Below are 71,680 nucleotides of genomic sequence, written 5' to 3'. Positions count from 1 at the left end.
GAAACCAAAATTAGGGAGGGATATACCTGATATGGAATTCACACAAGAATGCTCCTCCCAACATAGGTGTTCATGCCCAAAGAGTGTACCAAATCCTCCCTCCACTGAAGATGACACAACTTAGGATGAGGCTGGATCACCAGGTAGTTCTTCACCAAGAACTAGTGATTCTTCAACAAGAATCGAATGGGATAGCGAGCACAACTTATAAATTGTTTCTTCTGGCAAGAAACAATATCAAGATCAAATCCAAGAACTGGAGATTGAACAGGGTAGGGTGGCAACAACAAGAAGAAAAAAAAAAACTAAAGGCAAGATCAATCTAACTGATTTGTCTTCTCTTTGTACTGAGTGAGTCTTTTTTCAGGTCCGCCTTGCTCTCTTATTTATAGCCTTAAAGAGACAACTTCCTAATTTCATTAGGAGTTTCTTGATCCAAATAAAGATTTGGATTTGGACTCTTTAAGTGGTTAGGATAATTTCTTATCTTATCTACAGATAAAGATCAACATTCCTAATCAAATTAGGAGTTCCTTGATCCAAATGTCTATTTGGATTTGGACTCTTTAAGTGGATAAGAGTAACCTTCTTATCCTTATCTGTTGATCTAAACCAAGATCCACCCCTATTTAATTAATCCAATTAACCTAGTTCGAAATGGGCTTTTAGGCCCATTAAGCTTTTAGACTCACTTCCTATTTAATGTTGGCTAGTTTGACTCTCTTTGTATGGTGTGGGACCTTATCATTGATCTACACATCAACCACATGGGTTAAGCCCAACCTTTGTTACAAGGCCTGGCCGAATTCACTACTGAACACAGTGAACCCCTTAGTCCATTACTATGGGCTTTTAATAGGCCTAGGATTTACATTAAATAGTCATTGGGTCCATCCATCTTATGAAGGCCCAAGGACTGTGGGCAGATGCAAGAGCCCTTCAGGTATAAACTTCAATAGTCTTACACTTAACCTCTCAGCCCATAATGATCAAACAATGCCCGACAAGAGATGACCTCTCCCTTGGCTACAAGAATTAAAACCTTTTTGCAAAAACAAATTTCAATAGTTGAAATCAACTACTAACGATCATTCACTTTATCCGATAAAGGGGCTGATCCTATCACTATGATCACCCACTCAGATGAATTCTCGGACTGTCCCAACATACCCAAGTTTTGACCCCTCTAAGGATCTCAATGATTGACATATCAAAGACAGCCTAATCCGACACCTAGTACAGTATCATAATCGAGTGTGGGGGTCAAGTGTAACATTCCAGTTTTGCTCATCTATTTCTAAGGTTCAGGGCAATACTAGAATTTTGGTTCGGTTTAGGGTTTCAAGAAAACCCACACTGCATGTACCTCAGGTCTCACCTTGGCAGCTGAGATAAGCCACCCCAACCAACTTGGCGGTACATTAGTGTCAGCTTTGGCAGGATAAATCTCCATAGATCTATCCAACGACTGTGAAGATTCTAAACTAACACGAGTCTCATATGTGTCTAGTTTAAGGGTATTACATATAAACACACCATAATAACATGAATCAAATATGTACTTTATTCATTTAGAATAAAAGTCATAATGTACATCATGCCGATTGGAGCTAAGGGCATACACTATCTAACAGGATATCTTGGGGATTGTAATAGGGACCACCTTGCTGTAGAGCCCTACAATCAGTGCCTCCCGCTCTATAAGCCCAATCTAGCGTCGTCTGCAAAGTTGAATCTTCGGCGTTGTTCTTCATTGTGCGCTAGTACTTGGTTGCGTTAGAGCCACTGCTGTCGGCCTTCGATTCGAAATTGGGGTTCAAAGGCAATGCGAATGAGGGGCACTAAGATGGGGTGGTAATGAGGATGAGGGAGACGAGAAGAGAAGCATGCAATCGAAAGGTCGTAGCCATTGAAAGGGTTCTTATGGCTAGCCAAAGAGTGTGAACTGTGAAGGAATAAAGGCATTTGACAAGGTTTTCTTTGATTTTTATATGAAGAGAGAGAGAGAGAGAGAGGAGTGAGTGAGTGAGTGAATAGTCGGCCATTCGAAGAGCGGCGGATTGGTTGAAGAAGCTCGCACCACAATTGAATCGATGCTCAACTCTTCTTTTAGCCAATGGCAAAGGTCGGAGCCTTCTTAGATGGAGCTAGTCGTCGGTAGCCATTGTTGGAGTGGAGGAAACAACATTGGCTCTTAGAAGTTTTCACACATTGAGAAAAAGGAACCCCAAAGACAGTGATCTCAGATCTGTCGTTGATGGAGATGCATTTTTCTTTCTCTTGGTGGAATTGAAAATGATAATATTGAGATTTTCTTTTTATCTAATGGGGAAGGGGAAGGTGGCAGTTGGAGCCGTGGTGATTTGTACTGCAACTGTATGCGCAACGACAATGCTTATCGTGCATCATTGGATTCAATGCCATGACCATTGAGACGCATGTTGGCCTTGCTTCTGAGGGAGGGAGCAAGCTCAAAGATGCTTATCAACCATGTCGACAATCTCCCTACAGGGTACAAATCCTTCTTTTTTTTGTTTCGTATTATTGATTTTGCTTCGTGGACTTAATTTTGGTTGTTGTTGTGGTTTTGCATTTTCAAGTTATTATTGTCAATCTTTTCTTTTCTACAAATTTTGATTAGTTTTGGAGATGTATTGATTAAAAGTGGTGAGTGCTTCTAAAGCAAATGATCTTCAATCGAACTTCCATTGTTCTAGTATGCTCAATAGTTTCTGTTTGTAAGCCTATATAATGCCCAACTTGGTTTTACTTTTTTTGGGTAAATTACAAAGACCCCCCGGAATGTTCAAGCGTAGGCTTAATCACACTAAGCAAAGCGTCCATGTTGAGAGGGATGAGTAATTTCATCTTCATCATGTACTCTTATGCTCTCGCCACTCTCCTCCTCCACCTTTTCCTTCTTCCCCCATTTTCTTTTGCTTGGTAATTATGTGGCAGGGCAGAGAATTTAAAACCTACATAGTTTCAAAGTTAGGACCCAAATAAGATCTCTTACAACAAGAAAATCAGAAGAGAAGAAGAGAAGAATGAGAGTTGGGTCTAATAGGTGACTTTCTAGGTTTGACAAGAGACTTTTTGGGTCTAACAGGTGACTGTGCAGGGCAAAGAATTTCAATGGGTTTCCTCCATCCTTTTATTTCGGAGAGTTGGGAGAGAGAAAGAATGAGAGAGGACGGTGAGGGAGAGGAAAAGAAGAGAAAAAGGGAATATAATAGGTTTTAAGAGAAAAAGGGCGAAAAAAAAGAAAATAAAAAAGTTTAATGGGTATTTTGATAATTCATCGCATTCTGTCATTTGACTTAATGGTCAAAGGATGTATTTGCCTCATGGTCATAATACAAGGGGTCTTTGTGCAAAACGGTCAAAAGGGGTATTTGTCTCATGATTAATAGTACAAGGGGTTTTTGTGCAAAACAAAATATAAAGGGGTCTTTGTCACATACTCTAATTTATCCTAATTTTTATGACGTTTACACTATTCATAAAATTTCATAGGGCCCACAGGGGTGAGAGGTAGAATGGTCGTGGATCATAGGTATTTTATAATGGAAAACAGGAAAATTTATGGTGTGGGCCCTTGTCATTGGGTGGTAGCAATCGTTTCTCGTTCCCCTGGGTAGGTTGTCACGTTGGGTATGGATATTATTCCACTTTCCACGTGACTAAGAACTAAGAAGTAAGAACGAGGCATGAAATTAAACGGGTCGACCCTGTAGGATCCCAATTCCCAACGTGTATAGATGTACGTTCAAGTGTCAACTTTCCTGCAGAATTAGACTGACCAGGTGCATAAATCAACCGGGTTTATATAATCCGAAACATGTGTACAAGTGATGGACCGTTCTAAGCGTCTATCAAAGAATACAGAATCAAAACCTGTTCATCTTTCATGGATACTTATGTAATTTTGTGTGGATGAATATCCCCTCCTGTCTATAAAACTGATTCAAAGGTCGGCCAGGAAATCAGGGAATGACAGATCCGAGATAGATTTCCCTCTCTCGTCCTACGAACTTTTAACAGCCATTACCGCTTATTTTTCTCTGAAAACCCTAACGAGAGGAACCCTTTCAAGGTGAGAAAGGGAGAATTGTCATCGTCTTCGAGCTCCATTTAGGTCGACAATGGCGCTAGCAGTTGCAGGTTGCTTGACCACCCCGACGACGTCCCTGCAACCCGTCTCGAGAAAGCTCTCTCACAACTTCCCTGTTGTCTACGCCGTTCATGCGGCAGATCCTGCGAAGAAACCCGCATCATCTGATGTTGTCGGAATTAAGGTTGGGTCGTCGAATTGGAGTCCTGATAGCTGGAAATCTAGGAAAGCTCTTCAAATTCCGGTTTACCCAAACCAAGAAGAACTTAACAAGGTTTTGGAGGAACTTGAGAGTTTCCCTCCAATTGTGTTCGCCGGGGAAGCGAGGAAGTTGGAGGAGCGACTCGCAAATGCTGCCGTTGGGAAGGCTTTTCTGCTTCAGGGTGGAGATTGCGCCGAGAGTTTCAAGGAATTCAGCGCCAATAACATTAGAGATACATTGAGGGTTTTGTTGCAGATGGGGGTGGTCCTCACCTTTGGTGCTCAGATGCCCATCATCAAGGTTCGGTTTTTATGTCGCTTTCTCAGATAATTATGTGTGTGTGCGTTTTAATTATTTGCTGTTGATGAATTTCTGGTTTGAGTATGTTAAATTTGTTGTTTTGTCTGCCTATATTTATGATTAGGTTTTGATAAATTCTTGGTTTGACTTTGTTAATTGATGTTCTGTTTGTGAATATTCCCGTGCTAGTTTTTCAGACTTGAGCTTTCAAGTTTTTTCTTTACTTTGTTCTGTTTCGTTCTTTTCATTCTTATTCTAGTGTAGGTGATTGAATTTCCCTTTACTACAAGTTTTCTAGCTAACATTGATATTTTTCTTTCCCTTTACATCTGTATAGTTGCTCGTGATAAACTGATAATTGATCAGAGAAAAGAATATATAAAGCTCCTGATATCTTACTTTCTTTCTTGTTTTTAACGATGTTTAAGTTGTTTTTCGTCAGCTTTAGGTCTAGGATTTATTGTTTGTTGTTGTTTTATGCATTTCAGTTGTCTTTCTGATTTAATGGGAGTGGTGGGTGTGTAGTAAGATGCTTCTAAAATGACTAAATCTGTTCAGATTTTTCCCTGCGGAAGCCTGTGATGGAAGGGGAGTTTAAAAGTTGAGAGGTGCAATGTCAGATCCGGACCTTGCATCTGATAAGGGATGTATTATTTGCTCATATCATCAAAATACCAGGCTGTGTATCTCACTTTTCCTCTATTAGTAGAGTGATTATCAGTTGGGAATAAACTCATGGTGAGAACCCCTGGTCTTTATAATCCATATATAATAGGCTATTAAGTTCAGACAATAAAAAACTTGTCAACTTTTTTCTAAATTTTGAGTCCATGAATGATAAAAGCTAGGGACTCTCACTCTGAGAAATCTCGTCTGATAACTAGGACTCCTTGTTCATCTAGATTCTTTTCCAAGATTATTTTTATTCTCAGTTCTGGCTTCCTATGATTTAAAAATCAATTTTATAGGATTTTTTTTTTAATTTCCATCAATGGTATTTGCCACACTGAATATACATTCTTTTAGAGCATGGCATATTCTGGAACCAAAAATTCATGCTTCTGAAACACAAAATATTGTGACTTTTTGAAAGCAGTCATTCTCATGTTTAGAACACAGTATACTTTATTGCTGTCAAATATCATTGATTCAGTACATTTCACTTGCCTCTAAATACCATTGATTAAAATCACAATATTTTGATATACACCACACCACTACAATACAGAACACCGCCAAGGGCGTGGTAAGTTCCAAGATGCACAATCATTTTTTGATCAGTGTTCCAAGATGCACGATTTCAAACACACTCGTCCTGTCTACATGGCTGAGTGTTATCAGGAATCGGTATTATGTTTTAACTTTTAATGTGAGGATGACTGGAAATTAAAGAATTCATCCACATTTCTCTTGCTATGGGATCTAAACCATTGGTATATTTCCATTGTTTTGGACTTTTCAGAACAAGAAAAAAGAATGAGGTTTCAATAAGGAGTGTTTGGTTCCTTCTGTTTGAGAGACATTACTTCTATCACTTACGGTGAAAGAATGAAACAGAAGCCGAGCAAGAGAAAAAAGAAAGCTTTTTAAATATTATGATCAAGATCCTTGAGGAATCTACCAGATTACAATATGAACATCTAGGGATTAATATGTCCATTCCCTATTGTTTTATCATAAATGGCCACTATCTATGATTAGCTTTCATGTATTTGATAGGATGAAGCATGGTTACAACTTCCTTTTTGACACTGAAACATGTTAACTTGTTATATCCTTCTTCCTTCTAGAAAGAAGGAATTGCAGCATCTATTGAGTTCTAGTTGCATTTAGGGGTAGTAATAATTACCCAATTACCCAGATATCCAACATATCTGACCTATATTGGCATGATCTTAGTCCACAAGCTTTGGGGCTTATCATAATTGGGTCCTATTTGGTATTAGGGCACATGGAATTAAGATCCATTGTGAATCAGTTAAGGCCACCAACCTGGTTGGTGGATACTTGATAAACAGTTAATTGAACGAAATTTAGAATAGGATGAAACAAAGCAAATTCACTTATTTTCTTTTTATTCCTAGTTCTGCAATCGACAAAGTCCAGATTTTAGTGTTTTTCAACAGGATTTTGCCATTTTCCAAATACTTGCTCTGATTGTTTGGCTGGTTTTGGTCATAGCTAGATCTTGACTCATCAAGACCTCAAACTGATGCATTTTATAAGATCTGAGTATGCATGGACGTGGACCTGCTAGTACTTTACCTGTTGGTAACCATAAGCTGCACTGCTAAACAGTGCCTTTTTTTTCTGGATTAATTGTTGCATAGATATGTGCAACATATATTTTGATCTACATGACTGAATGATCTTTCTGATGAAGGCTTATCATATTTGATTGTGCAACAGGTGGGACGGATGGCAGGCCAATTTGCAAAACCTCGGTCTGAACCATTTGAGATCAAAGATGGGATTAAGCTCCCCAGTTATCAGGGAGACAATATCAATAGTGATGCTTTCGATGAAAAATCCAGAGCACCAGATCCCCAAAGGCTGATAAAAGCATATTCTCAGTCTGGATGCACATTGAATCTTCTCAGAGCATTTACAACTGGTGGATATGCAGCTATGCAAAGAGTCTCGCAGTGGAACCTTGATTTCACAGAACACAGTGAGCAAGGAGACAGGTACCTCCAGAAGATTTTCTGTATTTTATCTAGTCTAGTCCAGTACTCAATCAGTTAAGTACTGGTTGGCCCATATCAATTAAACTGTCATCAACCAGTTGGGTCATATAAATTATTGACATCTTAGTGGGTGCAGGGTGCAAATAACTAATTAGTGCTTGGTGAAATGGTAAAATCTTGGGATAAAAGCATGGGAATATGGTTTGTACAAGAAATGTCAGCGGTTAGGTCTTGTATCCAGTCTATCCCTCCCAAGACCTTTGATAGTCAGAGCTATTATTGGGTAATGTTCCTTAGAGCTGAAAACCGGGGCTCTTAATCTCTCTGTGTTTCCTGTGAACCGGAGATGTTATTCAAAAGCCTTATCAGATTTTATCAGATCTAAGTTGCATTTTATTCATTTAGGGGGTGTTCTACAACATGAATGTTTTTGTTTTTGTTTCTTTTCGAAATTTGCTGCATCAGAAAAAATCATTCTTATATATATATATATTTGTGTGTTTTGAAAAGCAAAAACAAGTTGGTTTTGTTTAAAAAAAATGTGTTTTTGAAATGAACAAAATGACGCTTTTTAAAATGAAGACAAATTTCATAACAAGGATATATTACCTGACTTATTGGAATGTGGTATTAAATAAGCAGATGAAAACATGTTATTTAAACCAAAAATTCAAGAACATATTTTTGGTTTCAGTTTTGGAAACAAAAAACACATATAAGAACTAATTTGTTTTAAGAACATGGTTTCTGTGTTTTTGTTTTAAGAACTAATTTGTTTTCAAACTGGATTTTTTTGATTTGTTTTTTGGAACTCACAACAAGAAAAGAAATTCACATTGGAAAACACCCCCCTAGTGATTTAATTTGTGGTTTAATAGTTTATAATTAACATGTAATTTAATAGTATTTTTATATGGTTATGCATATTATTTATATAATATATGTATTTATTTTTGCATTTTTTCGTTGTATATGCATTGATTTGCCTTGTTGGGACAAAATGCCTAGGCATCGCCTGCCTACCTTAACTACACTGCTCTAATATAGTTCTTTATGCTTATATAATATGGTTATCATGGATCTTTTCTGGTGATTCTTAGTGATAAGCATTATTTGTTGACAAATAGGTACATGGAACTTGCACAGAGGGTAGATGAAGCTCTTGGATTCATGGCTGCTGCTGGACTTACTCTAGATCATCCCATAATGACCACCACTGAATTCTGGACATCTCATGAATGCCTTCATCTGCCATATGAGCAAGCATTGACAAGGGAGGATTCAACAACCGGTCTATACTATGATTGCTCTGCTCACATGCTTTGGGTGGGTGAGAGAACTCGGCAGTTGGATGGAGCTCATGTTGAATTCCTTAGGGGTGTAGCTAACCCTCTAGGTATAAAGGTAGGCGGTGATTCTTATTAGACATGAACCATCTAATGATCTATCAGTTTATTCTGTTTTCCAGATTCTTCCACTTTGCCATGGTACAGTTCTGTTGTTGTTGAGTTGATGACCTAATCCAACATAATCTACTGAGATGGTAATGTTAATGGTGGTAGTATCATAATGGTTGCGGGGGATTGTGTCACCAATGGACAGATTAAACTGTCTCCACATTCTTTTGAGTCACTTAGCTTGAGTTCTCCAAATTTTGACACGGAAATTGCTAATTATTATGCAGGTGAGTGACAAGATGGATCCAAAGGAGCTTGTAAAATTGTGTGAGATTCTCAACCCTCACAACAGGGCTGGGAGGCTGACAATAATCACCCGAATGGGGGCAGAAAACATGCGGGTGAAACTTCCCCATCTGATAAGAGCGGTGCGCCAGGCTGGGCTTATTGTAACATGGGTGAGTGATCCTATGCATGGGAATACCATCAAGGCTCCATGTGGCCTCAAGACACGTTCATTTGATTCGATAAGGGTAAGAGCTCAACCAAGTAAAATATCCAAACTACAATGAAGTTTTGTCCTTCCTATATTTTCTACCTCCAAATAACTAGGATGTTTCTGTATGTCTTAGTCGGAGTTGAGGGCATTCTTTGATGTTCATGAACAAGAAGGGAGCCACCCAGGAGGCGTTCATTTGGAGATGACTGGTCAGAACGTCACAGAATGCATTGGAGGATCAAGGACAGTGACTTTTGATGACTTGAGCTCCCGATACCATACACATTGTGACCCCAGGCTCAATGCTTCACAGTCCCTAGAGTTGGCATTCGCCATTGCTGAGAGGCTGAGAAAGAGAAGAATAAGATCCGGCAAGTCCTTCCTCAAAAGCCAGCAGGAAAATGGTTCTGTTGTCTAGGGATTTTAGGTTGGCTGGTCATTTAGTTCAGGCATATTAATTTTCATATTCCTATCATCTGCTGATGGAAAGAAAAGATGCTATAGAGCTGCTTTTGCACTGGTTGTGAGGCTATGCTCTTTTTATTGGGTATGCTTGTACCGACAAAACCTTCTTGTACGGTTGAAGTTGTTAATATGATTCTGGCTTTAGGGTGTTACTACTATGTGAGTGTGGAACTTTCCAATGAAACTCACCGGCCTTTTGAGTCAAATGGGATTACCCGGTTTGGCTTGGTCATTTCATCCTTGCATTGATAGCGGAGGGCTGGCCAAGTCAAAACTATCCTCCTGCTAGCCCCCCCATATTAGCTTTGATAAGAATGTTAGAATAGTTTTGCGTATATGTGACTTGTATAAATTTAGCAATGTAATGAAGGCATTATCCTTTGAAAATAAAGTGATTGTGCTCTTCTGACATGAATTTAGCAAAAATTAACACATTCACGATCTTTGGTGCACTCTTATGTATTGTAAAATTTTCAACCATTACAACTTGTATTTGTTTTCCAGTGTTTATGAACACCAAAATGAGGTTGACCATGGTATTCTGTTATGAGGTCAAAGTCCCACCTTGAAGGGCTGGGTCTGGGTCTGGATTTGAGTCAGAATAGAGGCCAAACTGTTTAAAAATCTTCTGCCTCTATCTAGTTCAGCTGTTTCTCGGGCTAAGTAGGCTGGTTCATTCATTTCAATTACTGGCTGCAGTGCAGCTCACATTGTACGATTGTATCAATACTGCAAAATCTAGTCTCTGATGTTATGGTTTGAGTTACCATCCAAATTAATGTTGTGGCATCCACGAAGAAATGATAATAATTTTTGTCACCGATGTTTTTTTTTTTCGCTCCCATGTCAGGTTACTTTGTTGGGGCTATACCAACCCAAGACTATACCAACCAAGGGATGGTGTAGCCCCAAGAACAATATTTAGTAAAATACCCCATGGATTATAATTGGAGATTTTAATGGTATTACAAATATCCTTGATTATGAAGGGGCAAACAGAATAGTAAACATATCCCATAACCTTCAAAATGTAATGAACAGCTTTTCTTAATAGACTTGGGGTGTGTGCAGGGACTTTTTTTACATGATCAAATAATCAATCAGGCCAGAGAGAAGTTAGAGAAAGATTGGACTGGGCTTATGCAAGTATTAGTTGGTTGGAGCTCTTTCCAGAGGCCCAACTCAAGACCTTTCCACAATTAAACTCGGACCATTGCCCTCTACTGCTAGATACGAACCCAAACATTAGAGGGGGGAAAAATCTTTTCATTTTCTACCTATGTGGGCAGAACACAAAGAATGTGAATATTTTATATCCGAGACCAGATCTAGTAAGCACAACAGAGTAAGTTTAACACTTGATAAATATTTTGACAGCTGTCAAAAGTGGGTATTAATCTTTTTCAAGGGTAGGATGGGAGTATTTTAAGGGGGCATGTGTCAAAAAATTTTCTAAATGCTCATTTAACGTGCTTACAATGTCGTGCCTACCTAATTCAAACCGATTAGGGGATCGCAGGCCTATAAGGTGGTTTGTAAACTCAAGGAAACAAAGAAAAAATTTGTTGGGTGGAATAGAACTGAATTTGGGGTTATTTCAGAGAGGCTAAAGAAAATAGAGAGAGAAATAAAGAAATTCAAAGAAAGCCAGTTTCTCAGGAGACAAAGAAGAAGCAACAGGGTCTGAGAGACCAATATAATAAATGGCTAAAGTATGAGGAACAGCTATGGAGGATGAAATCAAGAGAACTTTGGTTGAAAGATGGTGACGAGAATACCAAATTCTTTCACCAACAGGTGAGACACAGAAGAAGATGGAATAATATAGAACGGATAAAAAAAGGGGAACGTGGGTACAGGGATGAGAAGAAATAGCAGCCAACTTCAAAGAACAGATCAAGGTAAGTGGTCAGGAAGAAGATGGGGTGTTTGAGATGATCAAACAAGGTTGATGAAAATACCCTAGAAAGAGGAAATTGAAAAAGCGGTGTTTGAGATGAAACACATAAGGCCCCGGAACTAGATGGATCTACAGCTTTTTTCTATCATAGATATTGGCAGATAATAGGAGAGGATGTGACTCTAGTGGTCCAGAATTATTTTAGAAGTAAAAGGTTACTAAAAGAAATAAATCATACAAATCTCGCATTCATTCCCAAGATCGCTGGAGCTGAAATTGCAGAGCAATACAGGCCTATCAGTCTGTCAAATGTTCTAAACAAAATAATAGCAAAAGTGATGGCAAATAGATTGAAACCTCTCTACAGAAGATAATACCACAAAATCAAGCAACGTTTATATAGGGCAGGCAAATAACAATAACATTATCATAGCCAAAGATGAAACATCAAAAAGGGAAAGAAAACTGAGCAGCTTTAAAAATTGATATGGCAAAAGGATATGATTGTGTATGGGTTGAAATTTTATTGTTAAAACAATGGAGTGTATGGGTTTTCCAAAACAATGGTGTGAGCTCATTCATCAATGCATCTCAACAGTTTCCTTTTCAGTAAAACTGAATAGCCCTACAGGAGAAAAATTTAATGTAAAAAGAGGACCGAGGCAAGGAGATCCCCTCTCCCCTTATCTCTTCATCATTGCCATGCAAGTTCTTACCTTGATTCTGGAGAAGGAGGAGGCAAACCAGCAGCTTCAAGGTTTAAAACTGGCAGGAGAGGCAAGTCTTCTTACACATTTACTTTATGCTGGTGATTGTCTATTGTTTTGTAAATCTGAACCAAATTCCTTTGATGATTTAAAAGCAGCCTTAAAAGAATTTGGCGTGGTTTCAGGGCAAAAGATAAATTATGCAAAATCTGGGATAACGTTTAGTTGAAATACCCATAGTGTTCTTCAGAAAATTTTGTACAAAGCAATGGGAATGAAGATCATGAATGTTCACTCAAGATATTTGGGGGCCTAGTTAACAGAGCAACAAAACACAAGTAATACTTATAAGGAAATGCTCTGTAAGGTGGAGAAAAGATTAGAAGGATGGCAAGCCAAGCTTCTATCATAAGCAGGCAGGACCACACTCATTAGTTCAGTAATACAGTCTATTCCTTCGTACACAATGATGACCACTTTGTTACCCAAAAAAATCACTAATAAATTGGAGAGAGCCCAAAGAAAATTTTGGTGGAAAGGTAACAAAGATAAAGATTTGGGGTATAATATCCCTTGGAATAAAATCTGCAGAATGAAAAATCTAGGGGGGTTGGGTCTTCGAAAGACAGACTCCATGAATAGAGCTATTTTTCAAAACAAATTTGGAGATTGCTTAATAGTAAAAATGAATTATAGGCAGATTTGATCAAGAGTAAATATCTAAAAGGCAAGAGCATCTTTGAAATCAAAGCAAAGCAATCTGATTCAAGATGCTGAAGCTAGTGTTAAAAGTGAAAGCAAAATCGGAAAGCTCTATCTGTTGGTAGGTGTGTTCAGGTTCTTGTCTAAATGCAGTGTCTGATCCATGGGTCCAGTGGCTTCTATAAAACAAGCCAAAAACCAAAGAAGGAATAGGAGGAACACACTCTCTAACAAACTTCAGAGTTAAAGAATTTATTCAAGAGAATAGAAGTTGGGATGAACATAAATTGGGGGAGTGTTTGAGGAAGCATCAGTGAGAGCTATCACTAATATTCCTCTCAATGGGTTGCAAAGGGATGATAGACTGTGCTGGAAGCAAACAAACAGTGAATTCACTATTTGGTCAGTTTACAGACTGTTTAGTAGACCAGAAACTGAAACATCAAATTCACAAGCAAACTGGAGTAAAATTTGAGCCCTTAAAGTCCCATATAGATGTCTAATCTTAGTCTAGAAATATTACTTAAGTGCTGTGAAAACAAAAACAGCAAGGAAAGAAGGTGATATCAGTTGTACTTTGTGCACACCTGAAACATAAGAACATCTATTTTTTGAATGCAGCTTTTCTAAAGCTGTATGGCTTCAAGCTCAGGTGGGGCTGAACCCAGACTCCTTTCGTGCTTCAAAATCAATTGATTTTCTCCAATGGTGGGAACAACATAATACGATAACAAGACATATGGGGAAAAGCTATAAAGGAAGAATAGTAGTTATTCTCAGAATCTTGTGGGACGAAAGGAATGAAATGCTGTTCAGAAAGAAAAATCCAAACCCCCTTGAAGTGCTTAAAAGAGCACAAGGATACTTTACACTGACTTGTCAGGAAAGTCCAAAGGACATCCAGTCTTCAATTGAGATGGTTTAGTAACATGGACAAGCCTTTTGCCATAGTGTATAGCTCATGGTACACACGCACACACAAATAGGGGTGTTTCGTTATGCGTTTCAAACCGCAAAACCGAATCGAACCAAACCGAATTTGTGGTTGAGTGAAAGCCTCGGTGATATTACATTCTCTTGCTCTCTCTCTCCCTCTCTCTCTGGATTGGCTTTGGTCAGGGCAAGCCCGTGCTCATATCCTATGAACAGCCTCTTGCAACCTCGGGAATATCTCCCATGAAATAAAGTACATAAGTCCCATCATCTTCTACTATATTCAGGCAAGTACATGGAGACCTGTGTATACATGGAATAATTTGATAAATGAATATTATTGCAAAATGGTGATAGTTGAAAATTACTGAAAATAATTATTCAAAATTCATAGTAAATTGATGTTAGTTGAAAATTGCAAAAACTATTATTGAAATGTGCAATTATTGAACATTGCGTTTAATTGAAAATAATTGACAATTATTCAAAATTATTGATAATTACTGAATATAAATGTAAATTATAATTGAAAAGTGGGTTGTTTTGTTTTTATTTTTATTATTATTATTATCATCATCATCATCATCATCATCATCATCATAATCATCATCATCATCATCATCATCATTATTATTATTATTATTATTATTATTATTATTATTATTATTATTATTATTATTATTATTATGGAAATTGTCCAAAACCCACCATCACTTTTTATAAATTCTCTTAAACTAACCACAACTTTTCAAAACGTCCAAAACTCATCATGCTACTAACTTGATGCTAAACAGACTAATGGGAGTTAACACATTACCATTTTACCCTTCATAGAAAAATATAAAATATATACCTATATATTTTAATATTTTAACTACAAAAACATGAAAAAGGAAAATGTTCAAAAAGTATTTTCAAATATAAAATGCATAAAAACACAGAGATTACAAAAAATATAAAAAACTATAGAATTTGAAAACAAAATCAGAAATAAAAATTGTAGAAAAACACCTAAAATTATAAAAAAACACAGAAATTGCAAATAAATAACCAAAAAATAGAGAAAAATTTATAGATTGTAGAAAATATAAAAACGTAAAAAAAAACAGAAATTATAAAAAAAATGGAAATTACGACAAAACACTAGAAATGCAAAAAAAAAAAAGAAAATTAAAAACTGAAAGAGACAAAAGAAACTCGAAAAATGTAAAGATTGGATAAAAACAGAAATTGTAAATATACATAAAATGATAAAAATTAAAAAAATATATATTATAGAAAAAAGTAAAGAATTGTAAAAAACACAAGAAGGTGATAAAATTTTCAAAAAGATAATAAAAACCTACACAAAAATACATAAAATGATAAAAATTTAAAAATATAAACTAAAAAAGCAAAAATAAAAAAAAAATTATATATTTTAGAAAAAATAAAAAATTAAACAAACTAATAAAATGATTAAAATTTTCAAAAAATAAACAAAAATTATACATTGAATCCGAAGATTGTTGCAACAAATTTTCAAAAAATATTTCACACAATTAGATAAACAATTACAAAAATATTTTTTTGCATAAATTTGTAGAACCCTCGATGGGGATTTACATTCCAGATTCAAAAGAATATATTGCAAATGTTTCAAAGCATCAAAAGTCTTTGAAATTTATGATCATTCTCTTTCAAATCTTCAAATCAGTAGATCTTCAAACAATAGATATGTGCGGCAGCAACCTTCAAACGAGAGAGAGAGAGAGAGAGAGAGAGAGAGAGAGAGAGAGAGAGAGAGAGAGAGAGAGAGTGAGAGAGAGGGTGGTGCAGTGGCTATCTTCAAGATATGAGCGAGAGAGAAGGTGCTATGGCGGCAACAAGATCTGAAGATGGTGGTGTAGCGACGACAAGATCTGAGCAAGAGAGAGGGTGGTGTTTTGGCTACCTTCAAGATCTAAGCAAGGGAGAAGGTGGTGCGACAGCAAGATCTGGGCAGGAGAGAGGGTGATGCAGTGACTACCTTCAAGATCTGAGCGAGAGAAGGTGGTGCGGCAGCCATATTTCAGAGAGAGAGAGAGAGAGAGAGAGAGAGAGAGAGAGAGAAAGTTCGGTCTAACCCTAACCTAAATGACCCTTTTCCCCAAACTCGCCATTCAAGGGTAATTTGGTCATGAAAAGTGTTATTTATGCTGACATGGCCATTTATGTTAAGAAACACTAACGATGCATAGGGCTATTTGTGGGTCGGGTTGGGTCGGTTTACTGATTTTTTCCAATCGACCTGACCTGGTCGAGTTACTTGAAATTGAAACCAAAACCGACCCTGTATTAAGCAAAACTGACCTGAACGATTTGAGTCGGTTTGGGTCGGTTTCGGCTCTACGTAGTGGTGACTCAGTTGCTGTTCATTTTTGGCTTTACATTCCCAAAGGAAACTAACATTTCCTTAATGTTTTGTGGCCCATTTATGGATCTAGATTTTGTGGAGGGAGCAAAGTTTGAGAGTACTATTTGATGGAGTAAGATTTCAATATGCAGGAAACTATATAATGGATGGATCAAACTATCAAAGCTGGTTGGATCCAACAAAAGCTAAGAAGATGCTCTCTTGCTACTGTAGATAAGTAGTGGTGAAATACTAAAATTTAAGGCAAACATTTATTCATGTACTATTTTTTTATTCACTGATGGAATGATGGGTCTTGGGTCATCTTTAATGTTTACAACATACCTCCTGATGAACTCGGTAGTGAAGAACTAAGTAGGTTGTAACTACTAACTAGGAACTAACTACTGAGCCAGTTCGGGTCGGGTTGGTTTCGGTTTTCACACATGAAAACCGAAACTGAACCGAATCATCGGTTTATGACTTTTTATAACCCGAAACTGATCGGTGGTGAAGAAAACCCGGCCGACTCAGGTTGGGTCGGACCGGGTTGGTCGGGTTGGTCGGGTTGGGTCTTCTTATGAACAGCCCTAACGGTGCACTAACAAAAGGTGAGTTTTGGAAAATAAAACTCACTCGCACGAGGTTCCCTGGACGTTTTGAAAAGTTATGGTGAGTTTAAGAGAATTCACAAAAAGTGATGGTGGGTTTTGGACAATTTCCCTTATCATCATCATCATCGTCATATATTAATGTGAAATTACTATTAATTTCAATAAGTTATAAAAAATTAGAAGAAATTATAGAAAATTACCAAAAAATATCAGAAGTTATAGAATATTACAAAGAATTGCCAAGAATTATAGAAATTTATAGAATTATAATTAAAACACTAATTCTCATAAATTATAGAATTATAGAATTTTAAGTTATATAGTCATTCTCAAAATTTCTAAAATTTTGAAAGAAAAATATTATGAATTATCATAATTATTGAAAATTGTCATATATTATTAATAATTTATTGTTTATAGGAAATTCTCATCAATTATGGAAAATGGCCAAAAGTTGTCAATAATTATTGAAATTTACCCAAAATTAATAGAAAATATAAAACATTATATAAATTTGTATAAAATTACCAAAATTATTTAGAACTTTTCCCACATTATCGGGAATTACTAGACAATATAGAAACTTATAGAATTTTCAATAAAACAATAATCCTCATAAATTATTGAAATAATTATCAGAAATTATTAGTAATTATTTTAGAACTTGAAATTGTAGAAAATTATAGAATTTCAATAAATTTTAGAATTTCCAATAAATTATATAAAACGATGCAAGGGTTTACATATCCATTCAAACCCTTTACCTTTCATATTAGTTTCCCATGCATCGTTTGGGTCAGGTCTAGGTAGAACTAGTCTCAAACCGATTATTAATCGGGACAAAATCATACACAGAACTGTCCCGGTTAATAGTTGGGAGACTCAATTATATTGAAAACTATATTTATTTATTTAAATAATAAAATTTAAATTTTGATAATGTAACCTTAATAAAAATGATAGAAAAATACTAAATTATTTATGTATTAATAAATTAAACATTTTTAACTAAAATTATACTATTTCTTATCTATCAAATTTATCATTTCAAACTTAAGGTGTGATAAAAATTACATTTGAATTAAGAAAACACTATATGTTTAGTAAAATAATTGATTCTAACTCTAAATCGATTTAAGACAAGCAAAAACCAAAACCGACCCAATTATTAATTGAAATAAATTCATGGAACCAAAACCATTATAATTGTGACAAGTTTGGAGAGACAAGTATGGGGAGTGAAACCCTTGCCTCGACGGGCCTGCCCTTCTATATTAAATCTTGAAAATAGTTCTATATACTTACAGTAGTGCTATTATATATATTAGATAAATTTCAATTTCTATGTTACATTAGTGGTCAATGATTCTAGTTATGTGTTAAATCAATTTAGATTTGTGGTTTTTACTTTTTTTAAATAAATATTTTTCCTAATCTTATAAGGGCTTCTATGCCCTTTAAGCCCAAAGCAATCTTTTAATTATAATAAAAAATGGTAAAATACAAAAACCACCCCTACGTTTTCTACCAATTATAAAAACTTCGCCTATATTTTGACCTTAATAAAAACCTCCCCTAGTATTTTTAAATGTGCGGCTGTCAATTAATGAAGGACATACTCAATTGGACTTAATTTCCTGTGATTTCCTAATAGTTAAAGTCTCTCACTATTTGCATGTCCATCAACCACAACCGGTCTTTGTCCTCAACGAACTTGAGTTTTCCCATTCTTCTATTCTATTACTACTCTACCCATTTTAGAGACTAACGTGCTGCGAAGGCCCTAGGGGGTGACAATTGGGTGGATTTGGATGGATTGGGGTTCGGGTTCGGAGCTTCAACCCAATCCATCAAATCCGTCAACCCATTAATAATCCATTTAGAGAAAAATAAATGGGTCAGGTTGAACTCAAATCCGCCTTGACCCAATCCAATTCATCCAATCTATTAATTTTATTTATTAAAACGTAAAAAGATGAAAAAAATAAAAATTATAAGAAAAATAAAACAAAAATTATAGAAAATACAAAAAATGAAGAAACAAGTTAACTAAATTACAAAAAATAATAAAATATAGAAAAAATTACAAAAAGATAATAAAAATTGTGGGAAAATATAACAGGAATTATAAAAAACACATAAAATGAAAATAAATAATAAAATTGCAAAAAAAAAAAAGAAAAGCAATTCATAGATAGCAAGAAATGGAGAAACAATGAAAACTAACACACAACGTATAGAATTTAGTTTTTTTTTTTTTTTTTTTGGCTGCAACGTATAGAATTTAGTTATTAATTCTATCTTTGGGGATATTCATCAAACACTTTCTGGGCTCCAAGTTTTGTAAGAAACAAGAGATAACTTATGCCTGGTTTAATCGTGAAGTCAAAGAGTTTCCACTGATCACCGGCAATGAGCCATAAAATTATCTGAGCTCTGCCTTATTGGGCCTTTTATCCCCTCCAATTCTTACTACAGCTGAGGTCTTGATTTGTGGTGTTGTTATCCAAGTCTCAAAATTACCCAAGCTCAACTGCTCCTCCAATTCTTGGATGAAAACAGAGGTACTGTAGCTGAATTCTTGATCTATGGTGGCGGTGCACCCATTGGCTCTTTCTCACATGCAAGATGTGATAAATTCATCTGTTCTTCGTGTGAAATGGTTCAAAGTCGCCGATCAAGACCTGAAAATAGGTAATGGAGAAGATCCTAGAGAGAGAAAGAGGTTGAGTGCGAGAATAATCTAGGGTTTGGAAGCAGAGAGAGAAAATGTCTTAAAAATGGGTTATCCGTTGGGTATCCATGACTACACCCACGCAAACCATTAAGTCGCCTTTTAAAAGGGTTACCCAACTCGTAGTGATCCAAAATTAAATGGATACAACCCAATCCATCAATTAATGGTTGGGTTGAAAAATTGCCATCCCTAATGTTGTGAAAGTGTCGAGCCCATGGTGCTAAACCTATAAAACTTGAGACTCCAATCCGTTGTTCAACAATTCATTCCAAGTCACCTAATGTCAGAACTCAGAACCACACCACCCCCATTGCTGCCACTTATTTTGGTCTCCATCAAAGTCCCTAACGCTTGTTTAAGATCTAGATTCTATCAGAAGTAAAATCTTTATCCAAGGAGAACATTGCATAATCAATCTTAGATTAATATATATATCATGGTTTTCGAACCGCCAATGACTCGGACAGTCGAACCGTTCGGCCTAGGAACTGTCTAGGCAAATGGTTCCATTTTACCCCAAACTTGGTCCCTGGCAAAAAATCGTTGAATTGGTCAATGACTTGTTGACCCGGGCAATCGAACCATTGACCCATTCAATAGTTTTGGCCGTTTTTTATATTTAATTAATTTTTTTATTTTTTTTGTCAGAACAGGTCGTCGACTCAGAAATCGATGGCCAAAACAGTTCCATTTGCGAGTCATTTTTTAAAACCATGATATATATATATATATATAACCCACTTCACATCCTTGCGTCTTTGCTCCCTTGGTTGAGGTGCAAGTTTCTATTTGCCCTTGTCACCGCCATTGTGATCACCATGGACAAGGGATGGAAATTCAAGAAAGTTGGGGTTACCTTTGAGTGGCCATTTTGGTGACCCCAACTTTCTTGAATAGAAGAAGCAAGGATTTGTGACTATTAATTTTTTTGGTCAATGTTTACATAAAGAAAATTAGATGATACTTGAAGGGCATTTGTATCTTTTTAAAATATCACTTAATGACTGATTAATAACTAGTTATTGACAGGTACTAGATTGTCACATTTTGAAAGTTTAGGTATTAGATTGTTGAATGCTTGCATTTTAAAGTTAGGGACCAAAGTGGCACTGGACCTACTTTAGTACTAATTATGAATTTCCCCTCTTTTTTTATAGATATAAAGTAATAACCATCAATTAATGGTTGGGTTGGGTTAAAAAGTTGCCACCCTACTTTTGAATATGCCTACTCCGGAATATATCAAAGTTGTCATGTTTAGTATAGGTGCTCTTATGACTTATCCCTAGGGCTTGATGGGGTCCCTGCTTTGGTGTAGTAAAAAGTTATGAGATACTATGATATCGACATTTATAACTTTGTTTGTGAATTTTTATAAAAGTTACTAAAATGTCTAAATCATACCTTCATCAATCTAATTCCTAAAAAATCCTGATTAGTTTTTGTTTGGTACTTTTCTCGATTGAAAGTGACGTTGTTCTCTTCTAAGCTGGTAATGACCCTAGATGCCACATGTTTCTGATGTGGTTCGGTATGGGTACATCAATCCACTACTCCTTTACCTATAAGGAATAGTGTCACTTTTTAATTAAGACTATTTCGGATTCACTGGGTTCTCCCCTATTCACTGGTTGAGCTACTTTCGTCTTGGAGGGTGGGTTTGTTCTCAGCTAAATTAAAGGTTGGTTTCTTTGGAACTGTCTGCTTTCTGCTATTTACTAGGTGATTTGGAAGGAACAGAATTGCAGAAGTTTTGAGAAGTCTGAGTCTTTAGAGGTGAATTATTAGCAGGGTGGAATGAAACTTGAAGAGAAGATCAGTTGGGCTTTGTAACTCAAGTCTGTTTGCAGGAACTCCGGCCAGCCATTTTACTGATCCTTGGTCATTCATTATATTTTGATTTCTATGTACAAGAACTGAATGTATATGTTATATGCATGTATATGGGTACACGCATTTTTTACATTCTCCTGTATACACAGAGTGCAGGGACCAGGAATATTGAACAGAGAGAGAGAGAGAGAGAGAGAGAGAGAGAGAGAGAGAGCAATTCAAGAATAACCCAGCTGCCCATTGAGCAATTACCATGAACGCCTACATGCCATGTGGGTGGACCAGTGAAAGTTCAAGGTTTGATTGGATGAACTCATGAACTTCCTCCAGTCTCTAAGGACAACAGTTAGATCGGCCAGCTTTGCATTGATACTACGACAACAGTTGGCATGGATGGTCGTCACTGCCCTAATATCTCTGCTCTCCCTACAGAAGCCGCTAAAATACACTGTATCCATGTACCTCACTCTGAGCCCAAGCCGTCTGAACTCTCCCCTCCGCTTCATTCTCTCCAGAACGCCTTGATCATTCATCCCCCGAGACCTGTTCTTCATGGCGTACCAGGCGTCGAACAAAGCGATCGTCTTGTTGTTCGATCGCACATAGTAGAACCCGGTGTTGATGGGATTCGCTTCAGACCACTGGTTGCCATTGAATTTATCACAACTGATCTGGAGATCGCTGCTGTTGTCATTGCTCAACCTCAAGAACGGATTCCTTAGCCACATTACATCTGTATCCTGCTCCATGCAATAACCAATTAAATGAACCCAGTAAAAATTTTATCTGATCGATCTAGTTTCAGTTTTCTTAATATGAACGTTTTCAGTGTGTTAAGACAAGATTATCTGTAGACTGGTTCAAGAAACTGTCACACATGCAACCAATGACCTCGTACTAAGTCAACACCAGTCGCCAAGAAACCACCCATCCAGTAAAAAATTTTCGACGTTCGAGGTCAAAACCCAGACCATGAATTAATTAATCGTGATAGACTGTAAACTGCAGTTTGATCGTCAACTCACATACCGTGAAGATGAAGCTGTACCCTCTTTTGAGAACATCGGCAAGGAAGAGAGTTCTCCTCCACATCATCTTGAGGAAGTCGTCTGACATGAAGAACTTCTCCCCTCCAAAATCGACCCCTTCAGTTACAAGTTTGTAGCAGTGAAGCCTGAGAAACTTGCACCGATCAAAGGCTATTTGATCGACTGCCACGAGGAGAAGGTGATCGATCAAGGGTCGAGTCCCTTCACCAAGCCAGAAACTCTCCATGAAGAGATCTAACATTGTCCTTCCTTCACCCTCAACGTAAGCCTTGTTTACTACGGCAATTATCAGTGTCTTGTTTTCTGCTGAAGCTTCCTCCAAAGCTGTTTCAAGATCATCTTTTGAAACGTTCAGGGTGATCTGATAATTCAAACAAAGAAAGAAAATCAAAAGTCGTATATATAATATTAATCTCCATACACAATAAGAAGAAGAAGAGAACCATTCCGAATCAGAGAAGAGAGGCGTGCTTAATAACCTTGTTTGACAACGAACATGAGTTGTGTAGTGGGAATGAATGCAAAACATTGGAAAAGGACGGAGACCAGATGAGAATGATCACAAAGGCAACTCCGAGGAACAGAAGAGAGACCATAGCCAATTTTCCAATGCTACTTTTGGAGTAACCCATAACTACTTACGACTTACAGACACAGGTACCTAGGTCTAGCTCGCTCTTGCAAAGAAATGGCGATCGACGTTCTTCCACTGTATAGATTAAGTATTTTATACCGTTAGTCATTCAGCAAAAGAAAAATTAATTAATATCTAGCTCGCTCTACGTATTTGCATTTGCAGTAGTCTTTCCAAACTGAGCCTAAGTCATTTATTTTATTTTCTTTTTTGATCATAAGAATAAGCTTGGATTTGATCAGATGAGAGTGTTCAAAGCACAGAATCTCTTCATCTGGACATGTTTGGCTAATTGCAACACATTTATTATATTCATATCAGAGTTTCGTTGGTTATATTAAAAAGAAAATTTAAAAAATAAAGTCATATTTGGATTAGGCAAGTGCAAGTTGGTATTTCTCAACTGAGTCTGAATCTCCTGCACATGACAACCTCTTGTTTTTTATTTTTTTCCTATTTTCAAATTTTAAAATATATCAAAAGAGAAAAAAAGGGGCAAAACTGATATAAACATTTGTTGAAGAGAAACACATCTTCCACAAAGGTTTTCTATTGAATTCATGCTTGAATTAGTAGTTGCTAATAAATTCAGTTACAAAAATGCACTATTGGTGAAAATTCATTCATACGGACATGGTGGAAATTAGCAGATATCCAAAACGATGTGTGATTTCTACCAGAAAAGGAAATATTTTTTTATCATTTATTTCAAAGAATGAGATTGAACAGGAATCCAAAAGTAAGAAATTCAAAAATGGGAGGGATATATCAAAAAGTTTCAAGATCAAAAGCTCCAAAGGTTATGAAGAAAAAGAAAGACGAAAAAAAAAAAATACAAATGAAACCAATGTTTGTTTGAAAAAAGGAATTGTTTGTTTCTTCTTATCTCTTTTCTCTTAAATGCAATCATGCAACTTTTTGTTTTTCAATGATACCTCCAAAAAGATAAACAAAAATTCTAATATATGGGGTCAAAATAGATATTTGATATTTTTCAAAATTCAAAATTCAAAACAACATTTTCTGAAAAAAAAAGTTCACCAATACCAATATATCTCTTATGGTAATTATTGCAGTATGAACAAGCCCTTACCTTTGTTTTCTTGACTCCTACCGACAACTCTTCCAAGATGAAGAAGAAAGACGATAAACCAGATAGATAAGCCTGAGATCTCTATACCAAATGGCATCTTCGATGACTTCCTGTCATCTTCTCTTGGATGGAAACAAAATCTCTAATTCAATCTCTATCGATATCCACACTTGATTTCAAAACCACCGCTACCTTGTATAAAAGGTGTTTGTTTCATCTCGACCTCTTTATCCCTAGTTTATATGAATGTTATCCTCATGTTAATTTGTTTTTTCTTCAGGTTTCAGATTTGCCTTAATTTTTTGGATCTGCAGCATTTCAATTAATAATGCCTTTTGAATATATATTGTGATAAGCCTGAGATGCCATTAAGGCAACGAAAAGATCGAGTTAAATTTGCATGAGAGTGTGAGAAACACTCATAAAGCGATAATAGGTTGGGTTTCTCAAAGAATTTCTCACAATTGGTGCTCGCTCTGTTTTCCAGGCATGTTTCTCCACCCAAGATCGGAATAATTGAAATTTGAGAGGAAGGAAATGAAGCCTCTTGAACGTTATCGGTCGTCCATTAAGTTGTTCACACATACAAATCTTTCACTCATGCGATGCTGAGATGGCACAACCCAATAGGTTGTGCAGGAAGATATGTAGAATGAGATGTGCAGGAGATTCGGACTCCAAATGTGTGTGTGGGGTGTTGTTTTTCTGGTAAAATAAGTTTTAAGCTATAATCAAGCAATTGATGATGGTGAGGTTAATCAAAGTCAATGGGCTAAAACCATGAAATCACGGCCTTTTGAATTTTGATGTATTGCTGAGGTTCCACATAAAGTGAACTCAATTAAAAATGGTGGAGCTGGGGCTTGTTTGGACCATTAACCAGAAACCATGGGTTGATGACGCTAAACTATCGGGATTCACTCAATTATTAACACTTCCTTCCCACCCTTTTTGTAGTGGGCCAGATTACCCAATCTGTTTCTGAGGCTACAATTAACTAAATTTAACATTTTTTAATTATAGCCATTGGGATTTGGGTTAGGTTTATTCAGACTTAAAAAGAGTTTAGTTTCCAACCGAAAGACACAGGTTTGAGCACGAAGGTGCAGAAACATCCCACCAGTCGTAGTTGTATTGAAGATTGATTCAGGGTTAGGGTTGGAAAAAGCAGCCCAATATAGAGCTGAGTTGGGTTAGGGTTGGAAAATGCAGCCCAAACCCGGCTTAACCGGGTACATTATTACTTGTTATTGTATTCTTGTATATAATATTATTGTCGACTTGTTTTACACAAAAGAAAAGTTCAATACACAAGGTTTCAAACTGAAAGTGAAATATAGTTGTGTAGCCTGCAGCTTGACTTTATGATCGGATTGGGCTAGGCTCATAACTTCTGGTTGGGTGAGGATTGACCTCAACCAATATTCCAATTTAGCCCAGGTTGCGCCCCTAGCGTTTCACCTTGAGTTGGGCATGGAAAATGGTCTGCTAAGCATATAGGGGTGTTGATGGACCGGCTTTGGATTGGATCCGTTCAAATTAAAATTAATTGAGATAGATTAGACGAATCAATAAGAAATATTAGATTGGATTAGTCCAAATTTAATGGTCTAAAGTATTTATTGGATCGGATTAGATTTGGTCCGATCCATTTGATTTATATTGGATTGGATCGGAATATTGAAGGAGTGTTAATTGGACTGGATTTGGTCCAATCCAATCTGGTCCAACATGTGGACCCAATCTAGTCCAAATCACATATAAATCAAGTCCAATTGAAATACAAATGGACCAGATGGGGTTAATCCAATCCAAATTGAATGAAACACAAAAAAAAAAAACTAAAAAATATAAAAAACTACATGAAAACCACAAACAATGAGAGGTGCTAATGGACCTGTTTTGGGTTGGATCCATCCAAATCAAAATCATTTTGGACGGATTGGATGAACCAATACGATATATTGAATTGGACCAGTCCAAACTTAATGGTCCAAAGTATTTATTGGATTGAATTGGACCTGGTTGATCGGTAATGGGTTTATATTGGACTAGATCGGATTGAACCAATATCTAGTCCAGTGATAGATTGGGTTGGAACTAATCTAAATTAAAATCAATTTAAACAGATTGGACAATTCAAATATTGAATGAGACCAATCCAAAATGATCCAAAATGACTCATATTGGACTGTATTGGGGTTCGACCAAATTTGGTCCAACTGACACTACTACCAAATAATAGAAAATACAAGAGAGAGATCTAAAAAGAAAAGCGGATAAAAACAAAAACATTTGAATTAGAGTGATTGTCAACTATTGGATTGGAATCTGAGTTGATGACTCGTGCTTCTTGAGATGCAAAGCAGTCCTGGTGTCAAGTTGATGGATTCTAGTAGAGCTGTAAATTGGGTCATACTAACCGCGAGCCAGCACGATATAGGCACGTATGCCATGTTGGCACAGGTCCGTGACCCAACATGGCCCATATATATAGGTCAACCTGTCTGATCGTCCAATCCAATCTAATTTTCAAAATTATGAACAAAAAATAATATTATACATCAAAATTCTTATAAAATAAAAATTTAAGTTTTTTTTTTATTTTCTTGTTTATTTTAAAAATTTCACTATTTTTTGATTTTTTTTTAAATATTTCTCTTATGACCTGACCCAAGGCTTGTGGCCTGACTCGACCCATGACACGGCGTGACATGATTCAGGCGGCTATTTGGGCTTGTGCCATGGACAAAGTCGGGCCTGACCTATGAATATCCTGGATGAGACAAATATGACCCACCAAAGCTCGCAAAGTGGTGTCGTGTCAATCCGGCATCGCGAAGTTGGAATTGAGAGAGAGAATTACGAAGAGGCATGGTGGGATTTGGACGGACCATTGGACATATGGATTATCCACTCCAATCCGAAAAATATTCATTGGACATTTGATTCAGGATCGGTTCGTATCCATATGTTTTGTTGGACCTTCCAAAATGAGATTTGAATCGGATGGGATCCAGTCCGATCCTGATCCATTAACACCCTTAAATTGAACCAATATCCTATTTCGCTGATAGGATTGGAATCAATCTAAATTAAAACTAATTTAAATAAATTAGCGATTCAGACATTGAATTAAACTGGATCAGACCTGACGTATTTAATAAATTCATATTGAACCAATTGGACCAAGACTGGTCCAAATCCAATTAACACCCCTAAGTGAATATTACAAATTATATAAAATTCAGATATCAACTAAGATAATTTTCATTAAAAGATGAAGGAACACAAAGCACAGGTTCGAGAATACAACATAACAATGAGGAAAGTCCAAACAAAGCTTGTAGAATATCAGCATTCAAACAACAAGAATGGACAATTGAAGAGAAAGCACTCCTGCTCTGATAAGCCTAGTTGAGCCAAATAATGCGCCACTCCATTGTTTGACCTGGCACAAACTAAATAAAACATAAGATTTTGGAGTCAATTTAGATCTTCAACCCATGGTTTTTAAAATCGGACTAGATCAGAAAAATCAGGAATCAGTCAAATGATTGATTTCGGTTTTTTTCAAAACTGGAATTTCTTCAAAAACCATTGATTTTGATTAGCAAACTGCTGATTCGGACGATTAATCTTAGAACAGTTTTAATCATTTTTTATTTTTTTAAACTGAGAGCAGGTGGGCATAAACTGAGAGCATTAACTCTAAACCTAGTACTTCCACATGCAAACCTCCTACATCCTTAACTTTCCTCTTTGAGTTCACGGGCTCACCATCAGCACTTTCCGAAGCAGCACCAACCCCATTCAATGACAACCTGGAAGCAAATCCATCAGAAATGAAAACCGGTAATAGTCCTCTAGGACTTTCTATAAGACTATTCCAGTCACCATTATAATAAGTCTCCTCCATTGCAAAAACAACTCCAAAACCTAAATGGGTTCAACCTCCAAACCCAAATCTCCCATTAAACCTCTCAAAATCAAAATAAAAGCCAATTGGGTTCTTATAGTCTCCACCCAAACCATAAGAAACCCAGCTCTAGAACAAGCTCTCGTGACAGAAAAATTCAAGGAGTGTTTCAGATATTTAAAAAATGTAAGAGAAGGTATTTTGAGGTTCTCACAACGACCACTGACTCGTTGTTGTCGGAAACAAGTGTAGACTCAATAAAATCCCACTTTCAGCATCTTGAGGTAGAGAAGGCAGATGAGAGGTGGACTGTTGCGAATCAGATCAAGGAAGAGAGGAGATTGTTGCAGGAGAGACAAGAGAAGAAGGTAGAGAAGACCATTGGACGGAGATTGCACATACTCATGCGACTACAATGTTCAAATATCAATTGGACTCTAGCATCTCTCCTCTTCGATCAGACTCAGTTTTCTAGTTTGTTGTAGAAGCAAGCAATGGAGATTGATCAAAGAGGTAGAAATGGAGGAGAGAGAGAGAGAGCATCGGGGGAGAAGGAGATTGATCAGAGGGCAATGAAAAATGAGCCCTAGCTGAGGGCATTGACAAGTGAACCCTTGTGTTCTCACTAGGATTGTAATGGTTTCTTCAATGAGAATAAGTATGAGAGGCTGGAAGACTTAGCCCTGTTTCCAGATCGAGAGAGAGAGAGAGAGAGGGAGGGAGAGAGAGAAGCTTCATCAAGTTTAGAGGAGGATGGAAATTTACAATGATTTTATCGATGTAAACTTTTCATTGATTTTTGAGGGAAATACTGATAAGATGGAATTTTACATCAATTTGTGAGGTATATTAGCACCTCTACTAAAATCAAACTGGGGTGTAAAGTTTACTCCAGTTCTCATTTACACCTCAAACAAATGCAACCTAAAGAAATCCACATCTGTCCACACTTTCTCATCAATTTCCTGAATGTCATTGTTGATGGTAAAAGCAGCTAAGACAGATGAAGTGTAAATGACTCTTCTCACCGTCTTGAACACACCTTGGGAATGCCTAGCGTTCCCTCTACTGATGTTTTAAGCACAATGTCTAGAGGAGTCTTCCCTTCCAAAACAATGGGATGTGCGACGTGAAAGACTCCTATGCAGCCATCGATTATAGGTTCAAAGCTATCTAGCCTGTTGAGATCAACTTCAAATATTTGGAGCTTCTCGGATGCATCCAGTAGGATTTTAAGACAATTTACATCTTCCTTAAACTCTGGTTTTGAAAAAGAAGAAAAAGGGTTAATAGGTTACCCTTAAAGAATTGACAGATGCCCAAAACACAGTCAATGTGTTTTCTGAACATGATCTGATGTTCAGTTGAAAGGAAGCTTGAGATGGAGATGGGACCAATAAATATCATAATTTGTAACTATAGGAAGAAAAGAAGAAAGTACTTGGATCTAGTCGGACAGTGGTGCAAATAGAGTAGCCTTGTTGAAGGAGCCTTTGGAATTCTCAAGGTTCAAAGTATCAACATAAGAAGATATGCCGGTTGGGTGTATCGGTCTGTATCAGTATGTTTTATTTATTTATTTTTTCAAAGCCGGTTTAGAGGGGTCAGTTTAAGTCTCAGCTACCCTCTGAACCACGGCCTGACCCAATACAACCCCTGCAGGGGCGAATTGGGAAGCCATCAACACGATATGTGAACCTTGCCTGCTCTAGATCAACCACGAGGCAATGTACCCTACTCCACCTGTGACACACACCGTTCCCTTTCCCCCTTCAATGTTCATCAGTCAATTCATCGGGAACTAGAATCAAAGCATTTCTTTCTTTCGTGCTTGCTTTGTTTCCTATCTTCTTTAATGCTGCTACTACTTCCTCTTCTTTTAGTGAGAGCTTGGTCCTTTTAAGTAGCTCGTATTTTCTTTGCTTGTAAATAAAATGAAAAGACAAAAGAGAAACTATAAGACCGGATAAAGTGGGATAGGAAAAGAGGCCGGGTAAAGAGGTCGATAGGGGTATTTTAATAAAAATAGATGCAAACTAATTTACAAAAGGGTAAAATAGGCATTTAAAAAAATGATTCTTTGGTTTAATGTTTTCCGCCTTGGTGATTGACGGAAGGGAGGTTTTTGTTATTTTATTTAAAAATCTAGGGGAGGTTTTTGCTTAAACGAAACTATAGGGGAAGTTTTTATGATTGTTAGAAACTTCAAGGGAGGTTTTTGTATTTTACCCGAATTCAAAAGGAGGGAGGGGGTTTGATTAGTGAAAGCTATCATATCTTTTTTGGCATGGTAGGCTTTCCCAAGATAAAAATATACTAGCAGAGGGGCTCTGCTTCGTAGGGGCTAGATTGAAATTGTAATATTGCTATTTGCTAATAAAAAAAGATAATGGTATCTTAATAAGAAACTTGCAATTATAAATACTTAAGTTTTGAAACTCATATAAAGACTTAAAAGAAATTATCATGTACTTATTTTTTAAATATTGTTTTAGCAAAGTATCTCATATAAAAGAGTGTGATCATACAGTGATAGTTTTGAGTTCTACTTCATAGTTGTCCTTTGTTTTGCATCGAGAGCTCCTAGTTGACTTGGATGGTAGGATTGTTCGGTCCGAGAACCATCCAGACAACCGGTTCCATTTTACACCAAAACTCGGTCCCTGGCCAAAAATTGTTGAATCAGTCAACGACCCATTAACCTGGGCAATTGACCCGTCAACCCATTCAATAGTTTTTGGACATTTTTTATTTTTAATTATTTTTTATTTTTTTATTTTTGTTGTTAGAACGAGCCATCCATTCGAACCGGACTATCGAACTGTCGACCTGAAAAGTGGTGGCCAAAACGGTTCTGTTTTCAAGTCATTTTCTAAATGTCAATAATTATACAAAATAACTTTGTAGTCATAGTCATGGGAAAGGTGGACATTGCAAGGGATTCCAAAACCTTGAAAGATAAGTCCAAAGTGACCTTAAACACAGAAAAAAAATGGTGGTAAATCCACCAATTTGGAAAAACCAAGGAAAAAAAATAAAAAAGTTGAAAGAAAGAGACAAAGTAGATCGTGTTGTAAGAAAAAAAAAACTTTGCACAAGAAAACCAAAAAAAAAACAAAAGGGAAGAAATAAAATGGTGGTAAACCCTAGACTATTTTGAAGGATCTTGAAGAAGAAGACCAAAGATAAAAGAAAGCAAAAAAGGAAAAAAAGGAACATACCCACACATGCTCGAATAAAGCCCACAGTAGAAAAAACCTCTGAATAGTGAAAATTCAAAAGCATAAAAAAACCATGGTTATTGAACTGCCGTTGACCCGGATAGATGGACATTTCAGCATGGGAACTGTCCAGGCAACTGATTTTGTTTTACCCCAATCTCGGTCATTGGCTAAAAATCGTTGAATTGATGAACGGCCCATTAACCTAGGCAGTCGAACCGTCAACCCATTGACCCATTCAATGTTTTTTTGCCATTTTTTTAATTGGGAACTGATATCGTGCAATCCAGATGCTCCCTTGTGTGCTATGACTCGGACTTTGATTGGATGTCTACCTAGCTGGGCCGAGCTGATGTCTGAATGTCCGAACTAATGTGCGCTGCAAGGAGTAGAAGGTGAGAGTGCCCAGGTACATTTTACTTGTGGAGGGCACTCTGATGCTTAAGTCAATAGGTGTTTGAGAAGTTTTCTGAGAGAATGAGAGAGATTTAGAAGGTTTAGTGTGCGTACCTTTCTGAGTGGGTTTGGGTGCCTTTTATAGGTCCCCTGACTCAGTGGTTTGGGGTAACGGTCTTGAGCTCTTTGTGGAGCCGTTCTCTTGTTTCCTGGCGCGTTAATGCGTCAGTTACTAGATCCTCGTGGAGGTTAGGATTTGTCTAAGTAAGTTGAGGCATGCAACACGGTGAGTCGGGGGCGGTTAGAGAGCTCTTCCTTGCAGGTCGCCTTAGGTCCTCTTAGCTCAATCGACTCCTATAACAAGTCGCCATAATCTTACGGGGTCTGCCAGCTTGACCTTGTCGAGGTGATGGACGGTCTGGGCAAGGTGCTCCAATCTAACTTACCGAGCTGGTATGCTAACTTAGCACTAAGGTGTCATCCAGAAGCCACATGTCGCTAAATGATTGAGAGGACCAAATTACCCCTCACCAGAAACTGTCCAGGCAACCGATTCTGTTTTATCCCAACCTTGGTGCCTGACCAAAAACTGTTGAATCGGTCAATGACCCATTGACCCGGGCGGTCGAACTGCCAACCCGTTGACCCATTCAATGGTTTTTGGAAATTTTTTTATTTTTTAATTTTTGTTGTCAAAACAAGCCATCCATTCGAATTGGATATTCGAATCGTCGACCTAAAAATCGGTGGCCAGAAAGGTTCCATTTTTGGGTCATATGAGTCACACACTCGAATGACACAACACGTAGGATATTGCTTAATGGACCTCATTTTTTGCTTGTAATTTATGTTGTTAGAATGGGTTGTCCATTCGAACTAGATAGTTGAACCACCATTTTTTATTTTTTATTTTTAATTGGGAACCGTTTAGGCAACTAGTTTTGTTTTACCCCAATCCCGGCCCCTAGCAAAAAATCGTTGAATCAGCCAATGACCCATTGACCCAAGCGGTCGGACCGTTCAATGGTTTTTGGTCATTTTATTATTCTTTTGATTTTTGTTGTCAAAACGGGCCATCCATTCGAACTGGACAGTCGAATCGCCGACCCAAAAACTGATGGTCAGAACGGTTTCGTTTTTCAGGTCGTATGAGTTACATGCTCAAATGGCATAACACGTTAATGGACCTTACACACTCAATTTTTTGCCTGTAATTTTTGTTGTCAAAATGGGCATTTGAACCGAACGGTTAAACCGCTAATCCAAAAACTGGTGGTCAGAACGATTTTATAATTTTTTGTTTACATTTTGGATTATCGAATCGTCGACCAAAAAGCAGTGGTAAATAAGGTATATAATTTTTTTTTACGTTTCTTTCTTGTAATTTGAAAATTTTAAAGAATCTTTAATAATTATAATGGATTTGAACTATTCCCATTATAATAGTTAGTAATTATAATCGATAAGTTAATGCCATTTGGCGAAAGGGGAGACAACTCCTTTGTATTAAAAGAAAGGGAAAGACAAACATATATCAAAAGAAAGGGTATTGGACGTCTAAAAGCAACTTTAAAAAGTAGTTGGATAAAGGTTTGATATAAAGAAGGCTTAATTTTTTATTTTATTTTTAACACAACACACACAAACTTTTCAAGATAGGTGGGTAAATCGGGGATCCGAACCCTTTTGTGGTAGATTTGGGACTTGGTGGGTATGACTTTAAAAACAAGGAAAATGAGTTTAAGGAGATTTGTTTACTATCTTGTAAGAGAGTTTCAAACCATTTCTCATTGATAGTTTTTCTTATTTAAAATAAAAAATTATTTTTAGAAGGAAAAAAACTTACCGGTATGCATGGTTTTAAGCTTTGAGTTGACTTTTGGTATGACACTGATTCGAGCAAGGCCCATTCAAATTTTGAATAAAGCATAAAAGTCATTGTTCAAAAAGTGGTCTCTTGAACTTTTACTAAAAATATGGATCAAAATCTTTGCAAGAAAATCCACCCAAAATTTCTAATTCTATGTTTTGTTTGATGGAAAAAAAATAGAAACATAGTCGAGAAAAAAAAATTTCTTAGGGGAATCTGTTAAAAAAATTTTAAGAGCTTTTCCGAAAGTTTCTGTTTTTCTGTTTTTTTGTTTTGGTGAAAAAAGAAAAAGGAATAAATAAAGAAATGTGACACAAATTAAAATATTATTTAAAATATATAATTAACGGTATGTTCAACCTGGATCCGTGGCGCAATGGTAGCGCGTCTAACTCCAGATCAAAAGATTGCGTGTTCAATTCACGTCGGGTTCAAGTCCCGTCTCACTTTTATATTTTAATAAAAATGGCTATTCAAAATTACGCAACAAACCTCTTTATTTTATAAAAGGACAAAACTACCCTTAACTTCAACCTCTAGTTGGGGTTGCTAACAGTAATCCACAGACGTGACCTACCTCCCTTGCTGTAACCTGTGAGTGAGTCTGAGTTCTGACCTCTCAACAAAGAACAAAGACTGTAGAAGTAGGAGGGAGTAGAGAGAGAGAGAGAGAGTGGAACGCCAACAGCAGCAACGTGAAGATGATGAGCAGAGCGCGCAAGAAGAGCAGGAGCATGAAGTTTACGGAGGAGAGATTCCAGACTATGGAGAGATGGACGCCGACGTCGAATTCCCCGGGGATGAAGAAGTCGATCCTAATTCGAAGGTCTGTTCTCCATCTCTCTCTCCCTCTGTTCTTCTGAAGCCCTAAATTTTCTAGCACCTCTCTCCCTCTCTATCTTGCTCTTGCCCTAATTTTCTTTTCCGTTTTTTTTTTTTTTTTTCTGGCTCTCTGCTTTTCGATGGAAAACCAAAATACAATTCGTTGGAGTAACAAATATATATTCTGTGTGTGTACAGAACCTGGAAGATATGAAGAAGAGACTCAAGGAGATCGAGGAAGAAGCAGGTGCTCTTCGCGAGATGCAGGCCAAAGTCGAGAAGGAAATGGGTATCGTTCAAGGTAATTTCTCTCGTCTGTATTCTCTTCTTTTGGCAAGCACCAATAAAATTAGGAGCACGATTTGTTTTCCTATTGAATATCGTTTTCCATGGAAATCATCTGTGCGATGAAGCAATTGTTAAATTGTATCAAAAAATAATATGAGGTGGGATTAGTATTGTTGTAATAGGAGGATCTAACCTGCATGGACACAAACACACAGTCGGAATACTTCGCGTGTTGAGGATCCACTGCCGAATGGATTATTATGTCAATTGTTTTGATTGGTGATTATTATGTAAGCTTTTGATTCATGTAACTTGTATAGAATGTGGCATAAATAAATATAAATGCTCGTCTTTATCAAATAAAAGCTTTGTATAGGAAAAGATGGAATTTGTTATGCAAGCTAGCTGCTCGTTTACATCGCTAGTTGGTTGACATGTGACTGACATGAACATTTCATCCACTTCACCTGCAACACGTAGCATGATATTGCCGTCATGGATATTTTCATTACAGAATAAAGAAATATTGGGATTAGGGACAGCCTAAAACATTTCGTTACATTGAAATTCTGAGGGACAAAACTAAGATTTGGCTCATATTTAGGTCCATGGGGGGAAGTGACAGCAACAAGAGTGGAGATTTTTGTTCTAGTACAAGGCTTAAGAGTAAGCTACTTTTTAGGGCCGGACAGGCTAGAATTGTATGGTGGCCCAATGGTAACGTTTTGAGTGGAGGCTTAAGGGAGCAATATCTCTAGCAGCCAGGATGAACAGCTTGTTTGAATGAATTTGGAAATCAGTCAATAGCCTAGCTGATAGTCCAAGGGGCTCAATTGAATCGGATATAATCTAATTCAAATTCAAACCTGATTCATTTATGTTGGATTTGGATATCCATTTGGCCACAATTGGATTTGAAAAGGTGATCTGCTTATTAATTGTATTAAATCCAGATATTGCTTGATCCAATTCACTAGGACCCATTCTGATCCAATTTGATTATTTATATATATTATAACTCATCGCTAACCCAAGAAGTACCCAAAGAAAGAAAAGCAAAACAAAAGAGAAGGAAGTGATGACAGAACAAATCAGAGCAGCAATGTAAAAGAAGAAATGATTACACACTAAACAATTCTATGTTTCTTAGGCAACGTGCATTGAGGAGTAGCACCTGTAGTATCCCACTCACCACCTCTCTTTTCTCTATTTCTTGGATGAAGAATATGCAATGATGACAACGAAGAAGATACACACACATGGGTTCGACTATGATGCTGGAAAGACATTATACTGGAAAATCTTATAACCAATCAAAATTCATGGGTGGTTTTGATTAGCCAAATCCTTTCTGGTATCATAGATTTTTCCTATATATACATATGCAGTTTTTTAGAATTAAGTTCTGACAAAGAATTATAGAAATCTGGTCACTCTTATGTGCTGGGTGGAAGAAATTGAACTTTGATGGTAGCTATATGGGCAACCCTAGCAATGTATTCAGGTCCTGTTCGGCAAGGTGATGTGGTGAGGTCAGAACTAATGGCAGAAGTTTATGGGGTGGAGAAGGCTATAGAAATGGGGATTGAGAGACTAATCATTGAGGTGATTCAAAAATAGTTGTGGGCTGGCTGAAAAAGGAGGAAGGGGTAATTTGGCAGCTAAGGAATGAGTTCAGGCACTTCAAACAGTTGTCTAAAGATATTCTCATCCAAGAATGGCAAATGGCTCTGCAGATCAGCTAGCAAAACAAGGGGTTAACAGGGAACATTGTTTTTGGGCTCAGTTGTATGGCTGGAAAGTTAAAAGTTGACGGTTGGCAAACTGTAAATTCTAGTGGGGTAGCTGAGGCTACTCAATTTCTCAAATCTTTCAAAATTTTCTTAACAAAATCTCCTTTATTGATAAAAAAAAAGATATGCTTATCCAAATAAGATGGATTAGAAGGTCTGCAAATACCATGGCAGATGGCCTAGCTAAACAAGGAATTCAGAGACAATCCATGTTTTGGGCTCAGTTATAAATTTGGGATGGTTTTGGGTTTGCTGTTTTTTCACAACCTCATGTTGTATTCTTTCTATTCTAATTTAATGAATTAATTTTCTTGTTGCTAATAAAAAAATTAGAATTAAGTGAGATTTGGGAATTGGGATTTAGATAAACCTTTTTTTTATATTTACAGCATATATATTTTTGTTTTATATTTAATTTTGTAGATTTATGCTGATTTTATACATACTTTCTGATATTTGAGTTCAGTTGGATTCAAATCGGATATCCAAATGTGTAAATTAATTGAATTTGAACCTGTGCAACACTGTATATCTAATTTCGGTAACTTGGGAATAAGGTTGTTATTTATCAGAATCTTAGGTGGTTGTACGTTTTCTTTTTTTTGTGTTCTCAGTTTTCTCAATTACTACTTTCTGCACCAGCTTTAAGCTTCATAAATCAATTGGATGTTCTTGGGGTTGCATTCTAAAGCTATATATACTATACACCTGGGATTTCCTGTCTCAAGCAGGAGCTGGTTCTCAATTGATCATTTGTTTCATCCCATATTTCTAACCACCACAAATTGGGCTGACTAAATGTGTGGATAATCAAATGTTATGCAGTTGGTTTTAAACATTTCTTGTATTTCTTGTCTCTTGGCCTTATTAGCAGTTATGCTTAACTTAGTAATTTGTTATTTTGATTGGATTGTGCATAAAGATCCCTCTAGTGCTGCTGCAACTCAAGCTGAAAAAGAGGAGGTTGATTCACGCTCAATATATGTTGGTAATGTGAGGATTTGCAATCCTTTTACTATATTTTAATTGTTTCTTTTTGGATTTTTCTTTTATACATCTATCTTTTCTAGAAAATTTATAGTTCTGCATGCTCTTTTCTAATAAAACTCTTAATACTGTTGCTGGGTAGTCACTCTCTATGGTTTTACTAGAAGGGCTTTCTTGCTCCACTTATTCATGCTTTAGGGAGATGTATGAAGTGTTGTTGACTAGGGGTGAGCATTATTCAGTTAAAATCGAAAAGCTGAACCAAAAATTTTGGTTTTGGTTTTCAGAATTAGAAATTGATTTAACCGTGTTTGCTGAAGTGCAGCAGTAGAAGAAGAAGAAGAAGAGAAGAGAAGAGACCAGTGAATGGGCGGCAATCTAATCTCAGCTGTCCCTAGAAGTTAATGTTAGTATTAACGCTAAGATATTACAGTAAAAGACTAGAATGCCCCTGATTAGTGATGGGACACCTAGACAGTACAAAATAAAACAGGTTTAGGCCCAACAACTAAAGGCCCATAACAGACTATAGAGGCTGTAGGGAAGCGTTCTTCCGCTAGGACATAACAATAGGTTTTAGACACTTTCTCCCAGATCTTAGAGGCTGTAGGGAAGCGTTCTTCCGCTAGGACATAACAATAGGTTTTAGACACTTTCTCCCAGATCTTAGAGCCTGTAGGGAAGTGTTGAACAGTCCTTACTACCCTTAGAGTCATTGAAGCAAGCAGCCAGGATATAACAGTAGCATTCTCCTTGTGCCAGGTTGAGTATTCAGCATCATCCTCTTGAGGTTCCTTCTTCTATCCATCAATATAAACCATAAGCATGGTTTAAAAAGTCGCGACGTTTTGCTAATGTCGCCCGACATATGTTGGTGTCGAGACATACTGACATGAACTCCCAATTGAATTAAAAAAATACAAAATGTCGGTTGATGTTTCGACCATTTCGGTAAATATTGTCTATGTCGTTTAAAAAAACGAAAAAAAAAACAATATTTCAAAACATTTCATCCAAGTGTCAGCAAATCAGCATATATTGAAAGTGAAGACAATCAAATTTCATCATAAACAAAAAGAGAAAAAAAGAGAGATTAAATGGGAAAAAAGAAGTTTTCAGTTTATTTACCTGAAGCTGGAAGAAGTACAACTTCAGGATTGAATAGGCACAGGAATGGCTTCTACCCTCGGTCTTGCGCTAAAATGCCTTATTGGAATAAGACACAGGACATTGGACATCTAAAACTCCAAAAGAAATTGCTCTCATCTCACTCTCAAGTCTCATATTGATTCAGGTATGCAATACTATGATTACTATCCCTATTTCCCTCTCACAGTGAATAACCATGAAAAATAAGGGGAGAAAAGGAAAAAAAATAAAGATAAGGAGTTGAGGAGAATGCTTGTCTTCATCTTCCTCTTCTATTTATTCGTCTTCATCTGCAGCTTCCTAAAATCCTTGCACAATCGCACTGCATCTTTGCATCTTTGTAGAGTCTTCGAAACTTCAGGTCGAGGGTTCGAATGACTAATGAACCCTTAAGCCTAAATGTTCAAGTTTATGTTATAAAAGACATGCCACAGTATATGATGGTCTATATAAGTCCATAGACCATCACAAAAGTAAGCCTTTAAACGGAATCTTTAAAACATAATTACAAGTATGTTATAGTGCAATGGGGTCTATTGTAATACTAAAGACCTCCTAAGAGAAAACTTATAAAAAGAATCTTTAATGTATTCTTATAGTCTTATTACAAGTATATGAAGGTCTATAGTAATATTGTAGACCCTCATTATAAAAGCCAACAAAAATGAATAAATAATAAGAAAATTAATATTTAAGATAAAATATAAAATATTCATAAAAACAAATGGTTAAACCAACTACTTATTAAAATAAAATAAAAAGCATGAATAAAATGTTTTTATAATAATAAAATATTAAATGGTTTGCCTAATTTATATGATTTAATAAATAGTTTATATAGTGATATTGTATACCCTCATTATAAAAGTAAAAAAAAAATGAAATAATAATAAGAAAGTTTATATTTCAGATAAAATATTCATAAAAACCAAAAATAGTGAGATATTTTATATAATAATAAAAATATTACTTAAACTAATTACTTATTAGAATAAAATAAAATGATTTTCTTAATAATAAAAAAATTAAATGGTTTATATTTGTTTATATGATTTAATTTTAATTATTAATTAGAACAAATAGATATGCATCATGGAAGATAATAGTCTAGAAAGGTGCATTGATGTTTATTTTATCATTGCATATTTCCACATGTTTCATAATATTTCTGCAATATCTATAGTTTTTACAATATTTCCATCTGACATTTCTGACATTACCAACATATGTCCTATATTTGGGTAAGTGACATTCCCATCAACATCGACATTTTAAACCTTGCCCATAAGTTCCCGGGAAGTAATAAAAAGCTTGTCTGAAACGGACCATTCTCTGAAGTTGTAATCGTCTGACAACACACTGGTGATTTGCAGACTATGCAGATTTGGGTTTTCTAGGTTTGAGGATCTCCCACCAGTCCCGTTGTCCTTAGAGGACACTTATCCTGATATTGTGGACATATTCTACTTCTAACAGCAACCTACAGCTGTAGTCTCAAGGAGAAAGACAAGGTTTAATACTTGTTAGAGCTGTTACTGGACTGAAAACAATCAATACCCTACTGAGATTAATTTTCTGTAATTCCTGAGACCTTCCCACACCCAATGGATGTTAGAAGAAGCTTTACAACTGGAAAAAGTTTTCCACTGAACTGAAATGAACCTCTGTACTCGAACCTGTAACTAAGAAACTTCTGTAACTGGACTGGGAACACTCTGTAAACAAATCAACCACTTCTGGAAGTCAAACCTGGGCTGTAAACACTTTCTGTGATCTGTTCTAACTCCCAAACAGCAACTAGGACTGTCCACTGAGTCCTCCTTCCTAGATCTGTTCTACACAGATCTCTCTAGTAGCCGAATGGCTACTGCTGCAGAACCACTAGCAGGGCATAAACAGGTTGGGGAAACTCTCTTTGGTCCCTACACCCAAAGAGAAACCCTAGACACAGACCTTTCTGTAGTCTACGATCAGTCCTAGGTCTTCTTCACAGTAGCCAAGACAAGGAGAAAGAAAAAAAGATAGAAGAGAGAAGAAAAGAAGGAGAAACTAGATGTATTCAGTATTTATCAAAAAAAAAAAAAAACTAGATGTATTTAGTCAGGCCAATTGGTGCTCTGGTACCATGTTTGCTGAAGTGCAGCAGTAGAAGAAGAAGAAGAAAAGAAGAGGAGAAGAGAAGAGACCAGTGAATGGGTGGCAATCTAATCTCAGCCGTCCTAGAAGCTAATATTTAATATTAACATTAAGATGTTACAGTAAAAGACTAGAATACCCCTGATTAGTAATGGGACACTGACACCTAGACAGTACAAAATAAAACAGGTTTAGGCCCAATAACAGACCATAGAACTAGGGCATAGAATGATAAATAAGCCCACCAAAACTTAATCACTCGACCCAACAATCAACTGAATTTCATTATATAATATATATATGTTATATGTTATAATATATAATATTAATAAAATTCAGTTTTTACCAACCAATCCGAAAATTTAGGTTAGTTTTTAACCAAATAAACTGAATGTTCACCCCATTGTTGACATCCTTAAGTGACTGATCTTGCTATTAGGTATCCTTGTATTTTTTTTTGAAAAGTAAAAAGGAAAGAAATTATTAAGAAAGAGAAGCTAATTACAATTGGCATCAAGGTGTTGAGGATATCACCCAACCCAACAACACAAAGCAACTAAAAACGTCAAAGGAAAATGTCACAGAGAGGGAACAACATAAGCCTCCCCAAATCAAGAGCAACTTAATCATCTCCTTGAACACTTCTTCTTGCCCATCTCCTTCCTTATTCCACGTCTCTCTCCTCCTTCCCCTACTATGTTCTTCTTCATTCTCTCTTCCTTCTTACTCCTTTCAAATGCTTCAAAAGCCCTTCTACAAACTCCTTTCTATCCCAAAAAACAGACCCAAGCTTTTTTTTATTTATTTTTGATGAATAACAGACTCAAGCTTTTTCCAACCCCAACATTCTTATCAACCAAACTCTCAATCTCCACTTCCCCCCTCCTCACTAATTGACTGAGACTCATCAAGACTCTTATCAAAATCTCAATCACCTTCCTTCTCCTTTTCCTTTTGCTTTGACCTTAACTCCAAACTTTCCTCAAGAGAAGTCGACAATTGCATCTCCTCCTCATTTGAAGCTGGAGACTCGGCTCCTCGCTCCTCAGCTTTGCATCTCCTACAAAGCATCATTGTCTGTTTTCTTGCTCACAATTTTTCTTCTCCGACCCAAGTCAACTCCAAGCTTTCCAAACTAGTACTTCTTATTTTAAGTAATCCTTACAGTCTTCCAACAATCCACTCTCACCTTCTCCGACCCAAGTCACCTTACATGCCTGCCTGTCAAGGTCTACCTTCTCCCTCCGAACTTCACATGATTCTACTCCCCTAAATCAACCTTATCCTTGCAGTTATCAAAGCATCAATGCTCCTCAAAACCTGCTCAAGCAGGCTCATCCTTCAGACTTCCACTCTTCTTTCCAGTATCAAATGTAGCAACCACCCAAAACCATTACTCTTCCTTATAATTTTGAGAAACATAAAAGTCTCTTTTTCTTCTCCACTTGAAAGACTTAAACTTGGAGCCTCTTCCCTTTGAAAACCTTTAACTTATCAAGCTGGTCACCACTTTTAACAATCCTAAACTTCCAATTTGACTACTAGTCTCCACTCCCATTGCCAAAATCTTCTTTAACTAGCTGTGACTCTTCCCTTGAAAACCTCTAACTTATCAAGCTGATCACCACTTTTAACAATCCTAAACTTCAAATTCGACAACTAGTTCCCACTCCCATTGCCAAAATATTCTTTAACCAGCTGTGATCCTTCAAGAACCTCTATTAACCACCCACTCTCTAGGATGCGAAAACCTCTACTAACCACCCACTCTCTGTGACCCTTCCACACCATCTCCATTTCCATGTGTTTCTTCATTAAAACTTCTTTTCCATCCAAAATTACCTCTTTGCCCCCCCGGGATTTGTCTTCCTCAACCGAGCAACCCTTTGCTTTACCTAAATCACCAGAGCTGCAACCCTGAAACTCCAACCCCTCTCAACTTTCTCTTCTTTCCTTATACTCATTTCATATATAAGTAGCATTTTTAACATTTCTAGACTATGATGAGGGTAGAACATAGGGAATAAATGAAAAGCTCTCTTCTCACATCTGTTGTCAATCTAGTATCTTATTTATGAATAGAGTACTGCCAATACCTATTTTAGCAGCCTAGCTAATCTGATGAACCTTCTATTGCATGCTAACAAATGGGCAAAGAAAAAAAACAGATTTTCTATTTCTTTTTACAGCTTATGGGTATTTTGCAATTTTATTTGATCTGCATCTAGAATTATGTCCACAGTTATTTGATAAAAAAAAATAAATAAATGAAAAGCTCTCTTCTCACATCTGTTGTCAATCTAGTATCTTATTTATGAATAGAGTACTGCCAATACCTATTTTAGCAGCCTAGCTAATCTGACGAACCATCTATTGCATGCAAACAAATGGGGAAAGAAAAAGAACAGATTTTCTATTTCTTTTTACAGCTTATGGGTATTTTGCAATTTTATTTGATCTGCATCTGGAATTATGTCCACAGTTATTAAGGCGGTGAGGCTTACCATAAATAAAATAGGTGGTCAGTCAAATTGGATGCAATTTGGGCTTTCTTGGTCACCTGGGCTGATAATTGGTTTAATTTTTTAAAATAAAAGGCCTAGAATAAGGTCCTAGGATCTTTTGATGTGTTGAGCAAAAGCCTTGAAATGTGAGGCTGTGGTTTAATGAGATCTAATTAGGAATGGCAGTGGGTAGGGTACTCGTGCTAATTGCCCTATCCATTCCCGAACACGCCTATGTATCCCTGATTCCAAACCCGTCCTAAACCCGTCTAACTTTTCCTCTTAATTTCTCAATCCATCCATTAAACCCGCCCTGACCAGTCCCACCCGTTAAACCCCTTGACCCAGCGTTTTCTACTAAAAAGAAGTTTATTAATGCTTATAGTGTGACTTGAACCCGGATCGATTAATGATAGCACAAATCTCTTATAGCACTACTTTAAGCCACTAAGCCATCTCGCCTTTTGTGTTCATGAAATCAATCAATATATATATATATATATTGATTAACAATTCCAACTAAAAATTAAAAGAAATAATATTTAAAATTAGCATTTTATATCTAAATGATATAAACAATATATCAATTCCAAATATGCATCAAATGATGATTTTAATTCCAAGAAATTTATACAAATTAAATATTAATAATAGAATAGTTATCTTAGTACTTGAAATTTATAAACTTGTGCATGATATATAATATAATAGGTTCATATTTATGCATCCCGGGTATCGGGTATCGGTATCAGATACCCTAAAGTCAAAACCCAAATCCTGCAGGGTTTTAATCTAAAATCCCAAACCCTATAGGGTTTTGATAAATGGGTCCTATTAGGGTCGGGACGGGTTGGATACCCAAAAATTCCCGCGAAATTGCCATCCCTAGATCTAATTTTCTCAAGAAGAAACCAGAACCAAGAACATGATGATAAAAATTATGGAGGTATTGAAGGGAGAAACCTTTACCAATTTGGGGGAGAATAGTGATGAAGTTTAGTTACTAATGAGGGGAAAGAGTTTTATTAAAAAAAGGGATGGAGAAGTAAACGTGATGTTACCTATGAAAAAAATGTAAATCTGATGTAGCAAGGGGTGAAATTAATGAGGTAGAGTCAGGATGATAGATATGCAGGTAAGTTATTTGGATATATTATGCTTATGATGAAGTCTTAGGTTGTTTTCAATCAAAATTTTGTGTTTGTAAGAAAATGGATGTTGGTAATAACTTATAAAAGAAATGGTTGAGGGTAATGCTGTATTTGGAAGGATGTGCATAATTGTTTTCTTTGATTGCCAAGGGTTTGTTGGTTAGTAGTTCTTCTGTTATAGTTTTGGGGGGAGGGGGTATGGAGAAATATTGTTTAAGGGTTTGGTTTGATATGGGAAGATGCACTTTGTAGGAAGAGTGTTGTTTCTTGGTTTTCTTGATCACTTTTGGTGATTTCTTATAGCCTCTCTTTGTTTCCTTGTCTTTTTTTATTATTGTAAAAGAATGGAGTTATGTACAAAAGGTACATTTTTTTTGTGTAAGAAAGGAACCAATCATCATTTTAACATCAAATGTAAAGTGTTTAGGGATTTAGAAAAAGAAAGAAAATCTAATCACAGTTTAAATTGGTCTTCTGATGAAAACCTTACTCCAATGGTGAATCCTTTGTCTATGTATTTTCATCTTGTCAAGTCAAAACCCTGGATACTGATAAAATGTCAGAATTCAGAACCCTGGACATGTGTTGGACTGACTTCCATGTCCGTTTCAACATTGCTGTGACCCTAACACACTTGGTTCTGGTTCAGAACTGAGAAGTAATTAAGGAAGCATTTGTGGTCATACAGAACATTTTCTTTTAAGATCTGGCTAAATTTAAAGACTGTATATGCTGGTTTTGTGGTGAAAGAGAGAGAATATTTGTTTCTGTATAAAAGGAGTGAAAAAAATAGCTGAATCTTTCAGATTTAAAACTTCCTTTGCCCTTTCTATGTTGAAACAGATTGAGCATTCAAAACAGACTGTTTAAAGTGGAGCTTAGGGTGGTAGTGAAATAAGAGAGCTAACTATCTTTTTCATGACCATTTACCATTTTATTGAAAATAATTTTTTTATAGAATTTATCTGATTTATGTCTAAGAACTATCATGGCTTGTAAGTTTTATGGATTAGTCCATTGGTATTTGGATTTTTTAGTTAAATATCTCTATTTGTCTCCACTTTTACACTGAGCAGATATTTCATGAATGCCAGGCAAAAAGGGTTCCCTCAAGGACTCAATAATTAGTTCTAACTTTGTGGTTGCCCTGTTTGGGGTCTGGTTTCTTCTCAGTGAGGACAGGCTGATAACGGCATTATATCATTTGCATGGTAATTAGCCAGTTCTGTCCTAATAAGGTGTAGGAAGAATGGTAGATAAGTTATTGATAAATCTCTGTTTAGCGCCTACATTTCCCAGTGAGCAAATTGTCTGTTTCTAAGCTGAGTTCTGTTTTCTATATCTTTGTATGCACCTATGCACTCAGTGCCTGTTTGGAAGCTTTGTGAAATGGAGTGTTCTCATTTTTATTTTGCATAGCATGTGAATTCAACATTGTTGTCACCTAAATTTGGTTTCTTCATGGTGATGAGCGAACCCTAAATGAGCTATTTTTTTTAGAAAACCTGAAATGACCCCTTTGTAATTTTGTATTAACAATTTGGAATGGACCTGTTTAAGATGGTATACTTGTTTTCTTGAATGGAAAGGAAAAATTGTAGGAATATAATTTCATTTAATGTTGCTCCAAATTCCAAAATAGGTATTACATAAAGAAGTAAATTATTATAAACAAAGTGTAAATTATTATAAATTATTATCTTTCTGCTTCTTGAGATTAATGTTTATGTAGTCATATTCCCTTTGCTGATTTTAACCAGTGAATTTGGTGTATTTCTCTTATCAGTAATCGTGGTTTTCCTTTTCTTTTTCTTTGTCTTCCCCTCTTCCTTGTTTGTGTCTGTTTTTTCGTTTTTACCACTTAAGGAAAATCTTGGATGGAAGGAAAGTTAACCTGTATAATCCTTCTGTACTTCAGGTAGACTACGCATGTACTCCTGAGGAAGTCCAGCAGCATTTCCAATCTTGTGGAACAGTGAACAGAGTAACAATTTTGACAGACAAGTTTGGTCAGCCGAAAGGATTTGCCTATGTTGAATTTGTTGAAACTGATGCCGTTCAAAATGCTCTCCTGTTAAATGAGTCAGAGTTGCATGGTCGTCAGTTAAAGGTCTTTGAATTTATAATTAGAAGAATATGGTTTGACCTGTAATTTGTTATTTAAATGCTAAGCAATTTTTATCGTTCTGCAGGTATCTGCTAAGCGGACCAACATTCCTGGAATGAAGCAGTACCGAGGAAGAAGACCCAATCCATATCTTGGCTTTCGTGGCCGAAGGCCATTCATGCCAGGCCCCCCCTTTGCTCCTTATGGATATGGGTAAATTTTGATTTTTTTTTTGTTCAAGTCTTTTTCTTGCTTATTTTTCTAGGGTTTGAGTAGGAAACTACCAAACTGGCATCTCTAATTTGGGGTTAAGATTTAACATTGAAAATTGTTGCCTTTTGAGTAAGGTTTTGCAGTCAAATTGCTTTATGTGTTGGTTTGCTTTCTTAACCTGCATTCGATATTTTTATAGAGTACAAGTGTGAAATTTAATTATAATTTCCACCTCTGCACAGGAAGGCTCCGAGGTTCAGGCCACCCATGCGATACAGGCCATACTATTGATGAGTTCTAATCAGTGTGCCGGGGTGTTGATTCGGTGGCCAAGAATGTTGTATCTGATGGATGTTCTCTGTGGTGTAAGGTAATCCATTTTCTCCAATGCTTGTATTATCTTTCGCACATGAAAGGGCTAACTTGGTTTTGCCAAAATCTTTCATCATTTGGTCTCGTACACTTTCCACCCTGTAAGCTATGAAACTTGGATTTATGTTATTGGCATACAAGGATTAATATTCGTGCCATCAAACAAGAAAGGTTGATAGATAATGAAGACACCTTCCTTGCTCAGGCTATTTTCAATCTTCTGATGCTTCTGCATTAGTTGCTGCTATAAATGTTGAGTTTTGATAAAATATCACACTGCCATATTATGTTTTTAAGGTTTTGGTTAGCCTCTTGTGCTTCTAGTTGTTTATGAGAATGAGATCCCATTCCCATATTAGAAAATATTCAGCTACATCATTTTTCTAATAAGCAATAGTTTTATTTAACAAGATGTTTAAAATTGGGGTTTGTAGTTGTATCTTGTGCACTTGCATTCATGGAATGTGTCCTATTTCATGTGTCTAAAGTCCAATACATACAAGATCACACGTATAATGGGGTCTGAATGCAACTATACAAGTTCAACCCTTACAAGTGCAGGTGGGAGGTGGACTTGATATACCCAGTCCAAATATATCCTGTATCCAATTACCTGATACCTGATATACCCGGTCCTTGTTAGCACAGGTTTTAGGCTTGATTATTAACGGTCCAACTCGGCTAAGAACCCTTTGGCTCAATTTGGAAAGAGTATAAATGCAAATATGTACATTACAAAGCCTTGCATTTTGTATTTCTGAACCTCTATTTGCACTTCATTTGCATTCGTACTCTTTCCAAACTGAGCTTTTAGGAATTGTCTGATTCAGAACCGATTACTGAAAATCCCATTAAACATTTTTTCTTTTTATTATTAACCATGTGAATGTAACGGAACTCAGAATTATTGTTACTTAATAGGAGTTTGTCAATTTCCAAATATCCAATTAGTTGACTTTTGAATTTTGATCTTTGGTGGGTTCGGGTCTCGGGTCCGGAACCTCTTGTCATATACTGGTTCAGACCCAATAAGATCCAGAAGTAATTCCGATGATATGCTATGGGTATGGTATATATGGATCCACCCAAATCCTCTCTCTCTCTCTCTCTCTCTCTATCCTTTCTTGGTATCTTCTAAAGGGCTACCCAACCCAGGTGCGGGTAGGTTTGGTCCCAAGTCTCTGCTACGACCAGCAGGAGACCTTACCAACCAGCTGGTTGGCACCTAGCGAATCCACCAAAATCTGATTCGCTAAAAACACTTTTAGGTTCAGGATTTTCTTCTAAATTCTAAAAGGCATAAAGCCCCAATTTTAGGGCTGGTTTGAAGGGCTAAGTTTTGGTTGAGTCGTTTTTATTGAGCTGCCTTGGAGAAGCTACTTAAAAAAAGCTTCAAGGGAAGGCTAAGCCTGGTTTTGTTTGCCGCGTGGGGGTTGGGGGGGGTGTGTTATGGATTGAATAAAAATTTTCATTGGAAGGCCATTTTTTTTTCCGGTAAGCACAAATTTTTATTTGAGTGCCTGGTTGTTTGGGAGGGCTGAAGGGGGGGAGGTGAGGGGGCTATGGATTGAATAAAAATTTTCATTGGAAGGCCATTTTTTTTTCGGTAAGCACAAATTTTTATTTGAGTGCCTGGTTGTTTGGGAGGGCTGAAGTGCAGTGGCTTTTGTCTTTTATGATGGGCCGGCCGGTCTCATTTGGGGCATTGTATAAGCTATGTTAGTATGTTTGGTGAAAATTTTGGAGATCCCAAATCGGCTTCCAGTCATTTTGAAGGGCTGCCCACAGCTTTTTAGAATAGCTTATTTGGAATCATTCAAAGCAGCTGAACCATCTTAGCTGAAGTTTCAGATCGGCCCTCCCAAGCCGGCCCTGAATGTACAACCATTTAGCTGTCCAGGTGGTTCACCTTGACCTGCAATTTGGGTGGGCCATACCTGAGCCCGATCCAATCCAGCCAGAGCTTTTGTACCATGGGCTGAACTTCGGCCAATTTGGGCCTGTTGTGTTGGGCATGGGTTGAAGCCTCAGGTATCCAAGTTCGGCTTGACCCATTCCAAGTCTGCCCAAACAAATATATGCATGCATTTTCTTTATACAAAAATATCTTTTTTTAATCATATATAAGTATAAAATATGTATATGTAACATATGTCTGTACTTTTGTAAATGTAATTTGTACATATTTCCAATCAATTCTACACCTAACTTTTGTTCATAACATAATGTCCAATAAAAGGTGGCTTTACAAAAAATATATCCAATATTTCTTTTAAACCCAATCACCCATCTGAGTCCGTTGAGCCTAACCCAATCTGAGCTAGGAGTGCAACTCAAGTTGACCCGACTTAGCATTTTACACAGTTTCACCCCTAACCTGCGCCCAGAATCAGCCCAAGTATTGGGTTAAGATTGGATTGGACCTAGGTTATTAACCTTGGGCTTAACCTCAGATTGGTCCAGGCCTGAGCCCGAGGTATAGACTTCGAACATTTTAAGGTTGCATTTGGATTGACCTTCAGTCTGACCCAATCAGCCTGAGTTGCACCCCTACCTTACAAAGTCAAAAGCTACAATGTGAAAATCCCCTCAAATTTGCATTAGACTTGGGTTTTGGGGTTTAGAAGTGTTTTGATTTTAGTTTTTAACGTTTTTTTTTTAAAGTAATTCTTACCAAAGATAACTACTTAAAATGCCACTTTTCTATCCCACACTCAAAAGCAAAAGCTTAATAATTGTAACTTGCTTAAGTAGCTTGTTCAAACATAAGCTTAAAAGATACTTTTATAATTAGGCCCCATTCGCTTTTCGGTAAATTATTAACCCAGGTAAATGCACTTACCTGGGTAGGTGTTTCTTAGGAAGACTTACCCCGATAAGTGCATTTACCCATGTTCTTTTATTTCTCAAGTAAAGAAGGCAATGACCATTTTACCCCAAAAAATTCATTACTTAAAGAGACATTTTTGTCCCATTCAAGTGTTGGTGATTTTTCCCCCAGCCCCCAGGTGACAAAGTTACTTATTCACCTTAATCTAAAAAAACATGAGTTTCTTGGTCAATAGGAATTAAAATTCCATTGACCAACTTTTTCCTTCTCAAAATCCAATAAAAGAACACCCCCTTAGAGTCAAGTTGGTCTCACTTGTTCAATGTACCAACAATCTTAAGATTATTATCAGAAGAAAAAACAAGGACAAGCACGATTTTGCTGATATTTGCTCTTAGTTACTAGAAAAAAAGTTTTGCTGATATTTGTTTCCTTATATGATGATCACATATTGGTAGAGTTATGGGTTGATATGAGTCGTAATCAAAATTGTGCATAGCATACTTCTTGGCTAACTCAGGTTACTCAGCTTATCCTGATGGTGCCTGGTGACTGGTGGGGGTCCCCACCTGTTTGGTTAACAGTCCTCAAGTTGTCAATCCTTTCCTTCACGCTATAGTATTATAGACTTTTTAGTTTGTGATCCAATTCGTAGTTTGCCCAAAATCTAATTCTGGAAGAAATTTGTCGTCAGGTTTCTTCATTTTTTCATCAAAATCTAATAGGTTTTCCTGGAAGGAATTTAACGAGGCTGTGTCGTTTAGTATTGAGTACTGGCTCTGTCGTTTAGGCGTTCCTCCTTTCACTCCCGTGAAGGGCTGCTAATGAAAGGGACTCAAATCGGATATAACTAGATCTAAATTTGATTCGTGAGCATTCAAAATTGAATTGAATCTTTATCTACTGAATTATCCGACTTAATAATAAATTGGGTAAATATATGATGCTGGGAATGAATGATAGGAAAGAACTTTGTTCCTCCACCACCCCCTCTCCCAATTTTTATGAATTCTATCAGATTTTTTTTTTTTTTTGGTGTAAGCAAAGGATCCATTGGAAACATCAAAAAGTTGACCCCTCATACAGAAATACGTGTTATGCCTTAAATGGAGGGGTATAGGGATCAAAATATGAGTTCTATTTACATTGATGCTATGTCATGAGTAGGGCTCACATCATTCCTGTTTACATACATCATTTTAAGTTCCACAAAAAAAGAGAGTAGATACTTGATGTGCTCGATCAGTGCTTATTCATTCCACCTTATGTTTTCCGTGGTTCCTCTGAGCTTTAACAGAATTTCCTTTGCATCGGACAAAATGGTTGCTTGACTGATACCCAACAAAATGAGTATTCTCAAGCCTCTGATGATTGCCTAGAGCTCAGCTTTTAAGGCATTAAAGGCCTTGCACTGTTGTCCTTCTGCAATGCAAACATTGTGTGTGTAAGACAATAAGTATAAACCTGTGGAAACTGAGCTAGTAGTTGTGTTCTAGGATCCATCAATTATAACTACCTAATGGGAAGTTAGGGATAGTTGGTGGGTGAAAAGGGTAGTGTGTTCATGATGGTGATGGGTTTGAATTGGGTTTTCTGCATTTGGGATGTAAAAGTTTTCTTTTTTATTTTTTATGACTTTAAGGGGGTCCGAGGACTTTCCTTTGAAGATCACTTTGTTTCTATGATCCTGTAGTGCTCTCAAAATGGCTAGTAATCTAGCCAAGGAGAAATATTGGAGATCTTTCCTCTCAGGGTTCCTTTCTAGCCACCAAGTTAGGAAGTCTGGTGATCTTGATAAAATCAAGGCATCTGGATTGTAGCCAATTTGAGCTGATATCCAATCTGCTATCGCTAGAGAACATTCAAAGAAGAGAAGCGCCTGGGTTTCAGGTGCATTTCCACAAAGAACACAAGAAGAGTCCCCTGAGTGTTGCAAGACCCAAATTGATTGCTTCGTTTTGATTCCATTCATCAAGACTTTCCAGCCAAAAAGTTAGCATCGAAGGGGAGCTTTTGTGGTCCACAACTTTGACCACTTGATTTGTTCACTAGAGGGGCCCATTGCTTTAGTTCTTGAGAAACTTCTATAGGCCGACCGTATTGAATATTCCCCATCATTTGAATTCTTCCACAACAATTTGTTCCCTTGGCCTTGAGGGTTCAAGGGTATATTTAAAATAGCTTCAACTGAGGTGTCTTCAAAAACTTGGTGTAAGAGTTGGGAGTTTCATTCTCCTTGGGATGTGATAAAATCTTTCACCATCCAATGCCAAACAATGGAGATTTGGGGCTGTCGGGATTGAGGCTTGCTGGTGGGGGAGCCCCAGAATCCAAGGATCCGTTTGGGAGTTTATTCTTGCTCCGTCTCCAATTTTTCAACAAAGGTAGGGGGTGAGACCTCTTGGGTTTGACCTTGAAGATAGTCTTATTTCTCAAATATTTTGCCTGGATCTGTTCCATCCAAAGCTCATCCCCTCTTGTAAGGAGTCGCCAGAATTGCTTGGTAAAAAGTGCCTTATTCATTGGTTCTGCATGCCTAAATCCTAGACCTCCCCCTGATTTTGGTTTGCAAATTCTGTTCCATGTGATATTATGGCCCCCATGCTGATTTGTTTCCTCCTTCCACTAGAAATTTTGTGGGAATTGGTCTAGTCTCTTTACTAACTTCTTTGGAAATATGGAAGTAAACATCTGATAGACTGGAATATTCTGGGATACTGATTTTAACATGGTAGTTCTACCTGTTTGAGAGAGAACTTTTGCTTTCCAGGTGTCCGGTTGGTTTTCAACCTTTGAGAGAGTTTTGTCAAATGGCCTGACATTGCCTTTTGCTTCGTCCATCTAGGAGCCCAAATACTTCATATTGGGTTGCATCATTTCCATGCCCATCAGACGGTTGAGTAGCTTTTGTTTTTCTGGCGTTGATTCGAACTTAACCCATCAATCTTAGCCAAGCATATAAGCATAAATATAAATGTTAAATACTATCAATCTGGATTAGGGTAGATCCACCTCTGGTCGTTGTTAACATATTAGTTTTAGATAAACTTTATTGGATTTCAAGTGGATACCATATGCAGCCCTATCTATTAGAAACGCTAATAAATTGGAAAGCTTAGTTTTAACTAATCCAAACAAAATCTCACGTATACAAGCAAAAGTCATGGAAAATAATAGAGATTAATGAGATGGAATACTTGAGGATCAAACTGAAGTTGTAATATCATGTTGAAAGATAACATGAGAATTTGAGATGGGATGTCTTTTTCTAAGTTGGTTAAAATGGAAGTAGTGGACATGTTTTTCGCCCATTTGACGATTTGCTTACTTTTTATTTTGGTGGAAGGATAATTAGCTTAGGAATTGGAGTGGAGATCTTTGAAGATTCTTGCTCAACTAAATAACTAATTAAAAATGGTAGGATTTTTTCTCTAATTTCTCTTTTATTAAGGAGATTCGTTTTAATTAAGAAATTACAATTTTTTGCTCTGCAAAGGATCAGATTGAATTCACACAACAAATTATATAAAAGAATGATTATTATTTAAAACTCACCTTCACTTTTACCTTTTCCCTAACTTTCAAAACTTGGAGTACCCCAATGCCCATACCAGAGAATTTTAGTAATTTTTATGCTATGGCATTAATTATATAATTATTGATTTGACCACATTTAGCAAATCTTTTTGTGCAATCTTTTGGGCTTCAAACTTTGAAAGACTGAATATCAGTCTTTTTCTATTCGGTAACCAAAAGCTGGTAAGACCAGAGACATATGCATGGAAAAACTAAAAAAATACTGAAAATGCCAAATTTCAAGAAGTTTCAAAAGAAAATTTCTGGTCTTTTCCGTGTGATAAATAGCTTGTAAACACACTTCTGTTTTGACTGTTAGAAGATCTTTTTAAAAAGGCTTGCCAAATGACACTAAATTATCAAAAAATTGTTTGTAAAATAAATAAAATACAAAAGAAATATTCATGTCCTCCAATGTGACCGTCACAAACCCATTTAGATGAATAAATGAGCGCCCCCCCGATTTGGGAGGTAGGTTTTAGCCCTTGTTTGGGGGCACTTATTCAAATAAGTAGTTAAACAAGTATTGGGACCACACAGAAAGTGCCTTGAAAGTACTGATTAACATGTGGTGAATACGCCATGAATAAGTACTTATTTGTAAAACAAGTATTTAAAAAATAAGCAACTTGAGTGGTTTATTTATTAACTTTTTATTTAAGTACGCATTAGAATAAGTATTATTCTTTTTTTTTTTTGGGGGGGGGGTGTGGTGCGGACAAGAGTGTCACCAAATTTTCAGAACTGCCCCATCTCCTTAAAATGATAGTAGCCTTGTAGTTTCTATCATTTTGAATCTCCATATCTGCAGCGGCAATAAGTGGGCTCCTACACCTCCATTTAGGGTTGATCTCAACCGAACCCGCTTTTATCTTTTTTTTTTTCAACATTTCACATTAGGGTTATAATTGTCACTTTTTTTTGCAAAATTAAGTATTTATGAAATAACCAATTTACCAAACACTGCAACACAAATAAGTACTTAAAAAAAGTATAAGTGGTTTGAGAAAAGACTTTCCAAACTTTAATAATTACTAATTCAAATAAATACTTAAATACAGTGTTTTAAAACTTGAATTGAACATAAAACCAGTTTGTCAGGTCAGGGGTCAAATGGTTTGACCATGAGTCGCAAAACAACTACACATAATAGATTTTGTAACTTATAACATGAATATAAGTGGTGGTTAAATGATTTTGCTTTTTATTGAAAATATGTGCATAATTATTCAATTTGGTTGATTGATGACCCAGTTTCTTCATTTTGCTTTATTTATTTTTTTTAAATATCACGATTCAGAAGGTTAGGTCATTAGGGTTTCGCTTCTGTGAGAGGTTGCTTTATGCAGATTTTCCTGCGTTCACTTTTCTGGTAAGTGAGGTGTGTGCATGAATGCTTAAGGAGTGCTATATTTATACACCTTAAAACCCCAACCTTCAAACCTGAGAATCATTGATGCATATACAACACAGATGTATGCAGTATTTATATATGCTCTCATATGAATAGATAATGTAGGATTGGTTTACCTGACATATTAACCCTAATCTTTTTTTTTAGGGCATAAGCCTAAGTCCCTAACCCAACCTTCAATCTAATCGAATCTGACTATTCAAGCTCAACTCGATAAAAAAGCATGAGGCTCAAAGTTCGAGTATACTCAAAAACTTGTATGTTCAATCTCGGCTGGGCTCAAGCTGGACAACGAGCCAAGATCCTTATACAAAAAAAAAAGTATACATATAAAAATTAAAATGTACGTATAAAAGATTATGTACATATATACACATAAAATTATTTATTATTATATATAAAAAATTAAAAATATGATATACGTAACTTTGATTAGACTCATGAGCTTCAAAGGTCGAGTTTTATTGGGTTCAAGCCTAGCTCAAAGTTTGATTTACACCAAACTGAATCTAGATTTTCACAAGCTGAACTCAAATATCTTATCAAAAGCTCTGTTGGGTTTAGGCTTTAGCTAGCCCAAGTTGCATCTCTATATACTTGTGAACCAACAATCACCATATCTTTCTTTCCGCAGTTTCTTTAAACCAAACATAATTCTCTGTTTTTTCACCTTTTGACTGTAATCTCATTCTAATCTTTAATTCTTTTTTCTTTTTTTGTTTGTCTACATGATCTTATTCTAACCTTAAAGCTATTCTTAATTAATCATTTGGGAAACCTTTTAGTCTATAATCTTGGTATCCCAAACAACAAAAAATGATTAGGAAAGCGAGTTAAGAAGAGATAATCATGAAAACAAAATCTTATTATACAACCCTGCTAGCAATAAATCCTAAAATCAAGGTTCAAATTATCGCGACGTACTTATGGAACCTATTAGTTTTTGAACCCACAACTTTATTTAGTACCTGTTTGGGGATTTTTACAAGTTAGAAGTTGGAACCCCTCTTAATGTATCTTTGCATTGTTTTTGCAAGGCTTTTTATCACTCTTAGCAGTTCGCAGTTTAGCACAATATAAATATAGGTGAATGGTTCGATCATTTTAGGCTCCATATATCATTTGGAAATTGAAACTCTAATTAAATAAAATTTTGAAATCCCCCCTTAGCCAAACCTTTTGGAAATATATGGATGTTTGTTTCTATTTGTTTGGGTTATGGTTGAGGTGGCCTCGGGTGCTATGTGTTATTTCTGTGGCCGTCTTATCACTTCTGCTATATCGGCATCACGTCATCGGATAAGTGCGACCAAGATAGGAGAGTGTCGTACGGATAAGGAGGATAATTCTGTCGGGGATTAGGTCTCATCCCAAAGACTTCAGCGAACAACCTCATCCCGACAATCCCAAAAGCCTCATTCGAATAGGACATGGATCTTCGGCTATTAAAAGGTAACTCTTGCTCAAGGTAAGGGACTTTTAACTCTCTAGCATCCATATTGTTATTCTGCTCGAACCAGCATTGCTTTCTCAACTGTTCGGCCCGACCACCCATTCCCATCACTGATTTGAGCGTCGGATTACCCACCCAGGGAATAACTCCTTGGGCCTTTGACTATGTTCTTGGTTTCAGATCTTACTGTAATTGGATAAGTAACCAAACATAGCTAGGTACCTTCGTAATATTAGAAGGTGATGCAAAATCTGTTATTCATCTCTTGATGGAAAATTCATCTACACCTTCATGGAGTATCCACACTCTCACTATGAATTGCAAGAGATATCTTTTTCACCTTCCCTCTTACTTGGTTACTTTTGTTCCTGGGACTTGTAATCGAGTTGCACATTGTTTTGCCAAACATGCTTCCTAGTTCCTAATCTGGAATCTGATGTAATTGAGTAATTTGTTGAATGAATTGGCCTAAGGGCGTTTTCAAAAAACTAAAAATAAAAATAAAAAACATAGGTAGGTACCCAAAGGCATATTAGGTGTTTGTTATATGGACTGTTTTCTGATCGTGAATTGAACAATGAATGGTTTTGCCTTTTGGGGTAAAAAAAAAAAATCTAAGTAATTAACAAGTCAAGAAACAACTCCTACGAAAGGATCCAAATAACCTTGGTGCGGTTAAGACAAACAAAAACATGATCAATTAATTATCTTCACCAATCATGAAAATTAAGGAATTTGTTTTACATAATTCACATCTTGTTTCATTATAGGTACTTGAGAAAGATGGTAAAAAAAGGAAGATAAAAAGGAAACAAAAACGAAAAGGTATAAAAATAAAAAGCTGTCTCTTTCCCTCCTTTTTCCCCTTTCCGCTTTTCCTCTGTTAGGTGTTGTGTGCATCTCTGATGATTTTATTTTATTCTTCTTTTGTGCTTAAAAGGAATCCCATGAGGCCTAAACTCTTAAATGACAAGATCAAAACTGGACAAAAAGAGGAAAACAACAAAAGCACTTGACAGTTGGACAGGATTTAGTTAAACGAATTGGATTTCTAGCTTGGTTTGTTGTGCTGATAAGGTTGGATTATTCATGCCTTGATCCTCCATCCCCAATTCCTCTGCACTGTATGTTGAATGAACGCCATAGAATACGTAGAACAAGGTGACGAGACAAGCCCATATACCAAACCTCTGGAAAGCCCTAATTTTGAGGGTAGTCATGAGGAAGACATTAAGAAAAATGGAGGCCGCGGCCGGCCATGGCATGAGCGGCACCGACCACTGGGTGGGTCGGGCGGTGCAAGGGAGCAAGTAGTGGAAGAAGGCAGTGATGATGAAGAGAGAGCCACCAAAGATGGCCAAGCCCCACCACTGTTCGTGGAATTTCCATGACATGGAGAAGCCAACTGAGCTTGATGAGAGCAGCAGCAGGAAGAGGAGAACGGGTGCCGGATGGTTGCTCCCGTTCACCACATACCGGCGGTAGATCAGCGCGTTGGCCACCAGGTAAAACACCAGCAGCGTGCCGATGGAGATCATGTCCACCACTATGACAAGATCTGTGAATAGTGCAATTGTTGCTGTGCATATCCCTGCACAATGGAATTAAACCAGTTTTATGGGCTTAGTTCTATTTTTTCTTTATTTTTTTTTCAAAAAAGTACGGACAAGTCAATTTAAATTTTTGAGTTTCATTGTAGACCTATAAACATTCAAAATGTCAAAACTCACTTTCTATACATCCATGCTCACCCGTGAATTGACATCAATTTAATTATCAGTATGGGGTCAAGGGCAATTACACTTCCTCTCTTTTACAACAGATATCCCCTTGCCTTAGCCTTGGCCAAGTCAGATGGAATGCATTAAATTATTAAAATATCTGCTTGAATATTTTTTTTCTCTTACACTTTAATTGACCTAAAAAGACCTTTTTTTTCCAAGCAAAATCAATTAAAATAATAATAATCATTTCACTCACATATAAAAATTAATTTTCTCTAATAAGTCAAGAAAAACCAGCCCAAACTTTAAATTTATATCTACCAAAAAGAAACCTCTGCCATTTCAGCTGAAAATTGAATCAAATAAAAAATCTGTAAGGATGTATTAGAGCAATCAAGAAAACTTCAGAAAACTAGTCAAATAATAAATGGTTCAAAAAAATATAAAAGAGTAGTTTGGTGATTTAAAAAGCTTCAAACAGCTGAATGTAATTTTTTTTGACATTAACTGACGACCCTTTTTCTATCTTTCTGTGAGTGTGCAAGCACGTACTAAGGACGTCCATTGTCCGGTACTTAAATTGCCAAGTCATGGCCCGGAGAAAATGGACAAAATATTCTTTTCATGATATTTCTTACATTTGACAAAGAGGAAAAAAAGGACAAAGAACAAGAATTGGTGATAAGAACAACACATTCATGTTAAAGAAGCTTGACCTTGAAAACATTACATCACCCCCACCCCCACTGGTTTTGAAAATACAAAACGAATATATTAAGGCTTAAGGGGGTGCTTGGATCATTATTTATTTAAATAAGACAGTACCTTTTCTAATTAAGGTACTATATATATATATTGGCCTTACTCTTTACTGGAACACATTTTCTCTATTTTATTCTTAATTAAATGGGTGTTTTCCACTTTTGCTTTCTGCTTTGGCAAACGGTGTGTTTTTCTTTCTTATTCGGTGGTGTAAAGTGGTAATCTAATCTCACTATGCGTATATGGGTGCAGATCGAAAATCCTTAATTACCTAAGAAGACGGTGGCATTCAGAGGAATTCCTGTTGAAGGGTGTACTTTGGCAAACCAAAATGGCACCAGTCTAACCCTTCCTATAACACAGAGATACCTGGCTTGGCCAAGCATGGCAACCAGCAGAGACGCCACGATTCCCAAGGTTGCACCGGCTCCAACAAAATTGCTTGCCCATTCCCAACCAGCTATCATTTTGAAAGCCAGAGCGAATGATGCTGATGCATTAGATATCTATACAAATCATGGAAAAGATATGGCTTCTGTTAGCAGTGATAATATATATGCACCAAAATCCAAATGGGTTAATTAATTCTATCCTTTTCTTGAGTAGAATCTATGAAATTTGATTCAGTACTCACCTCATTGTAAGGGATCATCACGCACAGAGCCAGGGACATCAGACAATAGAGTGCGGTAACAATGACAACAGACCCAACAATTCCCACCGGCAGCGCCTTAGGAGGGTTCTTGATCTCTTCTGCCATGGTCGACACGGTGTCGTAGCCAATATAGCTGATGTAGACTATAGCTGCTCCATCGATTACACCTCTAAAACCAAAAGGAGTTAGTCCGCTTGGGTGTATCAGATTCTTGGCGCTCCCAATACAGAAGCCAGAAATTATAATAAATCCAAAGAAGATCACATGGAAGACTGTCATAACGATGTTCAGTATGGAGCTCTCCTTGGTGCTGCAATCCAAAAGACATTACCATTACTCCACAGTCGAATATAATAACAACCCATTAACTCATTACTGTAATACTAACGACAAAACCATAGAGTAACTAGTAGTGGTTATATTTACCACTGATTCAGAATATATCACCAGAAAGGAACAGAGGAGGAAAAAAAGAAAAGAAAGGAAAAACGTTAACTCAGTTCTTGTCCATGTTACACAGTTACAGACAAGAAGCTCCACAAACTTACAAACGAAGACCTGGCCAGTAAAAGCAGCAGGCAAGAACATAAAATAATCAAGGAAAAACCCAGTAAGGAAGCGAGGGATCAAACCTATGGCATAGACAAAGAGTAAGAAGAATGACAACTGCAACAGCTGGGAAATCCAGTCTATTATAACCATTTGCTAATCCACCCACTTCAACTCTCCATGAATTAGGTTCTTCTCCGAATGTACAAGACAGATACTCGGTGAAGCTTCTAGCCACTGCCGCGTTTGATAAGACATATTCCATTAATATATTAGCTCCAGCAAAGTATCCCATGAACTCCCCTAAACCATTTCAACAATATCACACACAGAAATAGCAGCAGAAAGATAAGAAGACCAATAAACACAGAAAGATGAGAAAACCTGCAGCCAAGAGATTTTTTACTATATATGCATGGTCATACCAAAGGTTACTCTTAGATAACTGAAGGCTCCTCCGGCCACCGGAATTTGAATGGAGAATTCAGTGTAACACAAGGAAGAAAGGAGTGCTGATATTCCGGCGATGATATAAGCAAGAAAGACAGCGGGGCCGGAGATGTTAGCTGCTACGCTACCTGTTGTCACGAAAACTCCGACGCCCAGCATTCCTCCAACACCAAGGCCTACCAAGTCAAACCACTGGAGTTTTCTTTTCATGTCTGCACCTGATCTTAACCTTACTTGGTTCAGCTCTTGGTCTGGAGTCCATGTAGCAAACATTCTCTTCTTTAGTCTGTGGGGTGTCTCAGGGAGGGACTGAAGATAAGCGAGGAAAGAGGTGTGGTTGGGTGAAGGTTGAATTGCTGCCATCTTTGTACAACTCAAATGGCTTCTTTGGTACCATGCGAGGAGGGAGAACAGGTTTATATATGGAATGGAGGGGTGGTATGAAGGATGATGGATCACTCATTTGCTGCACTAGGATTTTCTGGAATTACGGTTTTGTCCCTTTCTTTCTATCTCCTGAGAGAGAGAGAGAGAGAGAGAGAGAGAGAGAGAGAGAGAGAGAGAGAGAGAAAGGAACTGTGTGAACTGTGTACTTTGTTAAAAGCTGAAAGCAACTACTAAATGATGCTTAGTTTATTTATTTATTTTTATGAGAAAACGATATGGCCTTGCCTCCAAGATCTCAAAATAAGAAACCCATCATCATCAAGGCAATGTTTTACCGAATTACAATTAGTAAACTTGTTTAATCTTTTGGGAGTCCAAGATTTATCGAATTGGGTGTGATAGCTTCTCCTTTAAACATGTAGCTTGCCTCCCACTCAGGAAAACGTGTAATAAAGTTTAACTCATATTAAGAATTAAAGGTAGCTCATACTAGATATACGAGTAATAAGACAAATCTGATTTAGTTTTATAACTCAAATAAAATACTGATCAGGCATGGAGAATTTCAACATGTAACAATAATATTGCTGTTGTTAATTATAAATCAAATCTAATTGGAATTTTTACATTTTAAAAAACCAAATTTGGTCTCTATTAGCAGATTCAGTTATGTTTAGAAAATAATTGTCAATACAGTGAGCTGGGGAATACTTTAGTATTTTCAACGAAACTGCCCCTTCATTAAGATGTACTCAGAAGACAGACTGACGGAAGGATGCATGGAAAACGATGAATTCGAAGAACTGGTTGTTATATAATACGTATTTGGCCTTCTGACTTTCTTTGCTTTTGCTTTTCATAGGTTTTCTATATGATATGAGCATCAAACCAATCTCTCCTTTTCTTCTATTCAGCCAACAACTCATCCGCCACTTCAATTTCATTCTCTTATCCTTTTTTTATAAGCATTTTAACAGAAAATTAATCATTTTGAACAATATAATCTATCCAAAATTCAAAATCCGACGGATACATCTTAATTGTCCATTAAGGCATTAACTATGAATCATCGGTTTTTGTGACACAACTCCCAGGAAGGACCACCAAAGTTTCCAACATATTGACAAATGTATTCTGTCAATTTTAGTTAAGTACAGCAGTGATCAACTGCTTCACGCACTCCAAGCTCTCTGGCTCTGGCTAGTGGGAGTGAAAGTGTTGTGTTGGAATCTCTTTCTATCTTTAGTCTTCTCTAGTTTGTGGTTCTTTGAATTTGGGACCCATTACTCACATGGTAATTTGGTTCAAACAAAATAGTAGGTATGGTTGTCCTGTACTCTAAATGGGGCATGGTCATTAATTATGGGGCATGGTCATTAATTAGTATATATTATAGACAAAGCCCTCACACAAGTTACCTCAAATCCTTTATAACAAATCAAATCTGATTTATTTTCTTAACTCAAATAAAAACCTCACACAAAGTCAATCCCAATTTATTCTCCCAGAATCCAATTGGGTTTACCACATTAGGTCCCAAACAAAACATGCATGTAGATGTAGGTATAGCTGCTCCTACTCAGTATATATGAGTGGTCATTAACTAGTGTTCTTGAGAGTTTAGGCAGTTGATTAAGACTATTTCTCTTGGGCCTTTAAGTTTTTTTTTTTTTTTTGAACTTTTTTATATCTACAGGGGTAGTTAATTAAATGAATAATACAACATCACATCAATAATAAGAGTTGGATTCGAAACCACATCACCCCTAAGACAATTCATCTAGCATATCAACTGGGCTACCCTCAGTTCATCAAGCGATGCTATGTATTATGAATACCTTAACTTCTCCATCAAAGCAAACCCTTTTGTAAAGCTTAGGGAGAATAATGAATTGAAGATCATGATTTATTTAATGTCAATCATGTCACTTTTATTTGACAAAATGTACAGGCTTAAAAGTGGAATTCAATTGACATGATAATCTGTTTTATCTACTAATCAGCTGAAGGTAGTTTTAACAATTTAATGGTTGTTCAGTTTTATAATAATGATCAGCTTGAAAAGTGTTTCAATGGGAACCCAAACAATCATAATAAGCCAATATATTGCTAACTGGTGTGATAATTTTTGTTTAAACCGTATTAATTTGATGCATACTGGCAATTCACTTTGTGCAAGTTCTGTGTAAAGGTCCAATCAATTCTTTATGGCCAACCCAAACAATCATAATACACCAATATTGCTAACATCATGAACCATGTTTAATTTTGTGATTTGAGGGTGTAACACAAATGGCAATAATAATTCTGGGATTGCTCAATCTGAATCAATTCCAACTCCATCTCCATTGAAAATTCAGAGTAATTAGGAAGACATTTGATCCATAAAGCTAGCTAGCTTCTGGTTCTTCATAATCCAGTCCTTTTCATAAACCGTTTTGTTGCATGTATCTTAAAAATGTTCTTGTCAGCACCTAGTTTGGTCCAAGTTTCATTTAATTTTCCTCAAATAATGGCATCAGTTGAAAAGGACTATTCAGGTTGGTAAAACTAACATTTGGCTGAAATTGCTTATGGTGGCCTTCAAAATTGTTGAACTTTCAGTATGTTGTAAAGCTCTTTTGTTTGTCCTGCATCATATCCTATATAAAAATGGACTTATAAATGGACAAACATGTCCTTAACTTCTCTTTCCTCCAGAAACACATCTGAAAGAAGTAATCTCAAAAGTAGTTGAAAATCCCTCTACCTTCTCATAGGCTTCTCTTTTTAGGCAATGCACTACTACAAGGACACTAGAAACAGAGAAACCAGCTTTCTTATAGGCTGTTAATCCAAGGAAAATAACGGTTTCAAGGCAAAATAAAACCGTGAAAGTCAAGAGCCAGATTGTAACAATCTTACAATCGGATTTAGTTTAAATTGCTTTTTAACACTTTCATGTGAAGGATTGATTTCATCAACAATAGCCATAACGTGGCTTTTGTTCTCCACCTTCTCGATCTGATTGGTTAAGTTTCATGATGATGTAGTGACCTCAACTGTGGCAAAAGAAAAGATAATTTTAGTTTCAATCAGAAGGTGGAGAAGAGATGAATTTGATATCTTGCCAGACTTAATTAGGGGTCTCTATTAATTGATAATTAAGGTATTACTGGTATGTTATCATTATTTAACAAGGTAGTTGATTTTTGTCTCAGCTACACAAACAACTTTTCTTTGATGGAAAAGGCTTGTCTGGCCTACGGTTCCTACATTTACCAATATGACTCTAACAAAGGATAAATGTGTTATTTTCTAGAACAGAGGGGAACCAGGGTGGGGCAGAGGCACAGAGTAGGGTGCACGGTAGGCCCACTGCCCATACCACAGAGAGCTTAAGGTTCCACAGGTTTGATTCCACGCCTCCTAAATGAAGGGGTGCCATGCAACCATTTTGACTATTGGGTCATTGGCAGATAATGTGTCTTTCAACTTTGGTCACCTAAGTTGCCATTTACAATATTGACACTAATAAGTTTCATTGTGTAATATAATTCAAATAGGAAGAATGAAACCCAAATATCAAAATGTTGCTAGTTGCATGGAACTGTATGTTGATGGGGTCCTAGAGTCAAATCTAGACTCTTTAATTTTAGTCTTCTTTAACCATGTCTAATCCACATGGGTACATAGAAAGGATTTGATCAAGTCAATCACTTTTAGTGGATTCTATACACCCATAGTGTACATGCATCTACTTAATTCCTCCATAAAAAAATGATTCTTTATTGTTTATTCAGTTTAATTACTTGCAGAGATAGAAGATTTCTTCAGTTAGTTTAACCATCTTAATTTAATAAAGTGGATGCTTTAACCCAACTACTATCAAGATTCTGATTAGCTTGCATTTGCAATTGAGATCTCCACATATGATATAAACTCCAAATGCTTAAGAAGGTCATCATCTAGAATCTAAATCATATATAGAGATATTCACATATGATCTCAAAGTCATCATTAAGGGTGGTCATGAGCCGAGCTTCTTACGAGCTATTAGAGTTCAATTCATAAAATGCTTGGTTCAGCTTGGTTTAATTTAAGCTTCGAGCTGAGTTCGAGTCCAAGCCTAATTGAATCTAGTATAATAAATAAATAATTTTTATTGTATACATACATACATATAAATATATATAATAAATAATTTTTATTATATATATAATAATATTTTTATTTATTATGTATAATAGTAAATAATTTTTATAATTCTTAATTTTTTGTATGTAAAATAAAAAAAATATTTTTATATGTATAATTTTTATCTTTTAGAAAAAAAGCTTGGCTTACAGTCAAGCTCGAGCCGAGTCGAGCTGAACCAAGCTTGAAGTTGTGAGCTTTTAAACCGAGCCGAGCTCGAGCTCAAGTCTCTAGCTCAAATCGAGCTTGATCTTGAACTCGAGCCTGACACTATTTCTGCGAACTGAGCTTGAATAGCCAAATATTCAATTCTTCTTGACTCGAATCCACCCCTAGCCCTCATCATCTAGAATCTAAATCATATCATTTAGAATCTAAAATAATATAGGATTAGTTCCACTTTTTTTTTTTTTGAAAGTTGTAGTCTTAGGGGGTATATACCTTGCTAGTTTGACTACATTCACAATATGTGGGTAGAGCCTATCAAAGGTGATGAGAATGAAGCCTTAGGATCATCATATATGCATGGGCACTAGACCTGTTCATGGGCCGGGTGGCCTGACCCGCAATAAATTCGAGCCGGGCTCGGGATTTGCCAAAATAGACCGGCCTGAGCCCAACCCAGCCTGACCTATAGACTAAACTTAAAAAACCCTAACTCCCTAAGCCGAACCTTCTTTTTCACCTCTTTCCCCTTAGTCGAACCTCTCTTCTCTTCAGTCTTCACATCCTTCTCAATCCTCACACTCTCAGGCAGCCACACAATCGGTGAGGCGACGAACATTCACCGGTGCAACAACTCTGACAGTGAGTCCTCTCCTTCTCTCTCTCTCTCTCTCTCTCTCTCTCTCTCTCTCTCTCTTTCTCTCTCTCATTTTTCTTCTCACTTCTCTTTCAAATCTCAAACACTGGTGAGGCGGCGAATATAGGCACTGGCGGCGGCAGTGAGTTCTCTCTCTCTCTCTCTCTATCTATCTATCTCTTTCTCTCTCTCTCTCTCTCTTTCTTAGACATGAACTAACACACTTTTTACTGTTAAAATCGTAGCTCACAGTCACCATGAACTCAACTCCGCAAACACAGTCACCGAAGAACACAATCATCATCGGGCTTCGAGCTTTTTATCAGGGTCGAGCTCGAGCTTGGGCTTGGGCCTAACAAATTTATATTCATGAAGAGTAAAAGCCCGGCCCGACCCATGAACAGGTCTAATGGGCACAAAGCTTTGAAAATATAAAACTATATTCACGATCTACTTTGAAAACTAAATGTGATTTTTTTCAATCTCTTTGTACTTGCCAATATTCTAGTAGTGAAGTTTTTTAATTTGTAACTTGTTCTCAAGGTACAAATGGGTGGAATCAGCTAAAAGCTAAAACAATTATCAGTTGGATCAAATCTTCCGTTTTTGTATTAAAACACAAGTGGGTCAGGTGGTTTATCTCCCTTTTCTTTTCTTCTTTCTCTCTAATATCCATATGAAGTCAAAAGGCATTCTCTCTTTGATGCGAATCAAATCCAAATTTTTTAATAGGAAAAAGAGTAGAGGGGAACCTTCTAGTTATGTAATTCTCCACACCTAAGTCTAATCCTTACCACCATCATCCACTCAAAGTCATCACTACTAACATTTTCATCTATTCTTCCTTTATTTTTTTCTATTATTTTCTAAAGCTTTTGGCTGTTCCAAGAATATAAGGTTGAGATTTAGTGGTCCATGATCCCCCCACGTATCGCTTGGTGAGTCCTCCACTTGGCATTTTGGGAGATTCTAAAAGCCTGCCATGAGAAGACATTTCCCGCAAGTGTTTCTCATGCAACCCACAATCAAATGCAAACACGCCAGCTCTTAAAATAAAAGATCAATTGATGTGATGTGTTGAATTTATTGTAAAGTTTGGCACATTCTATTGAGGGGGCCTCCAGATGAGATTTCCCTGCAACTCTTCTGTAAACGCTCAATTGATGAACAATATAAAAGCACTGGTTACTAGCACTACAGTCATTCATAGATTAATGGGGTATCTAAATGCTAATCATGGTTTTAACATGAAATGAAATCATTATAAATCTCTCTTGAAATTTACAGTTTCTATAGTGAGAATCAGAAATTGAACAAGCTGTACTGTTTTCTTTTTCTGTTCTTCCAAACAAATCCAAGGTCAACATCTAAGAGTCTATATTATTGAACTTCTAACAATGGTAGAGAACTAGATCTTTGATTTTCAGAATTCCATGGCACTCACTCATTGAGGTCAGAGATGGGATGCTGACATGCTGATTCCTTTCTGGACCGCACATAGGTCCAACCCCACCCCCCTAAATATTTTGTGGCTAGCCTTAAATGCATTTTAGACCTGGATCAGATTGTGGGTATTTTATGACTACAATTCACACTTGGTCAAATCAATTACAATCCCTCCAGAGGCTTGTTGGCTTCACTTTAATCAGTTCAATATTAAAAGATTAAACGAGTCAAGGTCAATAGCTAAAGAGTCTATACAATTGAACTTCTAATAATGGTAGAGAATTCTATAAATTTCAGAATTCCATAGCACAAATCGAAGCCAGAGATGAGGTGCTGATTCCTTTCTGGACCGCGCATAGGTCCACTCCCACTCCCAAATATTTTGCAGGCTAACTTTAAATGCATTTTAGACCTGGATCAGATTGTGGGTATTTTATACCACGACTTACATTACTTGACCAAATCAATACAATCCCTTCATAGGCTTAGTTACTTTAATAAGATCAAAAGATCAAAGAAGATTCACAAACAACAACCCCTGCTATTATTCCATTACTTTCACGCAAATTCGCTGTATAATTTTTTTAGAGGGGTAAGTTTTTCAAGTCCACCTCCTAGATTTGTTTTTTGAGATTAATAAAAATTTTCGGTGGCCGCCCCGGGAGTAAAGTTTCGATTTAAAAAATAATACAAAAAAGCCTGAGTAAATGTCTGATTAACATTAGATACACAAACAACGGTTCATGCAACTTTCTATGGTGGATGACCATTGTTTGTTTGCTTGTTGTCTGCGTCTGGACACTGGGGCTGATCAAAAAGCTCTTTTTGCCTTTAGGTTGGAGCATTAGAGATCATACAATGCATAGAAACAAACTAATATGATTGAGCTGCAGATAATTATATATATTGATCATATCGATACACAACTAAAGTAAGAAAAGTAGAGAAGAGTGGGACTTAGATGCTTTTCAATATGATTGGTAGTTAAGTGGCACTCAAGAGGTAGCTAGGAGGAAGCACTGAGAAGCTTTCACATTCAATTCCCACCTCCCTCCTCATTGGTGGGTATTGATACAGGTCTCTCTTAATTAACATATACATGTTTTCTTATGTCAAAGCATTGATGGAAATATTGGCACCACATACAATGGCAAAAGGTCTTCATGTTATGATCTGAAAAGTGATTCAATGCTTTGTTTGTCTCAAGGGACAATATAATGAAAACTGTGAAAAGCAGAAAATAATAGCATTGGGACAAGGGTCATCCTTGAAAACAAATTAAATTCTCTCCTTTAAACAAATTCTCCCAAATAATTCTATTTTTATTTATTTTTTATTATTTAAGTCATGCTGATCATCCAAATGAATTTGTTAACCCCATTTTAATCAAACTGTTGTACTACTCATGCACGACACTTTTAATTATGATGGACATGGCATGTGGATATTGTACTCCACACCATTGTTTATAGCAAAATGGGATTTTTTTTTTTCTGGTGTCATGAACTGCAGAGATGTCTTGGGAAAGGGATAGATTGATTGACTCATATGCACAGATGGAGAGGTTTTCCATATATCAACAAATTTGTCTGTCTCCATATCAAACAATGATTCTAGGTTTTTAAAACTTGCCTCTAATTAGTTTAGAATTCTAATTGTGCAGCAAACCATGAGAAGTCCCTACCACCTCTTAAGTGATCAACATGGAAGCCTCATATATAGCAATTCTGCATTCACATTTTCCCCACACAAAAAATTAAAAAGCATTTTATTATAAGACCCTGAACAAACCTTACAGTTTTTTTTTTCTCATATGGGTCCAAAGATCTCCCATTATGGCTTCCAACCCAAGAGTGGTTGGGTTAATTAATAACTTCATAACCCATTCATTAGTTTATTTTAAGCAAAAGCTATGATCCAAGGGGATGAATGGATGAAATTTTCATTTCAAAGCCAAAGGCCTAACACAACCATACCCGTACTTTGAAACTTCAACTTTTCTTGTAAAGTTGTATGAATGATTCAAGCAAGCATGATGATCATGGGGTTGATTAAGCTTTTTTTTTTTTTTTTTTTAGAGAAGTAAATTTATGTTCTAGACATTCACAACTAAGTGCACTGACCACAAAATAATAATAATATTAAGCAATATATAGTATGTTAGCAACTGGTAGTTAGATTCAATGCAAGACTATTAACATATGAAATCCAAGAAAAGTGACATAGAAAAGTAGTTTCATGGCAATTTCAATACCCAAGAGCACTAAAGACAAATTAAGAAGCTTAATAAATTAACCACACCCATAAATTTATAAATTTATAATGTGTTTTCATTGGCCCTTGCCCTTAATGAAATGCATATCGATACATTAAAAGGTATTTTCGAGAAACTAATTATAATTAAAGAATGTGGTCTGCCATCACAGAAAAGAAACTTATTATTGCTACAAACAAAACCAACCCACAATATTGATAAAGTAGTAATGCCCTGACTCACCCGCTACTAGATCTCATGATCTCTTCTTACATGCGTATCAACACCAAAAAAAAAGCAATCAAATTGCAATTTGCATATCCTTAATGAAAAGCAAGAGATAGTTATTATTGGAAGCTTTATAAATTAACCAATAACTATATATATACCTCTAAAAAGGCTTATGTTCCTATCTCTATCATGACAAGAATAATTAGTATATTTTGATTTTGTTCTAAGTGCATGATGAGCCTTGAGAAGCAATAGAAGCTTATAGTACTTTTCAAAAGAAGTAGAAAATGATGAATTGAGCCAAGAAGACCAACTCCCTATAACATACTAATAATCTCTTTACTTATCTTTCTAAAAGAGAAGTGTTCCAACATTTAGCCATCAAGGAATAAAGGCATATCAACACCTAGACAAATGTAAATGAAGTCAACCAACTTTAACCACAGCCACTCAACTACTAGACAATATATTCCTGAAATGTTTCACCTTGTGTCTTTTTATATACCTGCAGAAAAAGTTGTGTTTAATGTTAAATTATATCATTGTTACTGTGCTATATATTTTGGTCTATGATTCATTTATTTGAATTAGCATATGCTCATCATCAATCACATGACTAAATGACCCATCGTCATTATCTTCTATAAGCCTTATCCCAACTATATGTTGTTGTCTACATGAATCCTGCTGTTTCACCATAAAAGCCATATCCACTGTTAAATTAATGGGATGATACAAATTTTCTTATAAATAGTGAGTGAAACTATTTTGCACTTCTTATAGCTAGCTAGTTCCTTCAGGCCATTACCATGAAGTCATTGTCTTACACTTCAAAGAATGTGCTGGTAGCATAAAAAACAAGCTGAAATAGAGATTTGGGGCACACAATGCTATTTACTCCAAACTAGTGAGCTGAGTTCATTACAAGCAAATCCTTTCTCAAGATACAATAATACATTTAAAGACAGCAAAGTTGAAATCCTTTTGGCTGCATTTGGAAATGATGCAAATTAGTGTGAATGCAAATATATATGTAGAGTATAAAATGGTTCACATAAATTGCAAAACTGGGTTAGTTTTGCACTGACAAATTTACTATCTTACCAAACAGACTTTTAACTATAATGGATGCAAACATGAATTTCAGTAAAGCATATGCTTTTTTTTTTTATTATTATTATTATTATTATCAAAAGCCCACTTGAATGCAAATTAACTTCTTTTTTATTGTACTTTTACATCTTATTATCAATGTAAATATGCATTGGTCTGTCATTTTTCAATGCATAAATGTAATATTGCCTAACACAGGCAAAAGTGAACCAGAGTTCAAATTTATTCTGAACCGGGATTTACACTCCATTTGTATCGTTTCCAAATGCAACCTTTAGAGAACTCTTCTACAAGATAGCAGTAGTTTTGGTGTGAGAGAGACAAAAATGAGAATTAATGAATTTTCAATTTGTAGTAAAGTCCATGTGATATTCACATCTATTTGTAAAGAGTAAAGTTACTTGTACAGCCACAAAATAACTTTTATGGCAATTAGTAACTGCTAAGAAAATTGAGTGGAAAATATACTAATCTTACATGTTCATAGTGTGTGTAGCCCTTACAATACTCCCAAAATGAGATACTTTGACTTGGCTGGAAAGACAACATATAGGAAGTACTGGTTTTATTGACTTAGGCCATGTTTGGGAGTGCTTAAAAATAAGTGCTTATTTGGGCCATTAAGCACTTATTGGTATTTGGAAAATAAGCCCAAAATAAGTGCTTATTTTAAAAATAAGGGCTTATTTT

The 71,680-nt window shown here is 36.5% G+C and overlaps 4 protein-coding genes and 1 non-coding gene across 5 annotated transcripts; 3 read left to right on the top strand and 2 right to left on the bottom strand.

Moving 5' to 3' along the window:
• The first annotated feature begins 3,789 nt into the window (after nt 1–3,789).
• Nucleotides 3,790–9,822, top strand: LOC148848394 (phospho-2-dehydro-3-deoxyheptonate aldolase 2, chloroplastic-like). The gene is made up of 5 exons (XM_088951243.1): nt 3,790–4,616; nt 7,026–7,307; nt 8,435–8,707; nt 8,988–9,233; nt 9,333–9,822. Exons 1-5 carry the CDS (start codon nt 4,146–4,148, stop codon nt 9,615–9,617), a joined length of 1,557 nt encoding a protein of 518 aa, XP_088807369.1. The 5' UTR covers nt 3,790–4,145; the 3' UTR covers nt 9,618–9,822.
• An 11,652-nt stretch (nt 9,823–21,474) lies between these two features.
• On the bottom strand, nt 21,475–24,785 carry LOC148848393 (uncharacterized protein At1g28695-like). The gene is made up of 4 exons (XM_088950853.1): nt 24,241–24,785; nt 22,993–23,222; nt 22,494–22,874; nt 21,475–22,204 (listed from the first exon to the last, which is right to left on the bottom strand). The coding sequence occupies exons 2-4, from the start codon at nt 23,143–23,145 to the stop codon at nt 21,713–21,715; spliced, it is 1,026 nt and encodes a 341-aa protein (XP_088806979.1). The 5' UTR covers nt 23,146–23,222; nt 24,241–24,785; the 3' UTR covers nt 21,475–21,712.
• A 9,223-nt stretch (nt 24,786–34,008) lies between these two features.
• TRNAW-CCA (transfer RNA tryptophan (anticodon CCA)) lies at nt 34,009–34,080 on the top strand. The gene has a single exon. It is a non-coding gene; the product is annotated as a tRNA-Trp (tRNA).
• Nucleotides 34,081–34,107: 27 nt separating this feature from the next.
• LOC148848391 (polyadenylate-binding protein 1-like) lies at nt 34,108–47,377 on the top strand. The gene is made up of 6 exons (XM_088949659.1): nt 34,108–34,472; nt 34,667–34,769; nt 37,472–37,542; nt 46,395–46,586; nt 46,669–46,796; nt 47,039–47,377. Exons 1-6 carry the CDS (start codon nt 34,419–34,421, stop codon nt 47,085–47,087), a joined length of 597 nt encoding a protein of 198 aa, XP_088805785.1. The 5' UTR covers nt 34,108–34,418; the 3' UTR covers nt 47,088–47,377.
• Nucleotides 47,378–57,116: 9,739 nt separating this feature from the next.
• LOC148848390 (cationic amino acid transporter 6, chloroplastic-like) lies at nt 57,117–61,208 on the bottom strand. Its single transcript, XM_088949658.1, has 5 exons — nt 60,557–61,208; nt 60,215–60,434; nt 59,562–59,892; nt 59,199–59,433; nt 57,117–58,032 (listed from the first exon to the last, which is right to left on the bottom strand). Exons 1-5 carry the CDS (start codon nt 60,942–60,944, stop codon nt 57,476–57,478), a joined length of 1,731 nt encoding a protein of 576 aa, XP_088805784.1. The 5' UTR covers nt 60,945–61,208; the 3' UTR covers nt 57,117–57,475.
• Nucleotides 61,209–71,680: the final 10,472 nt, after the last annotated feature.

The sequence above is a fragment of the Nelumbo lutea genome, chromosome 6, assembly GCF_056320005.1.
Source record: "Nelumbo lutea isolate HS-2025 chromosome 6, American lotus-T2T, whole genome shotgun sequence".
NCBI classification, from domain to species: domain Eukaryota; kingdom Viridiplantae; phylum Streptophyta; class Magnoliopsida; order Proteales; family Nelumbonaceae; genus Nelumbo; species Nelumbo lutea.
Note: the sequence above shows the minus strand (reverse complement) of the source record. Positions and strands in the feature narration are given on the sequence as shown.

What these genes read in the sequence shown, in the direction of transcription:
- LOC148848394 (XM_088951243.1), top strand. Translation starts at nt 4,146, where the DNA reads ATGGCGCTAGCAGTTGCAGGTTGCTTGACCACCCCGACGACGTCCCTG. An exon ending in GTGAGCAAGGAGACAGGTAC is followed by an intron (nt 7,308 to 8,434) that starts CTCCAGAAGATT and finishes ACAAATAGGTAC; the next exon opens with ATGGAACTTGCACAGAGGGT. An exon ending in GTTCATTTGATTCGATAAGG is followed by an intron (nt 9,234 to 9,332) that starts GTAAGAGCTCAA and finishes TGTATGTCTTAG; the next exon opens with TCGGAGTTGAGGGCATTCTT.
- LOC148848393 (XM_088950853.1), bottom strand. Translation starts at nt 23,145, where the DNA reads ATGGGTTACTCCAAAAGTAGCATTGGAAAATTGGCTATGGTCTCTCTT. An exon ending in CATGTTCGTTGTCAAACAAG is followed by an intron (nt 22,875 to 22,992) that starts GTTATTAAGCAC and finishes TTGAATTATCAG; the next exon opens with ATCACCCTGAACGTTTCAAA. An exon ending in GGTACAGCTTCATCTTCACG is followed by an intron (nt 22,205 to 22,493) that starts GTATGTGAGTTG and finishes TGCATGGAGCAG; the next exon opens with GATACAGATGTAATGTGGCT.
- LOC148848390 (XM_088949658.1), bottom strand. Translation starts at nt 60,944, where the DNA reads ATGGCAGCAATTCAACCTTCACCCAACCACACCTCTTTCCTCGCTTAT. An exon ending in ACTCTTTGTCTATGCCATAG is followed by an intron (nt 59,893 to 60,214) that starts GTTTGATCCCTC and finishes TTTGGATTGCAG; the next exon opens with CACCAAGGAGAGCTCCATAC. An exon ending in GAATGCCACCGTCTTCTTAG is followed by an intron (nt 58,033 to 59,198) that starts GTAATTAAGGAT and finishes TCCATTGTGCAG; the next exon opens with GGATATGCACAGCAACAATT.
- LOC148848391 (XM_088949659.1), top strand. Translation starts at nt 34,419, where the DNA reads ATGGACGCCGACGTCGAATTCCCCGGGGATGAAGAAGTCGATCCTAAT. An exon ending in AAGTCGATCCTAATTCGAAG is followed by an intron (nt 34,473 to 34,666) that starts GTCTGTTCTCCA and finishes GTGTGTGTACAG; the next exon opens with AACCTGGAAGATATGAAGAA. An exon ending in TTTGCTCCTTATGGATATGG is followed by an intron (nt 46,797 to 47,038) that starts GTAAATTTTGAT and finishes ACCTCTGCACAG; the next exon opens with GAAGGCTCCGAGGTTCAGGC.